Source organism: Miscanthus floridulus, unplaced genomic scaffold, assembly GCF_019320115.1.
Source record: "Miscanthus floridulus cultivar M001 unplaced genomic scaffold, ASM1932011v1 fs_505_1_2, whole genome shotgun sequence".
NCBI lineage: Eukaryota > Viridiplantae > Streptophyta > Magnoliopsida > Poales > Poaceae > Miscanthus > Miscanthus floridulus.
In genome coordinates, this window is record NW_027096854.1 from 1 (window position 1) to 60,000 (window position 60,000).

Below are 60,000 nucleotides of genomic sequence, written 5' to 3' on the forward strand. Positions count from 1 at the left end.
AAGGTAGCAATGAGACTCTCAAAGACATTCTTCTACACGTGCATAGCATTAATGGCATGGGGGACCTCCAAGTCTGGCCAATAAGGCAGATACTAAAAGAAGATCGATTGTTTCTTGAAAGGTACGCCTTCGACATGAGGTGTGCTTCTATCTCTGTTCGTCCCATCCAAATTTTTCTTTCCATAGAGGATGCGTATGTTTTTCACCATTCTGTACACGTGTTCTCCGTTATGATGTCTCTCTGATGGGGGTTCAATCTTTGGAGTGTTGTCATAAAATCTAAAGAATAATTTGCTGCGGTACTTGTGACTTGTCTTTAAGAAGCGTCGGTTTCTTAGGTAAACTATCTTCTTGGATGCATCTAGGTATACCCATGTAGTACCATCCAAGCAAACCAAGCATCCCATCTTCTCTTTGATCTGTCCAGACAAAGCAAACAATGCGGGGTAATTATTGGTAGTAACAAATATTATTGCTCTACATATGAAGTCCTCCTTTCGGAACGTATTGTACATCGGCTCCCTATGCCTCCATAGCCTCTCCATTTCTTGCATCAAAGGCTCGAGGAACACATCTATATCAATGCCTGGTTGTTTAGGACCAGAAATAAGAATAGTGAGGAGAAGGTACTTTCTCTTCTGACACAACCACGTTGGGATATTGTACATGATCAAGATCACTGGCCAAGTGCTATGGTCGCTCATCCTCTCATTAAAGGGATTCATTCCATTGGTGCTCAAGCCAAAACGTACATTTTTTGGGTCATCGCTGAATTCTTTATGCTTCTCATCGAACCTTTGCCACTGACTACAATCAGTCGGGTGTGCAATCTTATCATCATCCACCTTGCACTCATTATCCCACCATGTCATGAGTGCGGCTTTTTTAGAGTTTAGGAAGATACGTCTCAAGCGATCGGTCACTGACATGTACCACATTAATAAGGTAGGAATTCTTCTCTGCTTTGCATCGTTGCCTAATGGAGTGTCCTCTAGGGGCTTAGATTCTTGTACTACCTTTTTTGTACCCTTCTTATTCCTCTTTTTCCCCATGGAGGCTTTGTCCCCACCGTAAAGGTTATTGTTCTTGTACCGGCTGGCCCCACACCAGGGACATTTATCCAGTGACTTGAACATTTTGCCATGAAAAAGTATACAGTGGTTGGGGCATGCATGGATTTTTTCAACGCCCATTGTCAATGGACTTATGACCTTCTTCGCTTGGTATGTGTTGGTGGGAACTGAGTTTGGTTGTGGCAGCACCCATGACAGGAGATGTAATAGATCATTAAAACTACAGTCTGACCAGCCGTACTTAGCCTTGAGGATGAGTAGCTCAAGCACAAAACGTAGCAATGTCCAATATGTCGGACAACCCTTTTCAACACCATACAGAGTCTTCTTCGATGCTTTTGTCACCATTTTCAAATTTTCTAGACCTTTTGAGCTATTTAGTAAAATCTCTGGTCCAAGGGCTCGAATCATGTCCTCTAAATTATCTTCATCCCCGATAGGTGCTCCACCATCATTATTGGCACCACCTTCGTTGTTACCATCCCAACTACCAGCATCATCACCTTGTTCATTGCCAAACTCCGAATCCATTCGTGCATCAAGCTCTGCTGAATATTGGGATAGGGATTCTAGGGTTTCGTCGTCGTATTCCTCCTCATCCTCGTCATTAACAGTAATCGTTTCACCATGATGAATCCACACAGTGTAGTTCTCAACAAATTCTCGCATAATCAAATGTGATCTGATGATAGTTACATCTGTCCATGCCATACGGTTCTTACAATCTTTATAGAGACAAATAATTGTATCCTTATTCTCTGTCAATGTCGTTGCATGCTTCTTTGCGGCTTCAATAAATTTATCCACCTCTTCACGGAAACCTACCTTGAACCTTAACGAACCATACATCCAAGAGTTCCTGTACTCCATCTTTTACAACAACAACAAAACAAACATTAAATGACTACTTATTCAGATATATATAAAAATAAATCAAATTAATAATTACTTGAGAATAATTATATATACTTCAGATATATATGAATATAAATCAAATATAATTACATGAAGCATACAAACACACTGTGGTAGAAGAAAAATATTAATGGCCCATTTATCCATAAATAATTAAAATACATATTTGTTGATTACAATAAACAATTTTAAAGATAAAAAATAGCAGCAATTATATTTTACCCAATATATTTTATGCAAACCCTAGTACAATTTCATCAAACACAAATTTACAAAACCAAAATTAATAAAAAAATCAAATCCTAGATCTAGATCTACGTGCACATGAAACATCCATAAAACTAACTAATTGTTCACTAAAATCAAGAAATATGGACCAAATAAGGGTATGATTTTGTTCCCCTCCCTAATTTACCCTAGTACATTCAAAACTTGGATCTAATTTGCTTCATAAGTAGCTCAAACATCATAGAAGAGAGAGAAAAGTAAAACTCTAATTACTCACTAACCAACCATTAAAACTTCAAAAAAAAGTGTGGAATATCATTTTCTTACTGTCTACAACCTCTCCATCAAAAGATTTAAGACCAAAACCTTCCCTCCTTAGTAGAGCAATTTTAGGAAGGTGCCCAAGGCCTTCCCACTTTTTTTTCATGGATTGGAGTGAGTGACCCGAGAAGAAAGAAGGTGCTGCAATTTGCTTTATATGTGGGTCATTTGTAGGGGCGGCTGGTGATTGAACCGCCCCTATAAATCAGATGTATTTATACGCGGGCATTTGTAGGGGCGGCTCAATCACCAGCCGCACCTACAAATAGCAATACCGGGGGCGGATGGTGAATGAGCCGCCCCTACAAATCCAACCCATTTGTAGGGGTGGCTCGTATCACCAGCCGCCCCTGCTGTTCCATTTGTAGGGCGGCTGATCACTGGGCTCCCGAGTACGTCACTGTAGGGGCGGCTTCATCACTAGCCGCCCCTAAATAAACTTGTCCCGTTGCTACAAACCGTTTTTTACGTAGTGTTAGAGAGTAGCGACTTAGGCTTTGTGTGATATAGAGATCATAGCAACTAGAATGTGGATAGCTTGTATTTTTAGTAGGCTAGCGCAACATTCGCTTCGCCACTTATTTGTCTAACCAATTGACTTAAGTGTTGTTGTAGAAATTTTTATTAGGCTATTTACTCCATCTCTAGCCATTTAGGACCTTTGATGCGGCCATTTCCTTTTCCCAAGAAGTAAATAAGTAGGAAATTGAAAACTTACATTGTTTACGTAGAGATGCATGGATCCATTACGTACCTTGATGACTGGCACCATGTACTTGTACACTCTCATTTCTCGGTCTAACCTAACCTTGGTCGCAATTTGCCATTGGTGCATCTTGCCCATCTTGGAGGTCGTCAAGTCGATACATAGCCAGGGACGATTCAATCTTCAGATCAAGCATCTCAGTTTCCGCGGTGACGATGAACCATGAGGAGGCAATGCAGGGAAAATGATTCATCCAGGGGCTACACAAGATGCATGCCACCATGCATGCATGCAGATATATCTCCTGCACCACGTAGTTGCAGACCTTGGCACCACCCATGAGATTTCATCTGGCAGATTATGAAGAGGGCACGGCGATGTGTACTCCCAGCGCAGGCACACAGTAGATTGTATCTTAATTTGCGCCTATGAATTGCAATGGCCGGCCTCATGCGGAGTTGGGGAACAGATGATGCCTATCCGCAGGCCTCACTGCACACGGATAGATGATAGACCATGCCGCCCGCAGGCGTCGCCAAGACATCGATCCTCAAACTCTGGCAGGAGGACTATAATCTACTAATGTACTTGCGAAATTCTCATGCGCCGAGGTCCATCTTGTCGTGTCCTAGCTATTAGATCAACTTCTCCAGCATCCGTAACACAGCTATATATGGACGAAAAACAATCTTTGAATGGCATGCATGTCGAGCGCCGCTGGGCGCTGGTAGGAGCATTGGAATGCTATGGAGAGCAACGGGAGAAGCTTTCTGATAAAACGATGGGCTCGGTTAGATTAGATGGGTTCTCGGAAAAAGAACCATAGAACCTAGGAATTTAGGTAAACGATTTTGGAAGTTGTTGTATTTAATTTTTATAATGACAATGGTGGGTAATTTTTTAGAAAATCAAATTAATTGATCAAATGGTTATTATTTCTAGTGATGATTAAACCTTATTAAATTGATGGCTAATTATTGTAAGAATTTTGAGGATTTATCTTTTTTCCCAGCACATCTGGTGAGAATTAACATGATGCCTCCGTTGGTGTCTTCAATTAGTAATATTAAGATTAAAGTAGTTTAATTTATGACAAAAGCAAAGTGAAGGGAGGAGGGGGTGAACTGGAAACATGATAGTACTATGTCTCGCGCTTTGACGTTAATAGGCTTGCGTCAGCACGATGCTAGTATTTTAATTTGAATATTGTTCGGTGAGGGGAAGAATATTGTTCGTTAATTAATACAGTTAAGCGTCGTGATCAGGATTTGAGGTTGTGTTATCACGATGAAACCTCCACATTCTTCTTGTTTCCAAAGATAATAGAGAATTTTTACAATGGTTGTCGGAAAATGGATGGCTCACGAGAGCCGATCCGACGGCTAAAAAGACAGAGGAACCAATTAGATAGGCACAAAGTGCATACTAAATGGTGGGACCATATGCACTAAGTGCATACTAAAATTGGTGGGATCAGCCCTTAAGAAAAGAGGGGATAATTCTTTTTTCGAAATTGTTTTATGTAATTAAGGGTAGAATAGTAAATTTATAATAGTAAAATAATCTTTGAGTAGTATATGAATAATTGAAGTAGTATAGTTTGTAAAATGTTTATTTCTCGAATTCAACCTTAGCCACTCTCGTCTGTCTGTTTGTTCTTCCTTCGTGTGTGCTGTGGCGGCGTTGGCTGCTAGGGCGAGGGCGAGGGCGAGGGCCAGGCAGGGCTGCGGCGGCGCCGACTACCAGGGCGAGGGCAAGGGCGGCCAGAGCATGCGAAGCTTCTCACCAGTCTCCGGCGAACGGCGGCACCGCGTAGATCCGGGAAAGACGGTGGAGGAGGCGAGATCCGGGCCCGGCGGCGGCGGCCGACCCAGCTGCCGGGAGGGTGCGGGCGGCGTGGTGCGCGCGTCCGCGGCGGTCCGAGGTTGCTCAAATCGGCCGCCACAAAGACGGTGGAGGAGGCGAGATCCGGGACCGGCGGCGTCCACGGTCCCGTTCGTCGCGCTGGGGGGCGGTGGGTTCCTGGAGCGGCCCGTGAGCGCGCTGGGGGTGCTCCTCCTCGTGCTCTCCCTCACGGGCCTCGCGGGGGCACTCTGCCTCGCCTCGTGCCTCCTCTGGCTCTTCCTCCTCATCCTGCTCCTCTTCGCCTTCACCGTATTCGCCTTCGTCGTCACCAACCGCGGCGCCGGGTGGGTCGTCTCCGGCAGGGGGTACAAGGAGTACCGCCTCGGGGACTACTCCACCTGGATGCAGAGGAGGGTGGAGGACTCGCAGAACTGGGCCAAGATCCGGAGCTGCCTCCAGGACGGCGAGGTCTGCCAGAAGCTCACGGCCAGGAAGGAGACTGTCGCCCAGTTCGTCAACAGCAACCTCTCCCCGATGCAGGTACATACACCGATTCCCTAGTTCTTAAGTTATCCACGTTGTAAGTATTTTTGGATTGTTGAATTTGTATAGAATTGCTGATTTTGTTCTGCATTTCACTTCATGAGCCAAATGTTCACTAAATATAGGAGTTCTGTCAGTTTTGTCTAGCAATCACTGCATTAAACCTGCAATTTCTTATTGATCTGAACCTGCAATTTCTTATTGATCTGAGCTTGATTGGCTTGGTCATCTCGAAGTGATGTTAGCCTGTGACGAGTCGAGCCCACTTAGTACTTTGAACCCTCTCACATAGTTCAAAAAGCTCTGGCTCTGTCAAACAAAGAGGTTGTTGATAAAGCCATCTATCCTTCCAGAATCTAGTGAGGTTTCCATTTTTCATACAGATGTCGGTACCCATCAGATAGATATCCTTGACTTTAAGCAAATCAGACCAAACAGAAGAATCTGTTAACCGATGAGATACACTATGAATTGTATCAATATTTGAAATTGAGTATCTTAATGCTTTTACTGATATGCATTACAATCCTTTTTTAGCCAGAGAAGTCATGCCATCTTAATGTTTTTTGTTCAAAGTTTGACATAGAAAAAAGAGTTACCAAGGTTGCTCCTCTTTCTAAATGCATATGTAGTGTTTTTTTACCAGTAACAGCCTACCCAGCGTGCTTGGATAGTAGGCTTTATTGCTATTGTTTTGCTATTAGCACTTGTGGGTTGTGGCAAGAATTTTCATTAGAGTTCACTAGACCAAATATACATTGGAAATAATAGTAACATATTATCTTTACCTTTTTCCTGTTCTTTTAGGTAGAGTTACAAGTGTTTCGTAAGGAATTGGATAGATCTGAAAGTTTTACTGTGTCAATACCTGCACACACTGGTGGTGCAATGCCGGCATCTAGCTATTCAGATCAAAGCTTGACAGGTATCTCATATTTCTATACTTTCATTTTTTTTCTAAATAATTTTACATGGTAATCTGCAGGAAGTTAGGAATTGTATTTCTTGTTCTGTAGAGACGGGACTCCCTCTTAAAAGATGATTAAATCTTTCATAAGGATAACCTGTTTGATTGAGTTTTCATGAATTTTACTAGGCAAAAGATCATCAGGGGTATACTTTATTTTTCTGCAGAAGATGATGCACTTCTGTGCCTGAACACTGAAAAAACCAGGCTATCTCCACAGTGCACTACTAGTAGCAAGACAGTTACCATAGGGCAAAGTGAAGAAGAAACGTAAGAGTTGAGCAAGGATAAGGATATTCAACATATTAATATAAGAGGTGAAGAGCTTTTTAATCTTTTTTTGAATGATTTCTTTCTCTGATGCAATTTTGTGACGATTTTGTTGGATCTTTGAATAGAAGAGAAGCATCCTGAATCTCGGAGCATGTATTCTGAAAATGGCAGCAGAAGTTTTGGAATGCACATATAGGTCGGGTTTACTTGTTGACTTGGGCCGCGGTTGGTGGTGATTACAGGAAGAAAGATGCAGGTCATCATCTAGATCCAGGGTGCCAACCGGGAGATCAGATGCACTTGTGCAACTTCTGATGAAAGGCCGTCCAGGCGGTCCAGTCCGTAGAGCATAGTGTAGCTTCATGATGTGGTGAAGCTAAAGCTAACTGTAGAGGAGGCCCCGCATGACACGGCACATTATTTTGTAGCAGTTCGTTGACAGATTTAAAAAAAAGCCATGTTGTGTTGTGTTTAGGCTGGTCCAGGATCTGTGTCTCCCTCGCCTGCTAGTAGTACGTAGTAACCAGCAGCATGGGTTTGATGTGAGTATGTGAGCATGGTGGTTTGTAGAAAGGTGTTTGCTGCACTTGCACTTGATCTATGTGTATAATACTCCTAATTATACATCTCGCTTCGTTGAGAAATGAAAGTAGTAATTATTATTGTCATGGACCTGGGAAAAAACACCAAGCTGGGCCTCGGCGGATGCTGGAGAGGATCAGAGCAGAGCTTCTTTGCTCGACTGTTCACCATAGAGTACATGGACCTCGCCGAGCAGGTGGTGCCTTTCCTTCTTTTTTCGCTCTATATGATCAGTCATCCTCATTATCTAAAAAAAATGATCAAGGTGCTGCTAACACATTTACTTTACTCGCCTTCTCAGTCTCTACAGGCCCTTAAGAAGATCTCTCTGGAGCACCCAACGGCCTGTTTGCGAGCTGGTGCGCTAATGGCTGTTCTATCGTATCTTGACTTCTTCTCCACTGGGGTTCAGGTTGAGTCCTCTGATCTTCTTTCAGCCGTTCTTGTCTTGTGCACAGTTTGCATCTACTTACACCTCTTCCCATGGGGGCATATGTTTGTTGTAGAGGGTAGCCTTGTCTACCGCCGCAAATATCTGCAGGAATTGCTAAAGAAAATGTTTGACTAAGTATTTGCGCCTGAACACACATGAATTTAGTTCAGCACATCGTTTAGGTCTGAACACACATCGTTTTAGTCATCTGGACAAACTAAAGATCAAATATAGCTTACTAAATAGACAGCACATTAGTTCTAAAAAGGCCTAAAAGGGCTGGTCTGCTGTTTCCCTGGATGCTTAGCCCTTTGAACTCGTTTAGCGATAGATTCGCTACTAAATTCATCTGCGACAGTAGGAGGAGTATTGCCAACTAATTTTGTTGGCAGTCGTCCTCTTTTCCTATTTTGAGCTCCTGTTCCTTTCGTTCCTTTCCCTCCTTTTGTTCGTTTCCCTTGTTTCGTGCTAGCCTCAGGGTTTGGAGTTTTAGTCTCTATTATTTGAACATCGCTTGAATTTTCAGCCTGTTCGTGCTGGCGTTGTTCGTCCGGATTGTTTGCATAGTACTCTTCCTCCTAAGAATCATCAAGAAAAATGTTAGACCCAGCATATTTTGTACAGTCTGGTATAAGTTGATGCATCTGGATCATTTTTAATATGAATTAAAAGTTCAGACCGTGATAGGATTTTGGTACGATTGTTGTCGTCTCATGTTGCGATCAGAAAGGAGCAACCTCGTGCATATTCTCCGTTTGAATCCTTGCATTTGTGTCTATACAAGTGAAAATTGTACACTATCATAGAACAATTATTGAATGAGTCTGTAGATATTTGGAATTAACAAGGATTGTAAGACTCACGTTTGTGAAATGAAAGGCCATTTTTTCTCCATCCCATGCTAGCATATAAAATATTATGAACGCCCCGCATGAATGACTGCAATGAACATAAGAATTAGTAATTTAAGTAGAACATTAATGTAGAAAAGGGAAAAGGAGTACCCGTCTGTTTGTTGCGGTATGTTATGATAAGGAATTCGTTTCCAGGCGTGCAAGTTAACCAAGCCATCGTTGCCCGAAGAATCAATGCATTCTTGTATGCTTTCCACCTAGTGGATGGTGAGATAGATGTTAAATTTGATCGAACTGTAATTGTAATTGAATAGGTGGTACGTGTTACGTTGTACTTACCAATGCTTTCTCTTGGTTTTCATCTCGGGTTGAGGCTAAGGAGTTAAGTAGCTGGACCTCTTTCTTTATAAAATTTAGCACTAGTAGAGCCCAGTGGTTTTTGTTTATATGGAGAGGCACGAAAACCTGAAAAAACTTTGAAAATCAGTATTACATACCAAATGCGGATATTATCCTGAAAAATAAATACGGATATTATCCTGAATGCAAATGTCAAGTAAAAGTGTCCAAACAAAATCAGTATTACATACCAAATGCCTTCGAACACATTTGTTGGCAATTAACTTCTTAAATGTCAGTCGTTGGTCACCCAGTTTATCTGTAGCCAACTTCCTGGCTTGAAAAGTTGTTATGAATGATGCCTCTTCAGTCTCCACGTTGCTGAAATCAACATAGGCATTTATGACCTGCAAAGGGTGGAGTTATTAGTACATAGTAGGTGTTTGCATGTTATTGTGGACAAAAATGACCTGAAATCAGTTTACCTCATCTAATATAAAGCCATCTGTGAAATTAGGGCGTAGCTGTTTGGCTGTAAGAACATGGTCACCTATTTGTACAACCTTAGCATGGTCGTAACTCATTAGTACGAAGCATCCGGCTTCTGTGTCTATTGGACTCACTTTGTAATCATTGTCGACAATTGGCTTTCTTGGTGTGATGTGTGTAGAGGCGTCGCCTTGGTGTTGTGTGGAGGGGCTGTTCTGCTGCTGCGTGTTCTTTTCCATCTTAACTTTTGTTCCAGTGTGTGCTTCAGCATTGATTCTCGCCAGTGTATGGGAGAAATGCAGTGGGCCACCTGGTTCTGACTTCTTGACTAGTATCTGTGGTGATTCCTGTAGTTTGTATTTTGTGTTAAATTCCAAAATATCAAATCCAACATTAGACAAAGCAACTGAAGCCACATTTGCATACCCGAACTTGTGCAGATGTAGGCATAGATAACCGAACTTGCGAAGATGTAGCCATAGACGGCTGACCTTGTGCAGATGTAGGCGTAGATGGGTCAACAATACTTTGCAGTAGCTGAAGGATTTGTTGTTGTACCTGTTGTGTTTTCTGTTTTTTTTTTGAGAAATTGTGTTAGACAATGAAGCACGGATGGGAACCGAAAATGAGTACTCACGCTGGTTACCTTGATATCCATTTTCATTTGTGCAGTATCATCTTCTATCTTGCTCACCCTAGCTTCCAGTCTGTTGTCCAGCCTTTTCTCCTTTCTAATCTTAGCTAACTCCTCGTTTTGTGATAATATTTTCCTATCATATTTGTGGTCTATATCCATAATTTTTTTTTCCATTGCTAGTGCAATGTCCGTTTGGCTGTTGTTCGCCCATTCTTCAAGGAATTCCTTCTTCATAAATAGGAAAGAATGAATTAGGCACACAAACGAGGTTGTCTACATAAATAGTTGTGATACATACTTGTTCGTTGCTTAGACCCTCCTCGCGTGTTGGCGCCTGTTCTGACATTGATGTTTCTGTTTTTATATTTTTTGGCTTGGTGGTCTGACCAGTAGTGCGCGTCATAAGCTGGAAACAATTAATAAGATAGTTAGGATTTATGCGTATGAACAGCAGTATATTGATGGTATGTTTCGAAACTTACAGTTCCTCCATCTAGGCCGGCCTGATTAAAAGCATGCCATCGAAGACCAGCATTGTCTTCAGTCCACCTCGCCATCAGTGGTGGTTGGATTGTCTCGTAATTGATCCCGTACTTGGTGTATGCAATGACGCGCTCCCAGTACCAAAACTATTAACACAATGAAAAAAATACATAAGACCAAAAGTAAACATTGTTTATAGGTGGTTGTAGCGTATAGAACTGACCTGCAGCAAAGTCAAATTGCCCTGTATGTTGGCTCGTTTCTTAACTATGTAATTATTACATGAGGTTAATAAATGGGTCAGAGTGAATTGGCCCCAATTGAATTTTGGAATGTCTGATACTTTTCTAACCACGGGTAGATAACTAGCTTTAACATAGGGCTTCACGGTTGGTGCTAGAATGACACCAATTGTGAACAAGACAAATATTCTATAGAAGTCATCATCCGGAGTGCCCTGATTTCATCATCATTTGTTTCAACTTGCTTATCGTGAGAAGGTGGTCTGCATCTTCATACCTCTTCATCAATTCAATGTCCACTTTTTTGTCTTCATCTTTGACCTCCTCTTGGTTTACATGTCTAAAAACATCTATGCCTTCAATCCGGAGTCCCATTATGTCCCTGACATCCTCTAGATAAATAGGAACATTCTTACCACATATAAAAAAGCATTGGTTGCTGATTTCGTATCTGTTTGCAATTTTGTCAATCATTTGTCTTCTGAGACACGTCCCTGGCATACGAAGCAGCCCCCCAAATCCCATAGACTTAATAGCATCCTTGTGGTCGCTCGATAATGCTTTTACAGCGTTTACAAAACTCACAGATGAGTTTATTAAATGCATATATTTCTGCAATAACCAGTTGGTCGATGATAAGTTGCTAACAATGCAAAGGCAACTTGCACAAAAATAGGAACTGGATATTGGATATGGAAATTACCTGCTTCTTTGTCCCTCCCTGCACTTTTTGAGTATGAACCATGCTACCACTGTCAACTGCATCAAATGATGTGAATAAGAAATGTTGATAATGAATGTTGCAGTTGTAATCTGGTTATGTGCAAAAATAGGTTTTCACTAATTATAGAGTTTCACTGAGTCTGTTTTTATTTTGAAGGATAGTAGCAATGCAACAGCAGGCGAGGAATACCAGTTCTACCACAGTGATAGCAGCAGTGCATTGGTAAATTTTCAGACTTATTTAATCTTTTGACTTTATAGATTTTAGTTTGTAAAGATCAATTCTTTTGCAGATGGAATAACAGTGCAAGTAGGGATTGTTTGTGCCTGGAAAAAGGAATGCTGCAATGTTTGTGCCTGGAAAAAGGAATGCTAATCCTTCTAACTATCATAGCGTGGGCGTCCCAGATATCAATGGCGATTCGCTGCACGCGAGCCTGGGGCTGCCTCCCGCGCTCGCCATCGACACAGCGCGTGTCGGGAAGCTCCAGATGAGGTTAAGATAAGATGTCGCCACCCTCCCGCTTGTAACTCTCTGTATATCAGCTGCCTTGCTGTTTCTCTCTCTGGAGTCGCATTGTTGGCAGATGCTTGCCCACGCTGCAGTCAAGTTGCCAACGTTTGATATGTTCCGGTGAATTTTGTTTCCCACCTACTCTAGTTGTACTTCGTGGGCAATAGAATGTGGTAATTGCGTTGAACTTGGGATTCTGACTGACAGTCGCGGTAGACTGTCTTCTCAGCTAAGCAAATTAGAGTTGTACAGTCGCAGTTGTGTTAACACGATGGTTCCATGAAGTTATTCTTTGTATTAGCTCCGCATTCATGTTACATTTCCTGCACTCTGTTCAATATTGGAGTCTTATGAGCTTGATTTTCCTTTCTTCAGTTGTTGACTGAAGTTGCTTTCTAAGAAACTAATATTTGGTATCTTTTGCAGGTTCAGTTAGTGGTTCATTGAAGTGAAACTGTATTGCTATCTTCAACTGCTGGGGCCATGGCCTACGAGATTAGTGAAATCAAAAGTAATGTTTTATTTTCAATTAAGATTGTTACTTAGTAAAAGTAATCCATGTGCTTTCATTAGCCTTTCCTTTATTTCTCAAACTTGCAGGCATTAGCCTTGCCTGTTTACAATTTAATAATAAACTACCAGAACTCTCGTTCTACATTGATTACTGAAAAGACTGTTGCTATATTATAGTTGTCACTTGTTCATATTTGTTGATCTCATCTATTTGCCTCTTTAAGTTGAAGTACTAATAGTTTCTATTTTATTCCGCATGTTTCAATGTGAAGAGATTGGCATAGGTCTCGTGGGGTTTGGCATCCTATTCTCATTCCTTGGTGTTATCCTTTTCTTCGATAGGGGCTTGTTGGCTCTGGGTAATGTATGATACTACAATTCTCAATCCTTGTCTTGTATTACTACGTATCTAATGAATACTCTGACTCCTTCTGGTCTCACTGTTTATGTCGTGATTTCATTTATTTATGTCGTCAGTTACAGCTATCGTGTGAGCAGTTTGTAATTGTACTTCTTTCTGTTGTCTTTTTTAGCACTGCGTCATCTCCATCATCAGCAACTAATAGTGATTAGTTGGAAAATAACAAGGCAAACTTGGAAGTGGGCGCCGATCTATCCTACTGCCCGAACAAACACAAATTCATACATCTAATCACTGGAATAGGGATGCATCACTTACCAGTAATCTTTGACTCATTTTGAACCCGGTTGCCGATTGGAGTACGGAGCTGGCCTCCATCTGCCGCCGTATCCATGGTGCCGATTCCAGACGATGGACTCGGCTGGCCTCTGTATTCTGTCGTAGCCATTGCTGTTTCAAATCAGGAAAATTACTCTTTACTGTTCGTCTCTATATGTTGACACTAATGCTCTCTCGTAGTCTCACAAATCAGAAGCCATGTGTAATAGCAGTACATCTTAGTACTAATTGCAATGATGTTTATGTGGCACAATAGCAGTACATGGTTTTCGTCCTTGAATCGTGGAGATCGTCGTAGTAGCACAAATGCATACATCAAATGAATATGAAGGAGAGATGTATATCAGTTACCTTCGATCCTGGTGCCGTTGCCAGGAGATGAATTACTGTGCCGTCTTCTTTCTCCTGTGCCGCCGAGGGAAACTGCCGAAAGAAACTGAGAACGGAGAGAAGTACGCTGGTTGTTGAGATCCTATAAATTAGGAAAGTGGAACTGAAATGGCCACGGTGAGAAGAGAGGGTAAGCCGCTATTGGGCCATATTGGGCCGACGTGGCTCGCATGACCAGCGTGCTGCCTTTGCCGATGATACATGCTCCCGTTCGTCAAAACCTGCACGCACGCACGAATAGCATCATCAGTCGTCGTACATCGCAGGAACGAACAAAGAAGGTAGCATGTATCATGCAGTCACGTGTACGTCGCAGGAACGAACAAAGAAGGTAGCATGCATCATGCAGTCACGTGTACGTGCACGAAAGGCTACTATGTATCTACCGCTGTACGTCTACGTGTACGTGTACGTGCCAGTGTTTCACGGGCACGGCTTGGGGCTAGCTACTACATACCTAGGTAGTTGATCGTACGTATGTACTCCGTACGTGCTAATTACGTGTCGTAAGCTCGATCGTGTTTGACGGATGGTTGTTGATGTTGACTGATCGATTGAAAAAGATCTCGAGTAATAGTAAGCAGATCGAGGTTCGTGCTATATAAAACGAGACTGCATACCAAGTTGTTGGTCATGACGTAGCACTATCAGTACGACACCACGACATGTACAATAGCAACTGAACCGAGTTGTTGGTCATGCCGTGGCATTATCAGTACGACGCCCCGACATAGTAGTATTTGCCATTTTTTATCATTTATTTAAAAAATAATTTTCTTCCTTAAAAAAATTAAAAATAAATTTATCAACTTACATTTTAGAATGGTTTCCTAATTCTTGAAAAAAAACATATCCCTCTATTTTGTCCCTATATATATGCCTATATGATGGCAACTGAACCAATAGGCCTAACATGATAGGAACTAAGCCGCTATTGTCACGTGACGTCCGAGTAGGACTAACATGGCAGTAGGTGGACACGATCGGGCACTCGATGGCATATGACATGGCACTCGATAGGACGAGACTGCAGGCGAAGTTGTTGGTCACGACGTGGCACTATCAGTACGCCACCACGACATGTACCTACGTGTGAGACTACCAAGTTGTTGGTTATGACGTGGCACTATCAGTACGCCACCACGACATGTACCTACGTGTGAGACTACCAAGTTGTTGGTTATGACGTGGCACTATCAGTACGCCACCACGACATGTACCTACGTGTGAGACTACCAAGTTGTTGGTTATGACGTGGCACTATCAGTACGCCACCACGACATGTACCTACGAGTGAGACTACCAAGTTGTTGGTTATGACTGATAGGCCTAACATGAACCAAAGTGAACTGATCACTCTTACATGTACTCCGAGTGTACTAATATGCTTAACATGATAGGAAAGTGAATCGATCGGTCTCATGTCTTTCTAGAGTGATGAACCACTAGGCATAACATGATAGGAACTAAGTCGCCACTTGCACGTGTCGTCCGAGTGCACTAATAGACCAACATGATAGTAATTTGAACCAAACACTCTAACCATGTGTTTTTTAAAGTGTGAACGCGAGTTTTTCTTATTTTTAAGTTCTGGCTTTTTATTAGAAATTAGTAGCGTAACTCAAAACAATTAGCATGGATTATGGATGAGGAAAAGATTGTGGAGGGTGAAAAATAAATAAAATACATAGAATGTGGATATGAATGGTGATAGCCTCCGTAGCGGCAGATATATAAAAGAATTAAATTTTAAAATAAATGGTGGCAAAAAAAATTGTTGCCACGGGCCAGCATCAGCTAGGTTGGGTTCGACCACGAAGGGAGCCCAGCCAGGCCGCGCCAACCCAATTGGCCCAGGTAACGAGTGAGAGTAGGTATTGTGTAGTTCGATCGCTGCTACTTCTACGGTTCTTTTATGCTGCGTTTTTGCGTGGTCAGCGAGCGAGGTGGGACTAAACTAGTGCAGATGGCTGACTGCCTTATTCAATTGGATTTGTTGGGCCATGACCTGATGGGCAGGCCCGGTTACAGGTCCCTTCTTCCCCGCTGAGCCGCATCAACCGGGTGAATCCACCGCCGGCCGATCCGTCGAACGCACCCGCACCCCCCGAGGTTCCCCGCGCCCGTGCCAATAAACAGTAGGCCCAGAGCACCGCGCCGCCCCCTTTTAACCCTAAAGGAGCCGCCCCGAGCACTAGCCCTAGGCCGCGCAACGCCATAGCCGCCGCCCGGAGCTCTACCCGCCGCCGCCGCCGCTGATCTCCGCCTTCACCGCGTCACCGGCGTCTAGAACCCTCCACGACCTTCGCAGCGAGGTGAGCAATCCGTTGGTGCCCGCCCCGCCCTCTCTCTCGCTCTCTCCCGTGCTGTTTTTGAACTCCAGCAAGTGATGATGTGCTTTTCCTTTCTCCCGTGGTACTTGTTTCAGATCAGTATAGGCATGTTTCATGAATATATTGTTGCTATAGTATTCTTGATCCGTTATATTTGTAATCTTTGGATTAGATGGATCTTGACCACTACCTGGATTTAGGCATCTAGTTACCCGCATAGGCTACAATGGTGGAATCACACTAAGCAACATGCTCTGAAACTTAGACTGATGGAATCACACTAACCAAAATGGAAATCTTCCCACTGAGTTCTTCCCCACAATCCATGGTAGGTTGATGGCATCATGGGATGCGACCGTGATAACAAAAGCAACAATACTGAGTGCTTTATTTTCCTGTTTACACGCTTTCTTTGTCAATATATCATGCAAGTTCAGTTCTTCCCTCATGCATTTATCACTGGTTGGTCAAGTACATGTATGCTGTTCTGATGGATTTACGAAACTGCTACATCAAACTTCAGGTACCATGGATCTTGCAAACCACCTCAAGGAGTGGGACGAGATGGGTACCAAACTAAAGGCGGACTTCGAGGATATGAAATTGAAGTTACAGCTTGACCGTTCCGACGCTGACATCAGAACAAAACAAGTGCGACAACAAAATGAGCGGTACATAATTTCTCAGCGAAAACTGCTGGACGAAGGGTCAACCATTGAGCAGAATGACGTTGCTGTGAGAATGGAGGTCGCACTGGGTCGCTTGTTGAAGCAAGCGTTACATGATCAGCGTGCTGCCTTTGCCGAGAAGATGAAGCAGGAACGCGCCGTCTTAAATCAATCCTTATCAAAGGTCCTTGAAGAAGTTGCTGCCAACATAAAGAAAGAGCGAGCCAACGTTGACTCCATGATTAAGCAGGCAGGGGAACAAATGGATAAGGAGTTGGAAAATGAGCGCTCAAAATTGAAGTCAATGATTCAGTCCTTGATCGAACAAGAGGAGGGCCGGTCCTTGATCCAAGAAGAGGAGGTCCGTGCCAACATGAATGTAGAGGTAACTACAGTATGCTAGTATTTCATATTTTGCATTACATAGATAGCCATTTGAACACCTCGAATCTTTACACTTTCAGGTACAAGATGGGATCTACATACCACGGAAATACATGCATATATTATTGGACAACGAGTGTGGACCGGTATATGAAATTTTTGTACAGTATCCGTGTAAGAACTCCGTGTGGCCAAATTGTCCTTATTCGTCTAATCTATACATGCAGGATGTTGTAATGCGATTTATCCTTCACTCAGTTAAGGAACTTTATTCGGATATGAAGAAGTACTACGATAGTCGAGAAGAATTAGGCCAGTTTACAATTGTAAAACCAGCCACTTCTGTTGAGTTTGTCACGATGTTGGGGGCTTTGAAACCTTTTGGATACAGAGGAGACGGACAGTTGTATTACCTCAATCCTGCTCCTGGGAGTCAGCCATCAACTGGGTTAGTACACATTGACGGACAAGAAGAGGTAAATGAATTGGTGCTTGCTCATGAAAAAGAGGAGACTAAAATTTGTCATCTGTACCTAGTGAAAGGATGTAACGACGATTTGTACGGCGTGAGTATTGGTTCCTCTCCACAAAAAAAACTACTTCATACAATCATATATGTATAACATGACAGCAACTTAATGCAGGACATGTCGGACATGGAAACAGACTACAATGAGGAAGAAGAACAAGGCTACTTTGATGAAGAAGAACAACGTTGACTCCATGATTAAGCAAACAATAATGATTGGTATCTGGGAAAGAAGAAGAAGAAGATGGGCTTTCACTGAGTGCAGACTTGTTTTCATTTTTTTTAAGACTTTGCAGACTTGTTTTCATGAACCTGCCTGCCTGTGTTAGTTGCGTTGTTGGAAATTAATCGACTTATGGCGTCATCTTTTGTGGCTGTATCATTTTTCTTGCACAGTTTTGTTGCTTGTAAAGAGTGAATCACATGTCACTGACTGTTTTGTATGAGCAGGGCCAGAGAGACTTGAAAGAACTGCACTGGCACCCACAGATACCGTCATTGATCATATCAACGGCAATTGACGGCTTCAACGTGTTGATGCCTACCAACATTGATACAACCATTCCTGGCAACACTGATACAGCAATGGCATCTGCTGAGCCATAGGTGTTTCTGTTAGCAGGGCTCCCAGCTTATAATTCCAGGTTTATGCAGTGGTGTATCCTGAGTGTTAGTTCGCATTTGTGTTGAGTGTGTTATGTTCGAGCATGATGGGAAAATTATGGTTGGCTAACATTCTATGATATATGATAAGATTTAATATGTGCATGCTTTTGCCAGCATCTAGGATGGTAGTTGACCCAGCATATATCAAGTTATCAACCGATGGTTGCTGCATGATAGCATAGACAAGAAGGACGACAGCCTTCGTAGAGCGTGGTTGGCAGTCTGTTGCCGGCTTTGTTCGTTTTGGAAAATTCGGCAGCCGCTCATTTGTATATGCTGTTTTTTATAACAAACTTCATCGCATTTAAGAATAGCGTACAGAGAGGAGCCTAAAAGAAAAGGCTCCCAATTTACAGAGACAAGCCTAAAAAATGAAATGATGGCCAAATACAAATATCAATGAGTTTGCCCCTTTTTTTTCCTTCATTCAGAATGCATGGAAAGTGCCGGAAAATGGGGCAGCATAGAAAGAACATACTTGGCTTCTACATTTCACAGTTTCCTGATCATATTATTGCAGCTTACAACATGACTTATAGGCATATAGATTTACAAAACTCACCATATTCACAAAACCAACTGGATAGCATAGGCTTCATCCCGGCTACGAGCAATGCAATCTCAAAAAATGCCAAGCCACCCACTGGTACACAGAGCGCAGTGAACAAAACTGCAGACCCAGACTACGAAAGCAAAATTTGCTTGGAAGATGGAACACAAATAGTTTGCCATCTTCCTTCCCAAGTGGATGCTAAGAAGCAGGTTGCATTTGCAGATCTTCAGATTTCCAGACAACGTCCTTTAAGGTCTTGGAAAGGTTCTTGTAGAACTGCAGTAAAATAACAGTTAAGTAACAATATTGTTCAGAGGAAAGATGCTAAAGTTCCTCCTAAATAAGAAAAGGCACTAAAAGAAAAAAAATGTAACATTGTGAATTTCAGTAACTTCTTCAGTACATTAATACGTGTGTTTCCATTTGTTGGCATGATCTTTGCATGCAAGGTATACCTTTTGGAATTCCAGAGTGTCACCTTTTGCTTTTCTTACTTCTACCATATGAAGAGAGGGTGCAACTTGCAGTATCTGAATGAAAAATACATAATAAATGTTAGGTACAACCCTACAAGAAGTTTTCTTAGACTATTTGCAGTTCATGATTTTTTATAACCTCGGTAGCAACATTGAGGTTTCCCTTCCTCCCTGCTTTTACTTTCTCGAGCATCAACTGGTCACACAATAAAAGAGAACTTCAGAATGGCGGGCGCAGAATGATCTTTTTAAAGCTTTAGTACTTATTATCAAGAAGTCAGGACTTCAAGAATATATCAAAATAATCAGTTATTATAGAGTTGCAGGGAGGAACCTTGTAATTTTTCTTCTGAACACCAGATCCTAGAGGTTTTGCAGCTTCCTCAATCTTGCGTACAATTTCTTTCGGTGGACATTTTGATGTGAACCTTGTTTGTCTTTTGAATTCCTCTAAAGTAAGTTGCAGAAGCATGATAATTAGAAAAAAAATAAACTAAGAAAACCAAAGGAAATTCAAGTTCATATAACAGCCATGAGGCTATGTCCTTAGAAAATCATGGTGACTTAAGCTTGTCACACATTTCACTTTCAACATTCGAGGTTACTATAGAGGAGTCAGGAGCATTTCATACCTGCTCCGAGTCAAATAGGTTCCCAAGATTTAGGCCTGCTGATCTTGAAATCAGTTCAAATGCATTCAGAGCTACGGGTTCTTCTTCTTTCTTCTCTGTCACGTGGTGCTCCTGAATGAGGTCAAATAACAATTGGAAAAGTAGCCTGTAAGTCATATCTGTGACATTTTGCATGAGATAGAAAATAGAAATGCACCATTTACTCACTTCTGAATCATTGAAGACTGCATCCACATCATCCAATGGTGTGTCATATTTCTCATCAAACTTCGGGCGCTTGTAGCCCTTTTTGAACCACTCATCCTCCAGTATTTCAGGGATTGTTATTCTCTGCCATGGTTTACCAAAACATTAGTCAGATGTTATGGAGCAAGATAGAATTATGAAGGCTCATCCTTCTTCAAACCAGACTCAGCACATCCTCATGGTGAAGATGAACCACAATCCAGTTGCAACTTTTCCCATAATTCAACACAGAAACAAAAACTAGGTCTGGCAATTATTCCCATAATTCAGCAACTGGTACAATTAGCAGGCTCTCAAGTCCTGAACAAACACAGTTACAAATAGCAACAAAGTCAAGAAGACTACAGTAACAGAGGAAGCCTCTCTACGGATTACAATGATAAGACCACCAGATAAGCCTCATCATTGGCAAATCATATATCAAGCACATCTTCAGGGAGCTTTGATTCCTACAAATGAAGAGGACAAACATCAGTCATAACTACACATGCCTCGCAGATGGCCTGTTTTCAACTTAGATGAACTACCTCTTTTCTTATGGAGCATGTTCGCCGATTGTGACCCTTATCCTTACACAGGCTACATTTGACCTTAGATTTCTTCGTATTTGAAATTGACTTCAATTTTTTCTTTGGGGCCCCTCTTCCAGGCACATGCAAGGGATCCAACACATTACTGAACGCTACAGAAGCAACATCCGGGGCTTGTGGCAGCACCGGACCATATTTCTTTCCTCTGTTATCTCCTTCATTTGGCAGGTTCATAGCAACTTCATCCTGCAGAACGTGTTTCAGCCGCTCATATGATTCAAGTGAACGAGATGCTGCGAAGGCTGCAGCTTGACTGATATTGCGTAGCTCACGGTACCTCTGTAGGCTTTCGGAATAGTCATACATGGTGCTCTTCCTTTTTGGAGGAAATGCACTCTTCGCCCCCATTGTCCACCTTTTCAAAACACAACAGTCTGGAAGCTTGTCTTCATCCAGATCGCCCAATACAAAGAAGATGTGTGAGCAGGGGGTTCCAATCGATTGTAACTTACCACAAGAACAAGAAATTCCCTTCAGATTGCCTTCATCACAAAATTGACATTTGACATAGTACATCATGTCTCCTTTATCCTTCCTGCCAACAATATACTCACTCATATTATCGCCATCTAGAATGTCAATCGAAAAACACTTCTTGGCTGCCTTTATGCTGAACTGCACCGTGGCGAAAATTGTTGGAGTGAACGATTTCACGGCTTCTATCTCAATAATTGAAGCATCTGGTTCTATGCATGCCTCAGATTGCAATGCATCAGTGTCCAACTTTGCCTCATTTGTGCGCAGCCCTGAAAGGCAGTGCTCCACGTGCTTTACCATGTCAAGCAGTGTCATTTTACGATCTAGACGCATATGAAGCCTAGAGTTTAGGCTCTCACTCCGTTGGTTGCTCCTCAGTCCTAAGTAGCACTTACCAGCATGATACGAAGCACACCAGATTTCCCTCATATCATACATCTGATACAACCATGACTCCTTATTTGTAACCTTATGCTTATCCAAAAATTCCTGCCATTTTCTCTCGGTCTCTTCTATGGACCAACAATCATAAAGGAAACTCCTGAATTCATCCTTGACAACATCATCCTTAAGATTACGCACAATGTTCTGCTCAATATGCCATATGCAGAGCCTATGCGATGAATTCGGCCACACCAGCCTGATTGCTCTCTGCATAGCAAGGTCTCCATCAGTGATCACGGAGATCGGATGCTTCTGAATCATGGCCTCGGAAAATGTACTCAGCAACCACACATATGACTCAATATTCTCATGAGAAATAATTCCACATCCAAAAATAACTGTGCTTCGATGGTGATTCACCCCAACAAAAGGAACAAGGGGTAGGTTGTACCGATTAGTTTTGTAGGTGCTATCAAATACAACGACATCACCAAATGCTTCATAATCAAGCAGACATTGACTATCACACCAGAATAGTCCCTTCAGGTGTCCTTCCCCATCAACCATGTACTTGAAAAAGAAATCAGGATCTCTACGCTGAAGTTCCATCAGGTAACTGATGACTGTTTGAGCGTCACCGGCAACAATTGTCTCCGCCTTATAGCGATGGCAGAAATTATACAAGTCCCTTGTTGTACACCCAACCTTATCATACCCACCATACTGCATTTCCAAAATATCCATTATCTTGTGTTTGCGGATCCCAGAACTCTCCATCTCCACAATCTCAGCTTTCTGCTCATCGCTAATTCTTCTATGTGAACGTAGCAGACAAGTAAGCTCTGCTGGCGCCATCGGATGGTTGTGTTCATCGATGAAATCCTTCACATACCACTGCCCTGTGGTCTGATCTCGTGCAATCACAAATTTAGCAAGACATCCAACACGGGTAATATTCCGCGGCTTCCGCTTTTTAATCGCCCTCTTCAGTTGCTTCTCTTCACGGAAACCTTGACGACTGCAAACGAACTTCCGAAGAGTCATCTCATTGTGGCCATTGTCCCACTCACAATAGCTTCTCCTCACACTAAATCCTTTCTCAAAACCGTAGTTGTTATAGAACTGAAATCCTTCTTCTTCAGTAGCAAACAACTTCTTGACAATTTCATTGTACTCTAGCAAAGACTCAAGATCTGACATTTCCTCCTGTACAGATGCTTGTATATTATGCAATAGGGAACAGTAAATTCCAACAAGAAAAGAGATGTGCAAAAACAGTTTTCTTCCAAAGAAGTTTGGCGTAACAACGTCTAAGCTAGCAATATTATATTTGATGATGATGGTAATCTGAGTCTATCTTCTTGTTTGCTTCTTTGAGCAAGTAGATTTTTTTAGAAGCAAGTAGGTAGAAGTTGATATGGTTTTGCAGTATTATATTGTGACAGTAGAAGTAGGCTGATCAGCTTAGTCTAGGGCCTCAAAATTTAAAGGGGAAAACAATAACATAAGTGCATAATACAAAACCATTGAAGTTGTAAATATAGCCACACTATCAATGTAGCACTAAGTATTGAACACAACTTTGAAAGGCAAAAAATCAATAATTTAAATGTGGAAAACAAAGAGCTTCAGTGGGCAGCTACAATCAGTTTGTGGACTGGGAGGTTAATTATACGTAGATACTCACAATAAGTATGCAGATTATATGTAGACTGATGGCGATAGAACTCTAAAAACACAAGCAGTCACTCCATCCAATCTCGTAGCTAATCCAAATAGGAAAATCAAAGAAAATGGTATCAGTTTAAATATTTATGAAACTTTTGAGTGTGATCATGCTGTAATAGTCCTGAAAAGAATTTTTGTGATATAATATTGGAAGGACTATTATGTTGATCCAACATAAACGTTTTTGTGGAACAAGAAATTTCAATGGCCTATGAAGACACTATATATAGTTCACAGGAAATACTGGCAGGTATGAGCTGTGCTGTGTGACTTCATATGCCAAATAAATAGTAGGAACTGAAGATTTACAACTAAAAAGTTGATTTTAAAATTGTTTATCAAGTATCCAGCATGAGCACCAACCGATTGAAAGGATGATGGTGTGTGCCAATCTGGCTGCTGTTTAGTAAAAGAGAAATAGGAGGAAGGTCCATATATTAATTGGGACAGGTAGGTTATCAGAGCTAAAGTTCAAACTGGTGCATACCTCAGTTACTGGGATTACAAAGAGCACCTCCCGTGAACCTACAGCAAAATAGAGAATAGTGAGGCCACAATCTAAAACTATTTCCCCATAAGAATAGTAGTATAAAGCAATATAAGAGAGTGTGAGACAACCATGTACTAAAACAAAGGATGGAATGAGATTTTGAGAAGCATTACTTCTTACTTTATAAGGTGGGTATTCAGTCGTTAATAGCGAGAACTAAAAATAAAATTGGAATCCAAGAATGCAGGTTGCCAAGGTGGCACTCATACAAAACAGCTAACTAATATGATCGGAGTAGGTTACTAAAGTATAGACCAGATCGTTTGGGACTTCACTAACATATTGAGTAAACTATCTAACACAAGGCAAATCGATCCGGTCAATTTCGATTTGGCACTTTTGGGACCCCACTAACACATTGAGTAAACTATCTAACACAAGGCAAACCGATCTGGCCAATTTCGATCTGGCAACACAGCAACCTATGAGGAACACCAAGTGGCTACCCAAATCAAAATTGCACTGCCTGGATCTGAGTATTGCTTGTGCGTCAATATTTGCTTTGCTGCAAGGATTCACGGTAACGGCAAGATTACAAATATAAGACATGGATTCAGCACTAGACAGTAGACAGGAGCCCAAAAGATGCAAGCATAATACAGAAGCATTAGATCACGAGGCGACCACGACACGTGCTAGGGCGAATGAGGAGCAACGGATGTGCGCACCTTCAAATCGATTGCGTCCGGTGAGAGCACGATCGAGCCGAGCGGGCCGGCGACGACGAGGTTCGGCCAAACTGAACCGAGGCGGAGCGCGGCAGGGGCGTGCTCGGATCGATCCCGGACGACGCCGCGCTAATCGATGGCGTCCCCGAAGCAATGGCGAGGACGAGGGCGAGGTGGCGGCGGATAGGTCTTGTGCGCAACCTCGCGTCCTTGGCGGCGGCGGCGGCGTACAGCGAGAGGAAGTCGTGCGTGTGCGTCGCCGCCTTGTAGTTGTGGAGCAGGAGAGGAGCGTCCTTGGCGGCGGCGGTGCGCGTGGGCGAGGGGTGCCGGGGGGAGGAGGGAGGAGCGACCGGTGGTGGCGAGGGCAGGCCGGTGGCGGCGGCGCCACGCGATGGCGAGGTCGAGGGCGAGGCGGCCGCGGCTAAGGCCGAGGGCAGGGAAGTCTCGCTCAATACAGAACTGCTTGCGTCCTTCGGGTGCGCGTGGGCGAGGCGTGCGGGTTCGGTCGCGCGTGGGGGAGGGGTAGCGGGGGGAGGGGAGCCGCAATTACCGTATTAACCTTCCACTCATAAAATTAATTAGCGCTAATTAATTGCTTAGGAACTAAGAGGAACCAAAAAATACCCCCAACCACTGTAAAAGAGCTCTTTATTTTAATAGATACTGTATATTCACCTCACAAATTCATATCTACATACATCAGCATCGGGTATATGGTTTTGTTCCGGTACAACAAGTCCGTTTTCTAGGCCCATCTCTTGGGGCCTGTTTAGTTCGCAAAATTTTTGGCGAAATAGTACTGTAGCACTTTCGTTGTTATTTGGCAATTAGTATTCAATCATAGTCTAATTAGGCTTAAAAGATTCATCTCGTGAATTTCGTCTAAACTGTGTAATTAGTTTTATTTTTTATTTATATTTAATGCTTCATGCATGCGTCCAAAGATTCGATGTGACGGAAAATCTTGAAAAATTTTGCAAAACGAAGTGGAACTAAACAGTACCTTGGGAGGCCTGTCCTCTCGTGATAGCAGTCTAGTCATGTTTTTGTATACATCATCAGCCAAAATATCTGAATTCTGAGCACCTGAACTCAAGTTTCTAATTTCTTCGAGTATGCCAATACTTGAACCTTGTTCTGAATGGAACCCTTGCAAGGGAGCCGTACAAAGCATGGGACCTCCTTTGGCAGTCCAACCATGCTGATTGAAGTTTGAACTAAGTAATCAGATGTTATAGGCAGGCTTCTTATAGTATTTCCAGTTCAAGAATCCGAACTTGCCCTTTGCAGTTTAGCTTATTACCTGAAGATCTTGAATCTGTCCAGTTAAGCTCAGTCCCCACATCCATCTTGCCTCTTCAAATCACTTTGCATGGGTTTGAATGCTGCCAGAAGAACGACAACCTTGTTTGCCAGAAACTCTGCCAGAAGAACTTGAGTAAGCTCGAAGCTGTCACCCCCAGCACCATACTTCAATGCAACATCTCCCACAACCATTACAAGCGATAATATCAACCATGGCCTTCTTATGCCACTGAAACCACTTACACAGGGTTGTGCACTACCAGCTTCTCGGGAGGCAATCCATCAACGGTGTGAATAGAATGGTTAAGAGAAACAAACTGAGCTTAAGGAACAATAATCGCTCAATGGTGTGAATAGAATGGTAAATTTTCATTAAGACAGAAACTGAGCTTTCATGTTGTTGATAATAAGAGAAAAGAATCATCCACTAGTAGGATCCCGCATAATAGGATAACAGGATGAAATAGCTGCACCCACATTACAGGGATGCTAGCTGAAGATTTTTCACTCTTCGGTAAAGTGAAAACCTAATAGTCTGATAGAATAGATTGTGACAAGTCAAAAGTACAGTCAGAACAATCGTAATCTACCTTGTAACAAAGACCCTTTGGTGAAACAAGTCATCAACTGATGTTTGCTTCGTCTTTTGAGTTTCGTTATATCCGAAAAGACATGGTAATACATTCTTTGGCTGTTAGTCAGTAGTAACCATCCTGGCAGTAAATTGTGATGAACTGATAGAGTAACACAGCCTGCACAGAGGGTTGCCATTTTCTGTAGTAACAATAGCAAACAGAGCATATTAGGCGTGCTACATTTCGTGACATGGTTATCATACAACATGATTCAATTACAAAACAGAAGGCACAAATAGACATGATATACTCGTTACCATCTTGTTTTTTCAGAAATTTCAGTTCTTCTATACTCCTATTTTGTTTTTCTTTCTTTCCTTTGGCCTAGGCCTTGTTACTTCCCTTATATTTTTAATAAACGGCAGATCCTGCCAGTTTATCTTAAAAAAGGAAATCAAAGACCTCATTTGTTCCATCTACAAGAGAACAGAGAACTGTGAGAACAACAGGGGCGGACCCAATAAGGACATGGGTGTACACTTGTACACCCAATATTTTTTGCAAAAAAAATCGAAGTTAGCATGTAGTATACACTTGTACTTAGATAAGATCCGAATACAGATAGCCAATTAGCTTAAGTTAGGTTCCGGTGCCAGTTTCGCTCAGCAGTAACGGAAGAGAAAGGGTGGGCATACCTGGTGGCTGCTCGTCGCCGGCGAAGGACGCGACGAAGGCGTAGTAAGGGACTGGCAGTGGGCACTGGCGTAGGGCGTCGGCGGTTGCCCAGTTGCTGCACGAGAGAGAGAGCATGCCGGGTAAATGGCAGAAGAAGTTGAGTGTTTTTTCTTTCAATTCGTAAACTTTTTAATTGCAAATAGACCCGGCTGAACTATTTTCTAAAAACGGACTACGAACTCGTTAAAAAAAAACAAATGGACTAGAAATTCGTTTAGAAAAACAAATAGGCTAGAAATTGACCCAGTGTTGTTCGTTCTAAAGTCAAACTGGGATTAGTCTAGATCAAATTAATCTAACTTTGATGAACTAATAGTACCGATCTATACCTAATAATAAAAAGATAAAATTTTTGCAGTATTTTTTTCTGCCTCTTCCTCCCCCAATCTGCCTCGGTCTCGGTCTCGGTTGAATCCTTGCAGTTGGGCCGGCTTCGTTGTGCGCTGGACCAAGCCTATGCAAGACTTTTTTTCTTTTATTTCGTTTTTCTCTTTTTCTATAAAAGCAGATATATTGCAAAATTCATCAAAATCATAGAAAAATTATAAAAAATGTCAAACCATTCGACCTAGGTTGAAACCTTATAGTTGGGCCGGCTTCATTGTGGGCCGGACCAAGCCTATGCAAGCTTTTTTCCTTTTCTTTCGTTTTTCTCTTTTTCTATTAAAACAGAGAGATTGCAAAATTCGCCAAAATCATAGAAAAATTATAAAAATACCAAATCGGTTTTGCGGCACAACTAAATATTTCATGAAGCAAAAATTTTGCAGATTATTATCTAATGGAATCTATACAAATGTATTTATGTAATTCCTGACGAGGACTGCCGTCTGAAAATTCAAGAGAGGTCTCAATCACCGGTGGACAGACAAATCCTTGACACATTGACAAAAAAAATTACGGAGGTTGATATGATACATAAAAAAAGCTACAAAGGTCGATATTGAGTCATAGAAACACATGGGTATTATGAAAAATTAAAGTTATGATATACTTATAACTAAATAATTATGTGCTTTGAATGAAAGAAAAAATATACGAAGATGAATTTCAATTTGATACAGATTTAGTATGACATTGTTATTTATTGTTAACATTAACTTATATTATAGATGCCACAGTCATCATAAAATAAATTATAAAAGAATAAAACATAAGTAGATATGTACCATTCACGTCATCGTTTTGCATGAATGCTTGATAGTTTTTCTCCCGTTGCAACGCACGGGCATATTTGCTAGCAGTTATAATTTGAAAAATCATGCTACAAAAGTATATTCTATGATGAATTTAATGATATTTGTTTTATATCATAATATTAGTAGTTTATTTTTATAAAAAAAGTTCATTAATCTGGAGATTGTTTGATTTAATATTGCAGCTAGAAGTGCATTCTTTCTAGGACAGAGAGAGTATCAAGCAAGCAACCAAATATGCATACTTGTCTATTTAAATTTTTATAAAGCTTACAAAAAAATAGATATCTCACAGCCATGAGACCAATTTGATTAGATTTATACTACTTTTTGAGTGTAAAAGTACATGGACTCAAATCTCTATCGAAATATCTAGAAATAAATGATTGTGTGTATTGTTTAATTCATGTTAAGTATGAAAGCATCTAGGTCCCTAGTTGGGTTTCGGTGATTAATGACAATACATGATTACTGTGACTAACGTGTGTTTTACAGAAACAAATGAGTTAGGTCACGGTAACGGTGATCGATTGGGCAATCGAGATGGTCATGCCCCTATGATGGAAATCATTTCGGTTTCAAAGGATGGACGACAATGTTAAGGATGACTAGTTCTAAGTGTCGATTGGAGTTGGAGAGACACTTAGAATAGTTTAGGACTTTATTTTTCCTTTGGCCGTACTATTAAGGGGGGTATGGACGGATAACTTGACCTAGGTGAGTCTAGTGAGTTAGGTGTGGTACACACTTGTTAAAACTAGCGCTAGGTAGCTCCTACATAAGCCTAAGATCCAATGGAGCAAACTTCATTCACGTATGATCGAGAGTTGGAAGTGAATGGAGGGTCAAATACTGACCGGACGCTGGCTTCAGTGTGACCGGGCACTGGCGTAGAGTCCGGTCAGTTCATTTGACTGAGGTGAAATCGTTCAGTATGACCGGACGCTGGAAGGTCATGTGACCGGACGCTGAGAGCCAGCGTCCGGTCATTTCTAGTAAGGTTCCAGAGAGGGTAAATCGTGACCGAACGCGTCACCGTCCGGTCACACTGTAAACCCTAGATTCAGGGTATACTGACCAGAGCGTCCGGTCATTATGACCAGAGCGTTCGATCACCCCGCAGAGGCACATAACGGTTTGTTTTTCAATCGGTGTTATAAATACCACCTCCACTTGTGTGTGTGGGTACTTTTGCTCATTCCAACAGCTGAGAAACACCTTAAAGAGTGCTAAGAAGAGCAAGGTCCTGGTGAGGTGATTGAGATTTGAGAATTCAAAGAGAGACCTCATTAGTGAAGATCAAGAGTAGCAAAGTGTGCATCCACCTTCTCATTAGGATTGTCGTGGTCAAGTGAGAGTTCGTGCTTGTTACTCTTGATGATCGCCATCACCTAGATGGCTTGGTGGTAATTAGGAGTTTGGTGATCACCTGACAGAGCTTGTGGGTGATTCACCGCGATGGAGTGTCGAAGAATCAACCCGTAGAGAGCACTTGATCTTTGCGCGGATCAAGAGGGAGCTACACCCTTGCATGGGTGCTCCAACAAGGACTAGTGGGGAGTGACAACTCTCCGATACCTCGGCAAAACATCGCCGTGTTCTTTCCTCTCTATTTACTTTGAGCATTTACTTTATGTAATTCAATTTATATCTTTACATTCTTTGAATTGCCATGCTAGAGTAGGATTGAAACTTAGGTTGCAAGTCTTTTATGCTGTAGAACAATTAGAAACACTTTCTAGGCTCAAGGGGTTAATTGGGCTAACCATAGGACTTGATTATTGCGAAGAAATTTAGAATTAGCCTAATTCACCTCCCCTCTTAGGCATCTTGATCCTTTCAATTGGTATCAGAGCCTCGTGCTCTCGTATTTAGGCTTAACCGCCTAGAGCAAGATATCTCACGGGGATGGACCTCCTCCTATCTTTGAGAGAGGTGACTTTCCGTATTGGAAAATTCACATGAAGGCGTATCTAGAGGCTCTTGATGTTGGTATACTTAGAGCCGTCTCACAAGGCTTCCCAAAACCTTGGGATGCTACTAACCTACAAGGTGATGAGGTTAATTATGAGAAGTGGAATGCAAAGGCTCAAAACACCATCTTTAGAGGCCTTTGCAAAGATGTGTTTAATTGGGTGAGGAACCACAAAGATGCCCATGCACTATGGTCGGATGTTTGTGCGCTCCATGAGGGAACCAAGAGTGAGCATGAGGAATGCTATCATCTTGTCATGAAAAAGCTCAACTCTTTTAAAATGCTTCCTAAGGAAAGTGCTAATGAGATGTATTCATGTTTGAATGTTCTTGTAGAGGAAGTCAATGGGCTTGGATTCACTCAAATGCAACCATCCGATGTTGTAAGAAAGATCTTGAGTGTCCTCCCTATTGACAAATATGAATATATTGTGACCGTACTACATCAAGGTGATCTTTCCGCCGCTACACCAACATAAATCTTGAGGAAGATAAATGCTCATGAAATATACATACACATCACGCCACAAGATGGCTCATCCTTTACCAAGAAGAAAGATAAGGACTTAGCATTCAAAGCTAGCCAATAGAAGGGCAAGGCAAGACTTGAGTATGAGAGCTCAAGTGAAGATGAAGTTGATGATGAAAGCCTTGCTCTCATGGTGAAGAAGACCGCCAAGATGCTAAAGAAGCTCAACAAGAGTGGCATCAAGTTTGATGGCAAGAATAAGTTCTTCACAAGCTCTAGAAGGAAGCTAATCTTCAAGATGGATTGCTACAATTGTGGAGAACTTGGTCATCTAGCTCACCAATGCACAAAGCCCAAGAAAGATAAGTTCAAGAACAAGAACAAGGGCAAGAAAGATGACTCAAGTAATGAAGATAAAGATGAGAAAAAAAGAACAAGCCATATAAGAAGAGAGATGGCAAGAAGGACTTCTACAAGAAGAAGAGTGGAAAGGCTTATATCATCAGTGATTGGCTCACGGACATTGATTCATCTAGTGGATCATCCGATGATGAAAGTGATAACGAGAAGGTGGCCGCCATTGCTATTGACTCATCATCTTCACCGCCACCACCGCCATCATCCTCTACACACCTATGCCTTATGGCCAAAGGTGAATGAAAGGTATCACATGATGATGATAGTAGTGGTGATGATCATGCTCATAATAATGATAGTGATAGTGATAGCGATGATGAATATGAGTCACCTACTTATGATGATCTTGCTAAACTACTAAAGAAATACACTAAGATATCGTAAAGACTAGAGCTAAAAATGAAAAGCTTGAAATTAAAAATGATTCTCTTTTAGCTAAATGTCAGATAGCCGAAAAGGCTAGTGTTGAGTTTAGAGAAGCAAATGATGCTATATCATCTAAACTCAAGGAGCTTAAATCTTCTAAGAAAGAGCTCAAAGATAAACATGATAAACTTGAGTGGATGCACAAAGAGCTCATCACTAGCCATAACAAGCTAAAAGATGAATACACTACTCTTAAGGTTAATTATGATATCCTTGTTATTGCTCAAGAATTTTTACCCAATGAGTCACATGATGCCACTAATGATGTTGTTAAGATTGATATAGCTACATCATGTGATGATCTAATTGATGAGAGCATTGAGCAAGGATCTAGTGGCAAAGGCAAGCAAGTGGTTGAGTGCAATGACTATGATAAGTATGTCAAGCTCAAGCATGACAATGAAAAGCTAAAGAAAGAGTTTGAAGAGTTCAAAACCCACAACACCATTGTGCTAGAAACTTTTGATCATGATGGCAACTTGATTCTTGAGAATGAGAAGCTAAGGCCCTGTTTGGTTGAGCTGTGGCTATGGGAAAAAGCTGCTGTGAGCTGTGAGCTGTGGAAAAGCTGCTGTGGGCTGTGAGCTGTAGAAAAGCTGAAAGCTGTTTGGTTAAACAAGTATAAAATATACTTTTTATCTTTATCTCTCTTGAAACAACTATGGAAGAGCTTTTTATTCCACCAATTTCGAAAAGCAGAAAGCCAAAAGCCAAAAGCAGGGTCAACCCAGCTTTCAAAAATGAACTACGGAAAAGCAGCTGCTTCTGAAAAAGCGCCCTCCAAAAGCAGCCCCTTTGGTTGGGCTTTTAGCTTTTGGGGCCAAAAGCCAAAGCCAAAAGCCCAACCAAACAGGGCCTAAAAGAAGAAAACAAGAAACTCAAAGAAGAAAGAAACAAGGTTGCACTCAAGGAAGATAAAAGTAGTGATGCACTCGAGGAAGAGAACAAGAAGCTCAAGTTGGAAAAAGCGCATCTCAAGATTGGATTGAACAAGTTCACTAGAGGCAAATATCTTCAAAGTGAGCTCCTAATGAACACCATCATGAAGATGGATAGAAGTGGCATTGGGTACATGGCAAACAAAGAGAAGAAGGCTCAAGCTCAACAACAACAATCAAAGCCAAAGCCAAAGAGATGCTTTGAGTGTGGACAAGAAGGCCACTTTGCTCATGAGTGCCAAACTCCACCACAACCCTTGTCCAAGCATGCTAGACCCTTTGCCTTCAATGCTCACTACATGCTTAGAATGGATTCTAGTGGAAAGATGAAAGTGATGTTCTTAGGTCCTCCCAACAAGAATAGGCCTAAGAAAATTTGGGTGGCAAAGTCACTTGTTGAGAAGGTGAAGGGCCCTCAACAAGTTTGGGTTCCTAAAGCTTGATCTCTTGTGTGTAGGTGAACTACAAGACCGGTGGAAGTCATTGGGTTATTAATAGTGGTTGCACACAACATATGACCGGTGATCCTCGTATGTTCACCTCACTAGATGAAGAAGTAGATGGGCAAGAAAGAATCACATTTGGAGATAACTCAAAGGGCAAGGTCAAAGGATTGGGCAAAGTGGCAATATCAAATGATCATTCCATCTCCAATGTGCTATATGTTGCTTCATTGAGTTTTAACTTGCTATCCATTGGACAATTGTGTGATCTTGGCTTCCAATGTTTGTTTATCGAGAAGGAGGTTGTTGTATCCAAGAAGGATGATGATCAAGTGATATTCAAAGGGTTTAGATACAACAACCTATATCTAGCGGACTTCACCTCTGAAGATGCAAACTTAAAGACATGCCTATTCACCAAAACAACACTTAGATGGCTATGGCATAGAAGACTTGCTCATGTTAGGATGAGCTCACTCAAGAAGCTTATGAAGAATGATTTGGTGAGAGGGTTGAAGGATGTGAAATTTGAGAAGGACAAGCTTTGTAGTGCATATCAAGCCAGCAAGCAAGTTGCAAATACCCATCCAACAAAAGCTTTTAAGTCAACCACAAGAGTGCTAGAACTCCTTCACATGGATTTATTTGGACCAACAACATACAAGAGTTTGGGAGAAAATCTTTATTGTCTTATGATTGTTGATGATTATTCAAGGTATACATGGGTATTCTTCCTTCATGACAAATCTGAAGTTGCATCTTGTTTTAAGAAGTTTGCCAAGAGAGCACAAAATAAATTTGAAGTGAAGCTCAAGAAGATAAGAAGTGATAATAGGAAAGAGTTTAATAACACAAACATAGAAGCTTATTATGATGAAGTTGGAATCAAACATGAAGTCTCCGCAACATATACTTCTCAACAAAATGGTGTAGTTGAGAGGAAGAACCAGACATTGATCACTCTTGCAAGAATAATGCTTGATGAGTACAACACCCCCAAAGGTCTATGGGCGAAAGCAATCAACACTGCATGCTATGCATCAAACCGCCTATTCCTTCAAAAGTTTCTTGACAAGACACCTTATGAGTTGCTCAATGGGAAGAAGCCAGACGTCTCCTTCTTTAGGGTATTTGGTTGCAAATGCTATATCTACAAGAAGCAGCAACACCTAGGGAAGTTCTAAAGACGTTGTGATATTGGTTTTCTTGTTGGTTACTCATCAAAGTCCAAAGCATATAGAGTATTTAATCATGCCACTGGCTTGGTTGAAGAAACATATGATGTGGAATTTGATGAATCTAACGGCTCCCAAGGAGCACATGAGAATCTTGATGATGTAGGTGATGAACCATAGAGGGAGGCTATGAAGAACATTTCAGTTGGAGACATCAAGCCTAAAGATGATGAAGATGATGTACAAGTGATTGATCCACCTTTATCAAGTATGCCACAAGATGATGACAAAGATGGGAGAGTAGAAAATAAATATACTCATGTCTCCCATGAACAAATGGTGGTACAAGCATAATATGTTGATGCTCCATAACCTCCTCCTCAAGTGGTCAATAGAAGAAATACACCTCTACTTCAAGATCATCCACAAGATCTTATCATAGGGAGTCCATCAAAGGGTATAATGACTCAATCTAAAAAACGTACTTCATTTATTGCTCATCACTCTTTTGTCTTTTGCTTTGAGCCTACTAAGGTAGAAGAAGCTCTTCAACATTTAGATTGGATAAATGACATGCATGAAGAGTTGAACAACTTCACTCGTAATGAAGTTTGGACTCTTGAAGAGCGGCCAAAAGGTGCAAGAGTCATTGGAACAAAGTGGGTGTTCCAAAATAAGCAAGATGATCAAGGTGTTGTTGTGAGGAACAAGGCAAGACTAGTTGTAAAGGGGTTCTCAGGTTTGGATTTTGGAGAGACCTTTGCCCCAGTTGCAAGATTAGAAGCCATCCGTATCCTCCTTGCATATGCATCACATCATAAAATAAAACTTTATCAATGGATGTGAAAAGTGCATTCTTAAATAGTTTTATTAATGAACTAGTCTATGTTGATCAACCTCCTGGGTTTGAAGACCCTAGATATCCTAATCATGTTTATAGATTGTCCAAGGCACTATATGGGCTTAAGTATGCCCCAATAGCTTGGTATGAGCGCCTTTGAGACTTCCTTATCGAGAAGGGCTTCATCATTGGGAAGGTCGACACCACACTATTCACCAAGAAGCTTGATGGGCATATCTTCATTTGTCAAGTGTATGTTGATGATATTATCTTTGGATCATCAAATGAAGATTCATGCAAAGAATTTGGTGAATTGATGTTGAAGGAGTTCGAGATGTCAATGATTGGAGAGCTTACATTCTTTCTTGGTTTTCAAGTCAAGCAAATGAGAAGGAATTTTTATCTCTCAAGAGAAATATACTAATGATCTTCTCTAGAGATTCTAGATGGATGAATGTAAGTCAATCAAGACTCCAATGCCAACCAATGGACATCTCGACCTAGATAAGGGAGATAAACCGGTTGATCAAACTCTTTACCGCTCTATGATTGGTAGCTTATTGTATTTGACCGCATCTAGGCCTGACATCATGTTTAGTGTGTGTTTGTGTGCAAGGTTTCAAGCTAATCCTAAGGAAACTCATTTAATTGCCATAAAAAGAATCCTTAGGTATCTTAAGCACACACCAAGCATTGGCCTTTGGTATCCCAAAGGAGCTAGATTTGAATTAATTGGCTATTCTGATTTGGATTATGTCGGGTGCAAAGTTGATAGAAAAAGCACATCCGAAGGGTGCCATTTGCTTGGTAGATCACTTGTGTCTTGGTCCTACAAAAAACAAAATAGTGTGGCTTTGTCCACCGCCAAAGCAGAATACATTGTCGCGGGAGCTTGTTGTGCACAAATACTTTACATGAAACAAACTTTGCTAGACTATGGTGTAGTTCTAGATAAAGTACCTCTTTTGTGCGACAATGAAAGTACGGTAAAACTTGCAAATAATCCGGTTCAACACTCTCGCACCAAGCACATAGATATCCGTCATCATTTTCTTAGAGATCATGTTGCTAAAAATGATATATCACTAGAAGGTATAAGGACTGAGGATCAATTGATAGATATCTTCACTAAACCGCTAGATGAGGCAACATTTTGTAGATTGCGAAATGAACTCAATGTGCTTGATTTTAGCAACTTCACTAAAAATTGAGCTTGTGTTGTACCTTGCATTGCATTGCATTGTAATATACAACATGTTTAATGCTTTATAATGCATATAGGGCTTGTCTAACATGGTTAAGATAACCACCAAAAAGCGTGTGAAGAAGCTTAACCTTGGATCAAACTTGACAAGCAACTAGATTTACTTTCAAGTATTGCATTGCATATGCATGAATGTTGTTTTGTCGTTTATCTTAAACCGCCCTCTTTTCACCTATTTTCTTAAAAAAAATTATAGCCTAAGGCAAAATATTTTGAAAAACTTGAGAGTTTGAGAGAGGTCACTCACATCAGTCCCAATTGGTGTTTATTTGGATCTTATTGGAGTTGGGACTTAATTGGGAACCGACAGCGTGAAGGAATTTGAAGATTTGCTGAAGAAGGAGTGATCGGACACTGTACTGGACTCTGATGTCTAGTGTCCGATCAGTTCACAAGAGGTGAACCTGCTGCTGAAGGAGTGACCGGACGCTGAAATAGTATTTTTCTAGCGTCCAGTTAGAAGGTGCTTCAGCGTCCGGTCGATGATGAAGACGTCAAGGCTAAGTGACCGAACTCTGGCTACATTCGGTCAGTGTCCACCGGACGTGTCCGGTCATGATTCCAGAGGATTTGGACCTCTCTGGACTCGACCAGACACTGGGTGGTAGCGTCTGGTCGCTACCACCGGAGCGTCCGGTCAGTAGTTCTCGTGCGGCCTTAGGTCACTTTTTTCCTTTCCTTTTTGGATCCACTGGGGGGCATATAATCCATGTGTGTGGTTTCCTTGACCTAATCCTGCGCCATCTTCCTTGAGCCACCGCGCACGCCATCGCTGCCGCCGCCGTGCCCACTCGCCGGATCCGTGCGCTACCACCGCCGCTCGCCTGCACACCACTGTAGCCCGCGTGCAAGCCGCCGCTTGCCCTTGCGCCACTGCTGCCTCACTGTTGCCCACAGGACGCCACCCGTGCGCCACCTGTCCTCGCACCGGAGCATGACAGCGCCATCCCAGCGCCGCAGGTTGCCATCCTCCAGCACCATCGCCGCTCGCCCATGCGCCGTCACCGCTTGCTAGCACTCTGTCATTGCCCGCAGCGCCAGCGCCACCGTGCCCTAGGCCAGCAATCGAGCCCTACATTGAAGCCTTGCCGGTGACCACAATCGCCAGTGTCACCGTTCCTCCACTAAAAATCCTCGCCATTGACTCATCACTTTGCATCGCCGTTCTTCATCGAGTTGGAACCCTAACCCTAGATTCGGTGGCTTCCCGTGGATTGCTTCTCTTTCCTCCTCAGATCGCCATTTTGTCAGGTAGCTTGCCCTTGTTTCAATTTTGTATCCAAATTGCTTCCTTCCTAGGGTTTCGCATATATTAGATACATTGTATTTATTGTATATCCCATCTATTCCATCGTGCAGCGAGTCAGTGCTATTGAGATCGTGTGGCAGTTGATAGTTTAACTCGGAGCCAAGCTCGTGAGTAAGGATCGAGGCCAAGCCTCGAAAGTGTCAGCGGCAGTTGATCTTCGACAGAGGTAGTTGTTTCTTTGTTAGGGGCAGTTGATTCTTCTTTGATCCATCAGATGGCTCAGACAAAGAATGCCAGAGGTGGTCCCGATGATGAGGATTGGAGGCCCCCGCCTTGCTAGCCTGCAGATCCTAAAGGCAAGGCGACTAAGAAGCTGGTAGTCAGAAAGCGCAAGTATCCAGATGCAGATATAGCGGGGGCTACCGTAGTTGTAGAGGCCGCAGAGCATGCCGAGAGAGGAGGCGCTCACAGTGGAGTAGTTATTGCAGATCATCTATCACCAGAGGCGCAGGGTAGACTTGAGTGTATTAAGCATCTTCATGGTAGTCCACCTAGGACTGTCATGATGGTAGGACGATGTCTTCCCATTGTGGAGCCTCAGCCTCAGGGGGAGTCATAGCAGCAGCCCCCACTAGCAAAGCCGACAGAGCAGACTTAGGAGGGCTAGCAGGCCAAGGAGACAGAGCAGGCACCTTAGCCTCAGCTTCGCCGCTCTGGTTGTACTCGTGTCCTAGTCACACCGAGGGCTGACACACAGCGGAGGGGTTCTCATCCACTGCCTAGACCATAGGGTCCACCTCTAGTGACCCATCTTGACTTGAGGGCCGCCATGGCCAAGCAGGTTCAGTAGCTGAGATTTGTTGAGTTTGAGGTTTGGTTTTTGCCGAGGAGGGATGAGAGAGCTTCAGAGGGTTTCTACACTCCACTGTAGGAGGATTTCTACAATGCCTATCTCAATAGTGGGACAATGTTTAGATCATAGAGGGTGTGCCACATTGACTCTATAGTTGCAGCAGCTGGCAAGCACATTCGCCCTACCTCACATATCTGCCGGGGCTATCAGGTTTGATTGGATGGTCCAGACTATATGTTCCATCTTGGGTTCGGTAGTTCTATGCTTCTCTCTTTATTGACCCGCACCATCACTTTATTCACTTTGCATTTGGTGGGAGAGACTATCGATTGATGAGCACCAGGGCCAGAGAGATACTAAGACTTCAGGAGCAACCAATTAGACTTCATGAGGTGTGCTATGGCCAGACAGCACCCCCCAGACACCCTCATGGTGGCAATGTGCCCCTACTGACTTGGTTCATCATTGTTTCAAGGAGCCTTTTAGCGAAGGGTCGAGGAGGAACCCCAGTGACCTTAACCCCACTGCTCGTGTGCTTGAGGCCATTATAAGGAGGACACTGCTTCCTAGGATGGGATACAAAGAGGGCTTGACATGTATACAGTTGTGGCTGATCAACTCTCTGATGCAGCAGATAGTCTTCGATATTTGGGATCTTCTTCTGTCAGAGATGGAGGATACTATAGCTGAGGGCTTCAGAGGTCGTAGGTAGTTGCCCTATGCTCACTAGATCACCTGGCTTATCCATAGAGCAGTCACAGTGAGGCCACTAGAGATGCTTGCAAAGTATAGTGGTGCTACGACTGAGTTCCCTGCCTATAATATGACATAGATGATCAGGCACAGTACACCTACAGCACCTAGTCAACCGTGTCGACGCCCTGAGGTGCCAGAGTCTATAGCCCAGCAGGATGATATCATCAGAGGCATTGCAGCTATAGAGGAGGATGAGCTTGCTCAACAGGAGGGGATGGTCATGAGTGATCCCAGTGATAGTTCTGATGATGACTATCTGCCCATCCTTTGGATGCCTCCTCAGTGACATGACCATGAGGCCGGCAACTCTAGCTTAGTGCCACCTGCCCCGTAGACCGACCCCACTCTCCTTACTATACTTGAGCGGATGAGGTAGGACTAGGCACGACAAGCTCAGGAGACAGCTGCTACATTTGCTCAGTTCTAGACTCGGTAGGATGAGTTCTAGCGCCAGCAGTAGCAGATCCAGCAGCAACAGCTAGCTATACATTAGTAGACGTAGGCTCTACAGTAGCAGCAGTAGGCCATGCATCAGCAGCAGATCCTCATGCAGCAGTAGCTCCTTGGATTTATGCGGCATGTTGTGACGGCCATTGGGGCTCCACCGTCACAACCTTCACCCTAGCTTGGTCAGGCAGCCACTACTTTGATGACTCCAGTATTACAGCCTAGTGGGCTTTAGAGTCAGGGATAGCCACTAGCATAGAATGCTTCTCCTACAGAGCAGGTGTCCCAGTAGTTCGCTTCGCCAGTGGTAGCCCCGTAGTTCACTCCATTTCAGATGGGCTTCACTCTGGCACAGTCATCGTCGCTGCTTGAGCTAGATACTTTAGTCTCCAGGAGTCTTGGAGCCTCCTTCAGTGAGTTGATAGGGTAGCCTACACCACCACATTTGTATGCCCCAGGTCCTTCTACAGCAGCTCCCATCGCCGTGACTACACAGAGGCTTCCTTCCTCAGTTGCATCTTCAGATCCTACTATAGGCATACCAGCAGAGTCACAAGCAGCACCTATCCTAGCTTAGACCTAGACCGCTTTAGTGACACTGCCAACTATAGAGGGTCAGACAGCCTAGAGTTCTGGATCAGACGATGATGGCACCAAGTTCCTCCTTGCCCCTCATACCTCAGCGCCCGACTCGTCCGCTGTAGTCCCGCTGACCGACCTGTAGGTTTTGGTGTTTGACGCCAAAGGGGGAGAGGGTTTGAGTATGTTAGGCTTAGGGGGAGCTACTTATCTAGGGGGAGCTTAGTTTTTATATTAGCTTATATATTACATTTGGAGTTTTTATGTGTGATACACTATTATGCATTCATCGTGTGTTTACTTTCATGCATTGAACTATATATATATGTGATAGTGATATCTACGTGACCATAATATATGACATGTGTGCTCTCTACTTTGAATTCTTTATATGTCATATCACTTGTGTTATGCTCATTTGCCTTTGCTTCCGTGTTTTACTTCGATGCAAATGAGCTTTATTACTTGTACTCATGCTTAATTCATATCTTTTGAGTACATCATGCTGGCTTGGTTCATATAAGCTCACCTAACCTTTTTGTTCTTATTGACAAGAGCTTATATGATCCAAGCATGTTAAAAACCTCAACTCTTTCATATAGTCGAGGTGGTATTGTCATCAATCACCAAAAAGGAGAGATTCAAAGCATCTAGGCCCCTAGTTGGGTTTCGGTGATTAATGACAATACGTGATTACTGTGACTAATGTGTGTTTTGCAGAAACAAATGAGTTAGGTCACGGTAATGGTGATCGATTGGGCAATCGAGGTGGTCATGCCCCTACGATGGAAATCGTTTTGGTTTCAAAGGATGGACAACAAGGTTAAGGATGACTAGTTCTAAGTGACGATTGGAGTTGGAGAGACACTTAGAGTAGTTTAGGACTTTGTTTTTCCTTTGGCCATACTATTAATGGGGGTATGGATGGGTAGCTTGACCTAGGTGAGTCTAGTGAGTTAGGTGTAGTGCACACTTGTTAAAACTAGCGCTAGGTAGCTCCTACATATGCCTAAGATCAAATGGAGCAAACTTCATTCACATATGATCGAGAGTTAGAAATGAATGGAGGGTCAAATATTGACCGGATGCTGGCTTCGGTGTGACTAGACGCTGGCGCAGAGTCCAGTCAGTTCATTTGACTGAGGTGAAATCATTCGGTGTGACTAGACGCTGGAAGGTCATGTGACTGGACGCTGAGAGCCAGCGTCCGATCGTTTCTAGTAAGGTTCCAGAGAGGGTAAATTATGACCGGACACGTCTGGTCAGTGCTGACCGGACACTGGCAACGTCCGGTCACACTGTAAACCCTAGAGTTTGGGGTATACTGACCGGAGCGTCTGGTCAACATGACCGAAGCGTCCGGTCACCCCGCAGAGGCACATAATAGTTTGTTTTTCAGCCGGTGTTATAAATACCACCTCCACTTGTGTGTGGGGGTACTTTTGCTCATTCCAACAGCCGAGAAACACCTTAGAGAGGGCCAAGAAGAGCAAGGTCCTAGTGAGGTGATTGAGATTTGAGAATCCAAAGAGAGAGCTCATTAGTGAAGATCAAGAGTAGCAAAGTGTGCATCCACCTTCTCATTAGGCTTGTCGTGGTCAAGTGAGAGTTCGTGTTTGTTACTCTTGGTGATTGCCATCACCTAGATGGCTTGGTTGTGATTGGGAGTTCGGTGATCACCCGGCAGAGCTTATGGGTGACCCAACTCAAGTTGTGAGCGGTTGTGGGTGATTCACCATGACGGAGTGTCGAAGAATCAACCCATAGAGAGCACTTGATCCTTGCGTGGATGAAGGGGGAGCTACACCCTTGTGCGGGTGCTCCAATGAGGACTAGTGGGGAGTGGCGACTCTCTGATATCTCGGCAAAACATCGCCTCATTCTTTTCTCTCTATTTACTTTGAGCATTTACTTTGTGCAATTCAATTCATGTCTTTACATTCTTAGAATTGCCATACTAGAGTAGGATTAGAACTTAGGTTGCAAGTCTTTTGTGCGATAAAACAATTAGAAACACTTTCTATGCACAAGGGGTTAATTGGGCTAACCATAGGACTTGATTATTGCGAAGAAATTTAGAATTAGCCCAATTCACCCCTCTCTTGGGCATCTTGATCCTTTCAAAGTAAAAAACATAAAATCAATGTTGATAGATCTAGATTGCCTTAATATCTCATTGTGCAATCAAATATACCGATGCATTTTCTAACTTACCTTATGTTTGCCAATCTTATAAAATTGCATAATAAATTCATATGAACTCCTATATCATTAATCAAATTATGTTAGCTTGATGTGTCTATGTCACTATGCTTCACTGTAGCTTGAATCTGCGGGCTCTGCTGAACATCTTAGGTAGCATTTGAATCCTAAGATATTCTAGAATCTAGATTCTAGAATCTAGTTGGATAATAAAAATCTTGTCTATTTAAATCTTTGGATTCAACCTATAGATTATAGGTATTTCAAAACATCTTTCTCCAGAATACCCTCAGCCTTGCATCTCCTCATGTATAAGGTGAGGCCAAATTTGTCTTTTAATGATAGAGAAAAGAATCCTAAAATAGTTGGGGGCTAATGGATTATGTGATTGTAAGAATCTGGCCATAGGATTTTTCTCATTCCTTCTGGAATCTCCATTCTTTGTACATCTTGCAAAAAAAATTATCTGATTTTCAAAATCTCAAGGGTATTTAGACATGCCCATAAGGCAGGTAGGATTTCATCCAAGATTCCTACATTGAGAGATCATGTATTAGCCTTAAGGAGATTAGAGTCAGATGCCTTGGGACAACTATCTGGGACATGGAGATTTTTTTTAGTTTTAACACTTTTTGGAAATTAATTTTAAATCTAGCACGATCAGTTTTTTTAACTAACACTTTTGGCCGCGCCTATTGCCCTGGCGTGGCCAAATGCCTGTGCATTGCCATGCATGGTGGCGCGGCAGTGGGCTAACGTGGCGGCGACCGAAATCGCTGACCGGTGACGTGGTAGGGCTCTGCCGCACCACCGATCTTGGTGCAGCACTACCGCACCCTGATCTGTGGTGCGGTAGAGCCGAATAAAACCCCTGCCGCGTCCCACGTCCTCCAGTGTCTGAGCAGCCACCGTTGCCCGAGCAGCGCAACAAGGCCGCTTGGCCACCACGCCCGCGTCCAGCCACGCTAGCCCGCCGTCGAGCACGCCACCCGCCACGGCCATGTCCGCCCGCGCCAGCCAGCCTGCCACCGAGCATGGCAGTGAGGTACTCCCCTAATATAGTTAGTACGCCGGTGCACCGCCCCCTCCGGCCACGCACGCCGGTGCACCACCCCCTTCGACCACACACGGTGGCTGCCCGTCGAGGCCTACGCCCGCGCCTCCTGACCCAATCTAGCGCGCTACAGTGAGGTACTCCCCTAATATAGTTAGTATAGTTAATAAAGTTAGTAAAATTATTAAAGTATAGTTAGTAAAGTTAGTTAGTTTAGTTAGTATAGGTAATATAGTAAGTTAGTATAGGTAGTAAAGTTAGGTAGTTTAGTTAGTACAATTATTGAGTCTAGTTATATATTGGATTTAGTCTAATTAGTTGTTGTAGTTAGCCTTGTATAGATGTTAATATTAGATTAGTTAGTATAGTTATAGTTAGAATATGTATTAATATTACTATGGACATTACGTACGACGATTTCGATGACTTGATGAAGTTTCTTAAAATGCTTTTGCAGATGGATTGTTGTGTTAGAGTTTTGATGGAGGAAGTGTCAGGAGAGAAGATGGTATGTTTGAGGATATGGAAGAAGAATTGGAATGATTTGATGAACCTCCTAGCTTCAACAACCTTTGTGTCCGTTTGAATGCAAAGTTTGGTAGTAATTTCACACTGAAGGGAAGGTTTGATACTAGGAAGACTAGGGCACACTATGTCCTCATACCCTTGCATGACCCTACTCACTGGTCCTGCTACACTAGGGTTCTCCAAGGTTCCAATGTGCCCATGGCTGAGGTGGTGGTGGAGAATGGGTATAGGATGCAGGGTGTTCAGGACGGACCGTCCATTGATGGTTTTGGAGGCAATGACCAAGAATTAGGAGTCGAAGGGGAATCAACTCAGAATAACATGGATTTGAACGGTCAGTTGACGCAGGAGCAGTTTCATTCAACTATAGTAGGTTGTATAAGCAATGACTTCGATGTGAATGATTTCGAATGGGAAGAGGAGGAGCAGGAGGAGGACAGGATCGGTGATGTAGTTAGCAGTGATTCAGACGATTTTGATGATGACCAAGGATGTATAGATGCTATGCCAACACCGGCTGATGCCATGCCAGTACTAGTTCATACTATGCCATTAAGTGGGCTAACGTGGCGGCGACCGAAATCGCTGACCGGTGACGTGGTAGGGCTCTGCCGCACCACCGATCTTGGTGCAGCACTACCGCGCCCTAATCCGTGGTGTGGTAGAGCCAAATAAAACCCCCACCGCGTCCTGCATCCTCCAGTGTCTGAGCAGCCGCTGTTGCCCGAGCAGCGCAACAAGGCCGCCTGGCCACCACGCCCGCGTCCAGCCACGCTAGCCCGCCGTCGAGCACGCCACCCGCCACGGCCGTGTCCGCCCGCGCCAGCCAGCCTACCACCGAGCATGGCAGTGAGGTACTCCCCTAATATAGTTAGTACGCCGGTGCACCGCCCCCTCCGGCCACGCACGCCGGTGCACCACCCCCTCCGACCACACACGGTGGCTGCCCGTCGAGGCCTACGCCCGCGCCTCCTAACCCAATCTAGCGCGCTACAGTGAGGTACTCCCCTAATATAGTTAGTATAGTTAATAAAGTTAGTAAAATTATTAAAGTATAGTTAGTAAAGTTAGTTAGTTTAGTTAGTATAGGTAATATAGTAAGTTAGTATAGGTAGTAAAGTTAGGTAGTTTAGTTAGTACAATTATTGAGTCTAGTTATATATTGGATTTAGTCTAATTAGTTATTGTAGTTAGCCTTGTATAGATGTTAATATTAGATTAGTTAGTATAGTTATAGTTAGAATATGTATTAATATTACTATGGACATTACGTACGACGATTTCGACGACTTGATGAAGTTTCTTAAAATGCTTTTGCAGATGGATTGTTGTGTTAGAGTTTTGATGGAGGAAGTGTTAGGAGAGAAGATGGTATGTTTGAGGATATGGAAGAAGAATTGGAATGATTTGATGAACCTCCTAGCTTCAACAACCTTTGTGTCCGTTTGAATGCAAAGTTTGGTAGTAATTTCACACTGAAGGGGAGGTTTGATACTAGGAAGACTAGGGCACACTATGTCCTCATACCCTTGCATGACCCTACTCACTGGTCCTGCTACACTAGGGTTCTCCAAGGTTCCAATGTGCCCATGGCTGAGGTGGTGGTGGAGAATGGGTATAGGATGCAGGGTGTTCAGGACGGACCGTCCATTGATGGTTTTGGAGGCAATGACCAAGAATTAGGAGTCGAAGGGGAATCAACTCAGAATAACATGGATTTGAACGGTCAGTTAACGCAGGAGCAGTTTCATTCAACTATAGTAGGTTGTATAAGCAATGACTTCGATGTGAATGATTTCGAATGGGAAGAGGAGGAGCAGGAGGAGGACAGGATCGGTGATGTAGTTAGCAGTGATTCAGACGATTTTGATGATGACCAAGGATGTATAGATGCTATGCCAACACTGGCTGATGCCATGCCAGTACTAGTTCATACTATGCCATTACTAGTACCAACTAAGGTTTTGCATGGTGTCTAGGCTTAGGGTAGACTAGTCATAGATTTGGCTGTAGATGATACACTATGGCAGAACCGCCTAATTTAATGCCTCTCAGGAGTGCTCGTCTTCCATTAGACACTAAGCACCCAAGGAAGAACACCAAATTACTCGGTTCCATCGGGCACACCCCAGGGAGAACCCAAAAACCCACATTTTTGCGATCAGGATCACAAATGAGAGAATAAAGCTTACATCATTCATAACCATTTCTTACATCACTTTTAATACAACATCAAAGTATAACATTTATTATTATAATAGCAGAATGTAATCATATTATCAGAGTTATGAATAATTTAATTGAACAACAGAATATAAACATGTGAATAGAATTACAGCGGAAATAAACATCTATTAATGACATGATGAAGTATTGATATATAAACTACGACAACAAATTATGAAACTTTCATTTATAAAAGCATTTGGTGAGAGTTATAAATAACAACTACGATCGCAGCGTAAAGGAATCCTTGCTGAGCCCACCAGGAGGAAACCACACACAAGAGTCAGCTTTAGCATCCACCTGTCACCTGCAACAGGGGAAATAAAACCCTGAGTACTTAATTGTACTCAGCAAGACTTACCCGACAGGAGGAAAGAAAAGACTCTAAGGATATGTAAGGCTATCTGGCTTATGGGTTTATTGCATTTGTAGGAAGCATTACTAAGCGTGCGTCCTTATATTTGATTTTTATTAATAGCCGCATTGGTTCATTAACTATCCATTCTATGTAAGCACCTATGCTACTTTCAAGCAGGTGGTAAGCAATCAAATTTCCTTTTTTCCATCTTCCATCTTTCATCTTTCATCTTTAGTTCTTACTATGGTGCTAGGCATAAGACAAGCCGTATCGGATCACTCGGCGATTCACGAATCAATGCCCCCAGCTGGGTACCCCAAAAACACACACCCTGCTTGTGCCCAACGCATAAGTAGGACCAACCCATCACCCTCCTATCCTAGGGTCCTAGGTCCCCATCCAAATTAGGACTCCAAGCCCCCGCCCCTGAGTCCTGGACTCAGTGCGGTGCAAGGACCTCCTCCACCAAAACAAAACCCTGACAATCAGTCCGGAAAGAGCTGGAACCCACAACAAGAGAGCAACAAGTCTTCCAAGTGCCCATACCCAAGTATGTGCTCGGGATAATAAGTCTGTGACTTGCCTCGATGGCTTATGCAACGATTGGTCCTTAACCGATACAGACAGGGAAAGCAGTGTAACCAAGCTATGCCCTGCGTCCACGGCGACACAGCCTCTTACACCCACCAATACCCAAACTATATCTCTGTCCGGTCACTATTTTCCTTTCCACCATTTATATATTCCAAGTGATAATAATCTAATAATATATTTCCTATCTCTCATGAGTGACGCCATCACTCGATTTCTACCAGAGTCCTGTAGCATAGCATTCTACACGATCTTGTCATACTAGTAAGACTCATAGGATAAAGATATATATGTAAGTGGGTTTCATTCAACTCCTTAAAACTTAATGCACAAATATAATTTAAACTGCAGAAAAGTAAGGGTTATGCACTGGGGCTTGACTAGGTAAGATATATATTAAAAAGTTAGTATCTGCATCTTCAGATCAGCCACCATCATCTGAATAGAAAACCCATTGCATCACCTCCTAGAGAGAATACCATTACACCATCCTCAGATTCCCAATCATCCTTCAATTGACCTGTTGATCCATCATCATACCTATATGAGATGCATTGCGATGCAATGCAAAGACATAATTAATCGACTGCAACCATGACTCGTAAAATATAATTTATGTCTCTCAAGTTAACGGGCTAGTTCTAACGATGACCATACCTAGGCTACATATACACATTGTCGGATAAGGCGTTATTTTCCAACAATTATTTTAGTTATGTAAACCAAGGTTGTTTCTTTATTCTATTCTATCAATTTAATCTTTATTCGCAATAGGACGTCATTATCTATCTAGCAAACTAATTATTCCGGAGCTACAACAATTACGGTGAGTACCTAATATTGCTAGGAGCCTACTGTACAAATTTTAAATTCAATAATATTACCAATTTATCATAGAAATTCCTACAAGTTTATATTTTACAATATTAAGTATCTTAAATTAATTATATAGCTTCCAAGAATATTATCAAACTATTTGAACAAAATATACTAACAGGTAGATCATGATTTTAGGAACTCAACAAAACTGGTTTCATAATTTTTAGACACCTACACAATTTTATATTGATTTTACAAGTTTATTTCTGAAACTTAATTAGAAAATATTTATAGAACGAAAGGGCCAGCGGCGTCTAAGCGGCCCAGTAGGGCGGAGCGCACACAGTGGAGCGGCCCAGGCACGGCAGCCAATGGCTGGCCCAACGCGGGCGAGCGCGCGGCCCACAGACGCGTGGCAGGCCCGACGCAGGTGGCACTAGGCGGGGTGGGGTGTGCGTGGCCCAGCGCGGCACAACTGGCGGCCCAGGAGCGGTTAAAGGCGCGAATGGCCCAGCAAGCAGGTAGTGGCCCAAGAGAGGAGGCCCAGCGGTGGTGGCGCCATTATGCGAAGACACCCCTGCGTTTCCTCAAAACTAACCTACAGGACACAAGCACTATTCACTTGAGTCACGTATTTTTGCACCGAGGACCCTGTACAAAGTTTTGGCTTGGATTCTTACCCTCCTCACCTTCATCTTCAACAACAAAGGAGTAGAGGATGATAAAGGAGCTCTGACCAGCGACCGACGATGGCCACAACGGCCAGGCTGTGTGCACTAGCAGCGGCAAAGGCGGCTGCGGCGCTGCAAAACATGGCGCTGCTCGTGCCAGGACGGGGCACGGCCTAGGGCAAGAGGCATGGCATAGCAACGCACGTGCGAGTGGCTCGGGCGGCTACGGCGGTGGCCAAGACAGCATTGAGGTGCAGCGGGCCCATCGCAGGCCATGGAAGAGGCAGCAGGGCACGGGCGCGCCATCGTGGGCAGTGGGCATGGCGTGCACCGGCGACCGAGGCAAGCAGAGCAGGGGCCGAGGGAGAGAACGAGCTGGGTGGCGAGCAGCACAATAGCACGGCCAGGCGAGAGACTCGACACAGCTAGCAAAAAGGGAGCGAGCGCCTAGCCATGCCAGCGCACAGGGCGCGCATACGCAGAGGCATGAGGCAACAGGGGTGCGGTACGGCTACAACTCCAGCGCGGAGCCATGGGGTGCACACGCGCTCACGAGGGGGAAACCAGCGATGGCACACTAGGGCGCTATGGCTATCATGCTGGAAGGGCAGCGCTGACGAACGGTGGTCACATGTGGTCGTGGCACCATGAAGAAGAAAAGAGTCAGTTGCAGCACGGAAGACTTGGTGGTGCTGTAAAGGTGCGATGCCCCACTGCTGGCTGCTGCAACCCGGAAAAGGAAAGGACGGAAGCAAGCAGTGAACAAGGAGTGACTGAAGACAAAGAAAAAGCAGATGGAGAGCAACAACTCGCCGTCCTCAAGAAGCAAGGCAGGGGCAGTAGCAGCGGCACAGAGTGGCCCGGTCTGCTCGGTATGGTCACGTCGGCGTAGTGACACCAGCTGAGGTAGGCAAGGACATGCAAAGCATAGTCAAACAAGACTGAGGTAGTAGAGATAGAAAAGAACGAGAGAAAACAACACAGGCCAACTTCATTAACGCTGGGACAACATGGCGTGTTTCGACAATGGTGTAGAGCGACGGGACAATGCGAGCAGCAGGCCGACCATCTTTCTAACAGGCAAAAGACAGCGACATTCATTACAGCAGAGATGACGCAAAGAAATGGGCAGTCGAACGGTGGCGCTTAGCGGGGCGTGGGCACAACAAGGCCAGTGACGCAGGCAAAACAACGCGCTAGGGTGTAGAGCCACGACAGGAACAAGACGGTGAATAATTGCCCTACAACAAGTACGCTGTACGCTAGGAAAAATAAACGGAACTGCTGCGCTCTTTCTCTCGTCAGTTCATGCTTATCAAAATAACCTATGAGTATAAATATATATATCGATCTATTTATTAATAGATTTTATTTTATTTATAAAAGTTGCTTTTCCTGCTTAATCGAATAGAACAAACCATTCGCCATTTACTTGCTAGAATCATTATTGGACATTCCTAAATATCTTTATGTACTGAGCAATTTAACCTAGCGTTGATTCGAGTCCACAAAACTAATTCACACACATTTCCCTCACCACATTAAGTACATTTTAAATCATAAATCCGAGGAACTCATTTCAAAAATTTGACTTAGGCCTAAATCGTGGTGCTAAACGAGCTCATAACACGAGGGGTGTTACATACCCCCTATGATTCATGGGCCAGAATTAGCGAAGCGCAGTAGTATGTTCCACCACCACTTTACACAGTGACTAAGCTTGAGCAATTAAGGTCCAAGAACATACCTTTTAGGGGCATTCCAAACTATAGGGATGTCAGCATGACGGATATGGCAGTTCGTGACACCGATCTCTAGATGTGTAGGAATTAATTGTATAGCCATGAGAAAGAAACCCTTAGGAAGGAGATGATATTCAAAACAATGTCAGAGATGAAACTCTTGCTTTAGGACTATGTTGTGTACCACCATAGGTCATACACCATAACTCATTCAGACCAGGAGTTGAGGTACCACGTGATATACAAAAATGGTTGTATGTGGAGGTTAAATGCATGAAAGAGACAGAGTGATGGCAAGTGGAGGATAACTAAAGTTGTCGAACCCTACACTTTCCTAGACAATAAAGGGAAGGAAAATCATCAGCAGCTCACTGCATGTTACCTTGCCCATCGTATATTGGGGCTCATTGATGACAATAATGACATCTTGGTGTCTTCTTTACAATAGTCTATATTTGGATTCATTAAGTATGATGTGACGTACGGAAAGGCTTGGCGTGCTAAGCAAATTGCTCTGTCGATTCGATGGGGTACTTGGGAGGAAGCGTACAACAGGGTGCCCCGCATCTTATGTGCAATGCATTACTACAACCTTGGCTTGAAATGGTTTGTGGACACCAGAGGGATGTTTTTTCGGGACCCATTGAGGCATGTCCTCTATCGTGTGTTCTGGTCATTCGCATAAACGGAACATGCATTTTAGTTTTGTTGGCCAGTCGTACTTGTTGATGGCACTTTCCTGACAGAAAAGTATAGGGGCACCTTGATGATGGCTGCTGCTATTGATCCCGAGGACCAGATAGTACCTATGGCTTTTGCTTTGGCAGAGGGAGAGAACAATGAATCATCGTCATGGTTCATGTGGCTTCTACGTGTGCAAGTGCTTGGCCCAACTCGCACTATATGTTTGATCTCGGACCGTCACGTAGGGCTTCTTAATGCTATAGCTGAGCATATAGATGGGTTCCCGCCTCTAGTACATAGATGGTGCATGAGACACTTTGTCGCTAATTTCTAGCGGCGTTAGCGGAAGCAGGAGGTATGTGACAAGGTAAATGCTCTATGTTGTATACGTACAGAGCACCAGTTCAAGGAGACAAAGAGAGAACTAGACAAGATGGTAAATGCAGCGGAAAAGGCCTGGTTAGAGGCGCAGATGGAACAGAAGGCTCAGTGGGCGTTAGCATATGATGAGGGAGGTTTCAGGTATGGCATCATGACCACTAACTCCTCGGAGTCCTTCAACCGTGTATTCATCGGAGTTCGATAGTTGCCTGTGTCTGGAATTATTGAGTTTTCCTTTCATAAGTGCAACACATATTTTATGAAGAGGTGGGAACTTACGCAGAGGAATATAGCTGAGCAGGGGCATTTTGGAAAGGCCAGAGCTGAACATTTGAAGGAGGCCGAGGAATTGGCCAAGCAGCACATCGCCAAGCCATATGGACCCCGCCGCCATATCTTTAGTGTACGGGGCAAGGGTGGCACAAGCTTGGGCGGCGAACGTTATGGTGGATGGAACTATTGAGTTGATCTTGAAAAGGTAGAGTGTAGTTGCAACATCCCTCAGATCATGCATGCCCCTTGCTCTCATATGATCACGGCCTACAGGGTTTACGAGTACAACTATGAGGATTTGCCATATATGTCACCCTTGTATCTCCGTTTGAACACTATTAGTATTTGGGAGATGAGCTTCGAGCCATACCTTGACCCGACACAGTGGCCACCTTATAATGGTTATGACTATGTGCCGCATCCGGATCTAATGAAGGTAGGGAAGGATAGGAGGAAGAAGAAGCAACTCAAGGGGGACATGGACGCTATGAGAGGGTACGACAAAGACATGTACGGCGGGGGAGACTTCAATGAGACCCATGGTAGGAATCTTTGCTCCGTTTGTAAATAATCTGGTCACAAGGCTAGCCAGCATAGAAGACAAGGGCAGCAAGTGATTTCATATTGTGTTCGTATTGCATAATAGTAGTTTAAATTTTGCAATGCTACATAATTTTAATCTGAATATTGTTAATTTGAATACTCTAACCCTTTATTTATCAATTTGTAACAGGATGGCCCCCCACGCTGCACTAGCTATACCCCCTTCTTGAGGTGGAGTACGACGACCCCCTTCTTCCACCGGACGACGAGGTTTCCAAGAGACGTTCGAGGGATCCTTACATTCCTAGGACTTAGTTCATTACGTTGAACTTATGTCGAATGAATATTGTCGTCAAAAACTTGTAGACTCATAAACCAATGAAAATGTTATGTGGCAACTTGTCGTCCATTTATTTTGCTTCATGTCCGTTTCAACTTACGCACGGTCATGGCAGCACTTGTACAACACCGACAACAACTGAATTGAAGCTAGATGTTGCCTGTCTGTGTCACTCCCACGTCGTGGTCTATGGCGCGTCACTGACGCACCATGGACTCTGGCACAATAGAACCTGGGCTATGGCATGGCCGAACTAGTGGGCTAAGGCGTTGTATTCAAGATAATTTCACCCGATTACGTTAGTTTTAGAAATTTTGAACGCATGATGCAAACAGATGTGATCACTTAAGATCGATCATGGGTAATCCGATTATATGATACATGGGTACAATACATCAGTAGTTCAAATGGAATATAAGACAACACAATGGAATTTCTACTACATAGCTACATTGATCATTAATAAAGCATGGAACTAACATACGGCGCAATAAAAAATCCTCAGTCAGAAACATAATGAGTAAGCAACTCATCGTTCGAGTACCAATCCTCAACCACAAACCTGTTGCTATGGCTAGGCTCACCTGCATTGTCCTGATTTACCTTTCGCCTATAGTAAGCGGTCTCCGCTTTATCTACGGCCTGAGTGAAGAACACGTCGTCATCCTCCTCTGCCTACAAGCCCGCCTCTACTAGAGCGATGAGCTCGCTCCGTCTACCAGTGTCGTCCTCAGCCTCCTCCGCCTGCAAGCCCGCCTCTGCTAGAGCGATGAGCTTGCTCAGTCTACTAGTGTCGTCTTCAACCTCATCCGCCTACAAGCCCACCTCTGCTAGAGCGATGAGCTCGCTGAGTCTGGCAGTGTCGTCCTCATCCTCGCCCCCCTCATCAGACAACACAATCGGTGATTCAATGGTGTGACTAGCTCGTTTTCTATGCTCATCTAACTTCTTTTCCTCGTACTCTGCATGAGCCACCTCTGCAACATGGTCCTCATTGTATCCAATCCCTTCATGTATAAAATGCAATCAGTTAGCAACGCGACTATATTACATTTAAAATCAGACAACGAAAAAAGGCTTCCAAGCACTCACTGGCACATAATGAAACAACATGCTCGTTCAAGACCTACATCTGTACTCTTATCTCCTCCCTTGCCCTCTCCTCCTCTAATGTTATCCGTCTATCTAATCCCCATTTGACAAGCCCAACGTCGATCGGATTACAAATACCGCGTTGTCTAGCAAACTCACACATCTTGTCTTTGTGATGTTTAACGTAAAGGTTGACGTAGTTAGGTCCATATCCCCTCTTTCGTGCAATTACTTGCTTCCCTTTCAGTTCATCCAAGAACTTAGCTTGACCATCATAACATTCCCACCTGTATTTTCTAGTGCTATGTTCAAACGATAAATTATATCATATATGTCTTAGTAAAAGAAACAAAATACGATTTTATGGTTACCATAAAAATAACCAACCTCATCATAGTCAATCATATGGCCGCAATAATGGCCTATTTCAAGCTCCGAATGGATTAGGCCATAGTTGGATTTAACACCATATTCACACTTGACTGGCGGTGCTTTGTAAATTAACCTTTCTTTCTTCTTTTGCTTTGCTTTTGGAGGTTTTTTGGGCCATTTGTTCTTAGAACCATACAACCACTCCTTGAAACGACAATTCACCATTGAATACACCTAAATAACGTGACATTAGTACATGACACATATAGCTCAATATTTTAACATATACACTCTGCACTTACTTCATGCTTGTTTGGACACACAAACTCTAACATATTGTCAGGGTTTATCATGGCTCGGTCTCCGCAATGGCACAGAGGAGGTTCCTCGAGTCGTCTAACTGTGGCTAAGTGCTTCTCCTTAGCCGTCATTGGAGGGGGGTTAGGGGGAGGTGGAACCCACCGCTCGAAGTGCTCTCGTGGATGTCGCCCTCTCCACCAAACATCGAAAAGGAGATACCTGAGGTCAAACTTGTCTGCACCGTCGATCCACTGAAAGAAAAAGCACCTCTCATGGGCCTACACAACAAAATTCTAACAAAATATTAGTAACCTAGTAATACAAATGAAGAAAAAAATATACAGAAATAATTACTTACATTAAAACGACTGCATGTGTAGAAGCAACGAGCCGTTGTGTCCGGATGTCTCGATTGAAACACGTCGGCCAGACGACCACAGTTAGAGTTAGGGACATAGAGTTCAGAAGGGACGGGGGCATCTTTGCTAGACTCGTTGGGGTATAATTCTCTAGGACGACCCCGTTTTCGCCATAACTGCTCCCGAAACATGTCTTCTATCTAATAAAATGGTTCAAATTAAACATCAATAAAAACAACGTAAATTAATGTAAAATATAATCATTTGCATTGCAACTAAAATAATATAATCGATAATTATAGAAACAAAAAAAATACATGGTAAACATACTTCTAACTAAATAATTAACCTTAACATTAACAAAATCAAACTAATATCTTCCTTCAAACCGTAGACCATAGTTCCCAAAGATAATTTTCCTCCTAACCTTAACTCCCATTCATAATATCCTATCCACCTTTCAAACGAAAATAAAATGTGCGTCATTACCTTGAACGAGGACGAGGAGGGAGGGAGGCGGCTGGGGAATGGAAGGGAAGGGAGGGAGGCGGCTGGGGAATGGAAGGGAAGGGAGGGAGGCGGCAATGGAGGGCCGGGCGAGGGGCGGGCTGCCGGCGTTCGTAGTGCGGCGGCCGGCGTGCACGGCGGCGGGCTGGCGCGGACGGACGCGGGCGCGGCGGCCAGCGCGGCCTTGCTGCTTGGACAGCGGGACTGGCCGCGGCGGTTTTATTCGGCTCTGCCGCGCCATGGATCAGAGCGCGGCACTGCCGCGCCAAGATAGGTGGCGCGGCAGAGCCTTGCCACGTCACCGGTCGCGATTCCGGTCGTCGCCACGTTAGCCCGCTGCCGCGCCACCATGCATGGCGCGGCACAGGAATTTGGCCGCGCCAGGACAATAGGCACGGCTAAAACTATTAGTTTTTTTTTTAAAAACCGACCATATTAAATTTAAAATTAGTTTCCAAAAAATGATAAAATTAAAAAAATCGACATGGAATGGTCGATAAAGAGATACGCCATGAGTCCACGCTAAAGATTATATTTTGGTCATCTAGGAATAAAAGAGCTTCTTCAGGATTACGCCTAGAGTTGTGACTTGAGAAGTCAGAGCGAATGCGCCATTAGACTTAATAAGGGTGTTAGCAAAAATTTTACAAAGGGTGAATCTTGGGTCATGACAGCAGTGATGTTTATCATGGAATAAGTGCGCGCTAAAGAAGTGGTGACCCTAGCCCTTGCCGCCCTTCCCTTGCTCATACACAGGGCCAAATAAATTGGTCGACAGACGTGTCATCGGCATCGAACAAGCTAGACTGAATAGCCAGGCTATGGGCGTTTTTTTTTTGCATCCCGAGGTTGGGTTGAGGTGGACACCCACGTAACCAATCACGGCCATGTTTAGTTTCCCATTTTCCAAAATTTAGCACTATGTAAAAAGAAGATTCTCCGTCACATTAAACTTGTGGTACATGTATGGAGTACTAAATGATGACAAAATCAAAAACTAATTGCACAGTTTGGTTATACTCTACGAGACGAACGTTTTGAGCCTAATTAGTCAATGATTAGACAATTACTACCAAATAAAAACAAAACGCTACAGTGTATGAACAGTGTATGAACAGCGCCGCCTGATGTGCGCAGCTGAGCGAGATCCTAAGCTGGGATTAGCATATTCAAATGCTTAAATAACGCGAGCGGTCAGTGGTTAGCAGAGCGTTTAGCTCTCTGTCTCTCTCTGCGATAGCTAATCCTCGTCCATGTGCCCAGCCCCGGCAATGCATCGGGAAGCAGGGTTTCGCGGAGCAGAATAATGCGGTGGTTGATCCGCTGGGCGTGGTCCGTGTGAGCGCGGTCGCCGTCCAAGCCGGGCAGCAGGGTTTCGCGGAGCAGAATAATGCGGTGGTTGATCCGCTGGGCGTGGTCCGTGTGAGCGCGGTCGCCGCAGTCGCAACGCCGTGGCCGGGCGGATCCTCTGCGTCCGCGAAACCGCGACCGGAATGTGAACGCTGCGGTGGTCAGTGGCCGTTGGAGTCGGTTTCCGACGAGAATCCATCGTGTCCTTTCCCCTGGAAGGACGAGGAGGCCTTTCCTGGGAGACGCAGAGGATCTCGTTCTCGTCAGACCAACCGTGCTACTGGCGTCCTGCTGCCGCAGCACGCACCGCCAGACACAGACACACATCACTTGTCGCACGCATGGCGTGGCCACGGTAGGGCAGTCGCACGACGCCGCCAGCTTGCTTTATAAAAAAGCGGCCACTGTGCGCAGTCGCAGGTCAAAGCTTCTCCGGCCCTCACGGCCTCACTGTTAACAAACTTGTACCGTGAGAGCCGGGTTAGTTGTTGACGAGGATCTGTTGTTATCTTTCTGTTGTAGCATATCTTGTATAGGTTGTTAGTTGTTTTGTAGTTATTTTCAGATCTCAACAAACTCGGGCTCACGCAAGGGACAATTCCTTACCTATGTAACAAAGGTGCGGCCTCCTATGGGCTGGCAATGTGATGGCGCAACAGCAGCAGCAACGCAGGCACGGGAGCGGCGACGGCGACGGGCGTCGTCGGCGTCCTCCGCCTCGTCGCGGTGCTCCTCCTGCTCTCGCTCTGCCTCGCTCGCGCCGACGCCGTGGCCGCGCCTTGGGCTCCTCTCGGTATGTGTTCCTGGGCATCATCTGATGTCCCACGTCGACCAGTTACGGATTGGGGGACCTTCCCGACTTTGATTTGAACGGCTTGGTCTCTGTGCTCTCTTCTCTTTGCAGCGGGTGCTGCTGCTGCCTCGGAGTCGGAGCTTGGCGTGGCGACCGCACTGGAGAATGCTCGAGCACAGATCAGTGATTCACCCCCAAAATGAAGCTTCCATTGTTGCCTGCCCTTTTTACATAGCTTTCGAAACCCGTTAGCTATTACAGTGTTCAAATGCAAAGGTAAGATCAGTTGCAAATGCGATTTGATTGATACTAGATCAAAGGAATGGATATGCATCTGGCCGCCGGTCGGAGACAATAGCATGATGTGCAATCGTAAGTATCATACAGTTTTTTTTTCCTATATAATGGCAGCTGGTAGGCTGCCATTTTTTTGTGAGAGCAGATTTCTCAACTAACCAGATCACAACTCTATAAACAATCATAGGCACTACGTGAAAAACGGTTTATAGTAATAGGATAAATTTTTTATAGAGGCGGCTGGTGATGGAGCCGCTCCTACAATGACGTGTTCGGGAGCTTAGAGATCAGCCGCCCCTATAAATGAAACAGCAGGGGCGGCTGGTGATACGAGCCGCCCCTACAAATAGGTATGATTTGTAGGGGCGGCTCACTCACCAGCCGCCTCTGATGTTTTTATTTGTAGGGGCGGCTGGTGATTGAACCGCCCCTACAAATGCCCCGTGTATAATCAACTGTCATTTGTAGGAGCGGCTCAATCACCAGTCACCCCTATAAATGACCCACATATAAAAAACCTACCACACTTTCTTCCTCCTCGGGTCACTCACTCCAACCCGTGAAAGAAAGGTGGGGAGGTCTTAGGCACCTTCCAAAATTTGCTCTACTAAGGGGAAGGTTTTGATCTCAAATCCTTTGATGGAGAGGTTGTAGAAGGTAAAAAAATATTATTCCACATTTTTTGAAGTTTTAATGGTTGGTTAGTGAGTAATTAGAGTTTTATTTTTTTCTCTCTTCTATGGTGCTTGAGCTCCTTATGAAGCAAATTAGACCCAAGTTTTGAATGTACTAGGGTAAATTAGGTAGGAGAACAAGATCGTACCTTTATTTGGTTCATGTTTCTTAATTTTAGTGAACAATTAGTTAGTTTTATAGATGTTTCATGTGCATGTATATCTAGATCTAGGGTTTGGTTTTTTTTATTAATTTCGTTTTTGTAAATTTATGTTTGATGAAATTGGACTAGGGTTTGCATGAAAGATATTGGGTAAAATATAATTGTTGCTAATTGTTGTCTTTGAAATTATTTATTGTAATCAACAAATATGTATTTTAATTATTTATAGATAAATAGGCCATTAATTAATTTTCCTCTACCATGATGTGTTTGTATGCTTCATGTAATTATATTTGATTTATATTCATATATATCTGAAGTATATACAATTATTCTCAAGTAATTATTAATTTGATTCATTTATATATATATATATATATATATATATATATATATATCTGAATAAGTAGTCCTTTAATATTTGTTTTGTTTTTGTTGTAAAAGATGGAGTACAGGAACTCTCGGATGTATGGTTCGTTAAGGTTCAAGGCAGGTTTTCGTGAAGAGGTGGATAAATTTATTAGGCAACGATGCAAAGCAGAAAAGAATTCCTGCCTTGGTAATGTGGTACCTACCAGTGATCGACCGCTTGAGACGTATCTTTCTAAACCCTAAAGAAGCCACACTCATGACATGGAGGGATGATGAACGCAAGGTGGATGATGATAAGATTGCACACCCGACTGATTGTAGTCAGTGGCAAAGGTTCGATAAGAAGCATAAAGTATTCAGCGATGGCCCAATGAATGTATGATTTGACTTGAGCACCGATGGAATGAATCTCTTTAATGAGAGGATGAGCGACCACAACACTTGGTCAGAGACGGTTTGGTAAGGGCGGCTGGCCAAACCGCCCCTACAAATAGTCTTGAGCCACCCCTACAAAACGTTTATGTAGTAGTGAGGGTTGCTTTGTTTGTCAATTGCTAGTTCAACTAATCGATTAAACAGGACATGCCTAAACTGATGATTCTGGTTAACTGACTAACAATGGTGCACGTGTCCAGGAGGAGGTGGCCCACGGGTACTCCACGGCCTCAACGGTGGCGGCAGACGAGGAGGGTGGTGTCAGCATTTCAAGTAAACACCAACGAGTAAATTTGTATATTGCACATCTGGCTCGGATGGTATACTAAGAAGACATAAGGTTTATACTAAGGTTTATACTAGTTCGGGTAGAATGTCCCTACGTCCAGCTCTTGGCTGCTGCTTGTATTACTTTGCACTAAAAGTTTATAGTAGGGGTTATAAACGGACGAGAGTGGGACTGGTCCCATGTCTCTGGTGATGTGCTGTTCATGACAAGGTGCGGTGAACCGATGCTGCGTGATGCACTTGTTTGATGAATTGGTCCCCTTTAGTGTGATGCTCTGCTTTCTCTTTT

At 43.4% G+C, this 60,000-nt stretch overlaps 4 protein-coding genes and 3 long non-coding RNA genes across 8 annotated transcripts; 3 read left to right on the top strand and 4 right to left on the bottom strand.

Annotated features, from left to right (window-relative positions):
* Positions 1 to 4,877: 4,877 nt before the first annotated feature.
* On the top strand, positions 4,878 to 6,624 carry LOC136532020 (uncharacterized; the record flags this gene model as incomplete). The annotated part of the gene is made up of 3 exons (XM_066524657.1): positions 4,878 to 5,628; positions 6,439 to 6,556; positions 6,617 to 6,624. Coding segments are annotated over 3 exons (877 nt in total), but the record flags the coding sequence as incomplete, so codon positions are not given.
* A 1,739-nt stretch (positions 6,625 to 8,363) lies between these two features.
* On the bottom strand, positions 8,364 to 9,167 carry LOC136532018 (uncharacterized). Its single transcript, XR_010778155.1, has 3 exons — positions 8,891 to 9,167; positions 8,750 to 8,825; positions 8,364 to 8,661 (listed from the first exon to the last, which is right to left on the bottom strand). It is a non-coding gene; the product is annotated as an uncharacterized lncRNA (long non-coding RNA).
* A 696-nt stretch (positions 9,168 to 9,863) lies between these two features.
* LOC136532019 (uncharacterized) lies at positions 9,864 to 10,427 on the bottom strand. The gene is made up of 3 exons (XR_010778156.1): positions 10,215 to 10,427; positions 9,995 to 10,138; positions 9,864 to 9,915 (listed from the first exon to the last, which is right to left on the bottom strand). It is a non-coding gene; the product is annotated as an uncharacterized lncRNA (long non-coding RNA).
* Positions 10,428 to 16,631: 6,204 nt separating this feature from the next.
* On the top strand, positions 16,632 to 17,874 carry LOC136532015 (uncharacterized). The gene is made up of 4 exons (XM_066524654.1): positions 16,632 to 17,156; positions 17,236 to 17,301; positions 17,383 to 17,721; positions 17,800 to 17,874. Exons 1-4 carry the CDS (start codon positions 16,632 to 16,634, stop codon positions 17,872 to 17,874), a joined length of 1,005 nt encoding a protein of 334 aa, XP_066380751.1.
* Positions 17,875 to 18,782: 908 nt separating this feature from the next.
* Positions 18,783 to 20,660, bottom strand: LOC136532016 (CBL-interacting protein kinase 32-like). Its single transcript, XM_066524655.1, has 8 exons — positions 20,633 to 20,660; positions 20,418 to 20,503; positions 20,219 to 20,341; positions 20,012 to 20,122; positions 19,714 to 19,872; positions 19,519 to 19,575; positions 19,359 to 19,433; positions 18,783 to 19,179 (listed from the first exon to the last, which is right to left on the bottom strand). The coding sequence occupies exons 1-8, from the start codon at positions 20,658 to 20,660 to the stop codon at positions 19,102 to 19,104; spliced, it is 717 nt and encodes a 238-aa protein (XP_066380752.1). The 3' UTR covers positions 18,783 to 19,101.
* Positions 20,661 to 20,670: 10 nt separating this feature from the next.
* On the bottom strand, positions 20,671 to 22,908 carry LOC136532017 (protein FAR1-RELATED SEQUENCE 5-like). The gene is made up of 2 exons (XM_066524656.1): positions 20,785 to 22,908; positions 20,671 to 20,706 (listed from the first exon to the last, which is right to left on the bottom strand). The coding sequence occupies exons 1-2, from the start codon at positions 22,906 to 22,908 to the stop codon at positions 20,671 to 20,673; spliced, it is 2,160 nt and encodes a 719-aa protein (XP_066380753.1).
* Positions 22,909 to 57,256: 34,348 nt separating this feature from the next.
* LOC136532014 (uncharacterized) lies at positions 57,257 to 59,857 on the top strand. Of its 2 annotated transcripts, XR_010778154.1 has the most exons (4): positions 57,257 to 57,481; positions 57,593 to 57,757; positions 59,061 to 59,516; positions 59,624 to 59,857. It is a non-coding gene; the product is annotated as an uncharacterized lncRNA (long non-coding RNA). The 2 variants fall into 2 exon arrangements; XR_010778153.1 differs by having other exon boundaries at positions 59,061 to 59,857.
* The last annotated feature ends 143 nt before the right edge of the window (positions 59,858 to 60,000 follow it).

Coding starts and splice junctions, on each gene's coding strand:
- LOC136532015 (XM_066524654.1), top strand. CDS start 16,632: ATGGATCTTGCAAACCACCTCAAGGAGTGGGACGAGATGGGTACCAAA. Junction 17,157..17,235: donor GTGCCAACATGAATGTAGAG/GTAACTACAGTA, acceptor TTACACTTTCAG/GTACAAGATGGGATCTACAT. Junction 17,302..17,382: donor TGGACAACGAGTGTGGACCG/GTATATGAAATT, acceptor CTATACATGCAG/GATGTTGTAATGCGATTTAT.
- LOC136532016 (XM_066524655.1), bottom strand. CDS start 20,660: ATGAGGCTTATCTGGTGGTCTTATCATT. Junction 19,576..19,713: donor TTCAGAAGAAAAATTACAAG/GTTCCTCCCTGC, acceptor TTGTGTGACCAG/TTGATGCTCGAGAAAGTAAA. Junction 19,434..19,518: donor ACCTCAATGTTGCTACCGAG/GTTATAAAAAAT, acceptor TTTTTCATTCAG/ATACTGCAAGTTGCACCCTC.
- LOC136532017 (XM_066524656.1), bottom strand. CDS start 22,908: ATGTCAGATCTTGAGTCTTTGCTAGAGTACAATGAAATTGTCAAGAAG. Junction 20,707..20,784: donor CATGCTCCATAAGAAAAGAG/GTAGTTCATCTA, acceptor CTTCATTTGTAG/GAATCAAAGCTCCCTGAAGA.